Source organism: Megascapheus bottae, chromosome 7, assembly GCF_031878675.1.
Source record: "Megascapheus bottae isolate mThoBot1 chromosome 7, mThoBot2.hap1, whole genome shotgun sequence".
NCBI lineage: Eukaryota > Metazoa > Chordata > Mammalia > Rodentia > Geomyidae > Megascapheus > Megascapheus bottae.
Window position 1 is genome coordinate 26,138,458 of NC_143515.1, and position 72,089 is coordinate 26,210,546.

General features: G+C 35.8%; 1 pseudogene; it reads right to left on the reverse strand.

Annotated features, from left to right (window-relative positions):
- Window positions 1–18,630: 18,630 nt before the first annotated feature.
- On the reverse strand, window positions 18,631–18,714 carry LOC150060481 (U6 spliceosomal RNA; annotated as a pseudogene).
- Window positions 18,715–72,089: the final 53,375 nt, after the last annotated feature.

Genomic DNA, 72,089 nt, shown 5'->3' on the forward strand with positions numbered 1-72,089 from the left:
GGGGATAGGTAGGTTTGGAAGATACGGTGGAGAATGATGAAAGTGATGTGGAATAAGATCCATTCTACTCATTTACACACTGCCATGTTGCATTGGAACCCCTTTGAACAACTACTGAAAAATAATAAAGAATAAATGTGAAAAGAAAAAAATACAAAATGTGTAAAGGGTAGCTTTCTTAAATTATGAAATCAATCTTTTATTTTCATAGATGATGTGTAAGAAAATGTTATATTCCACTCTTCATGTATAATTATTATGGGATTATGCCAAGGTTTATTTAAAACACATATTTCTGTCTCTGTCTTTCAATTCATGCCTGCAAGCAATCTGACTACTATGTTGTAAGCATTCCTAACAGATGTCCAAATATAAATTAAGATACAAAAGGATAAATGTTCTATTGAAAAAATGAACTAGTAGAGAATATGCACTGTAATAATAAAATTAGAGGCTTCTATCTTAAATGTACTAGTCAATATAATCTATGCCTTCATCTTGCCTCAGCCAAGATCCAGGTCCCCTAAGGTGGAGCATTACAGTTGTAATATAAACAACTGAGTGTGTGTATGTGATCGCAGAGATGTGTGGAAGCTCAGCAGTGAGGTAAAAGTCAGGAGCTAAAGATAAAACTGAGGCTTAGGGGCAGGATATAGCTGCATACATAGCAGAACTAGCAGTGGGATCCACATCTTCTGGATTTCAGGTGAATGCTGAGAAGGAAAACAGGAATGAGGGTACTGTGGGACAACACAAATAAATTAAATTTGGAAGATAAGCTAAAATGCTGAGTTGGGCTCGAAGAGGAAGTGTGTGTCCAATGAATACAAGAAAGTGATAAAAATATAGTCTACTGAAAAAGTGAAAGTGAAAAGACCTGTTAAGCAGAGCATAGTAATGGAAGAAAAATCCATTGAACATAAGGAAAACAAACAAAAAACATTAAGGAAACTTAAGAAAATGTCACCTATTTTGAGTAAAATGGTTCTAAAGGAAGTAATTGATCAGGATTTATAGAATTTCATTCAGCTTTGTGAACTAATTCATATATTTCTGTTGTTTTTCAACCTATTTCTTGATTATTTTTGAATTAAAAGAAGTAGAATGCAAAAAAATTATCAAGGAGAGGTTAAAAAAGTATGTGTGTGTGTGTATGTGTGTGTGTGTGGCTGTGCCCTTCATTGAGCTCTGGGCCTCAGTCCTGTCCCTGAGCATTTTGTCCCAAGGCTATCACTTTACCATTTGAGCTACAGCTCTTTGGTGGTTAGTTTGATATAAGAGTTTCATAGCCTTTCCTTCCAAGCTGATTTGAACAACAGTCTTCAGATTATTAGCTTCCTTAGTAACTAGGATTATAGGTGTAAGCTACTAGCTCCCAGCCAAAAATGATTTTTAATGGGACCATTGATCCCATTTCTGGGATTAATTTAATTCTGCCTTCATCAATCTTCTCATAAGTAGGTCTTTTTTATTAGTCATTCCCATATTATCACTTACTTACTTTTTAACATTCAAAGGGAATTTCCCGACTCTTGCAGACAAGTTTAGAAAGGCTTAGAATAAATAATTCTCTATGGAAGTACTTCTTGGTATTATGAAATAGTTCCTTTGAATCACATACTGAGTATGTTTTTAATTTAAGTACATGGGAAAAAATATATATACATATATGTATGGATAACTTACACACATATATAAATACATATATATGCATACATGCATATACATATATATACTTGTGTATGCATGGTGTATATTTAAATGTTATTGCTGTATAGATTTAGATACAGAAGCTGTCTTATCCTTTACTCTTGATTTCCATCAAAAATGGATAGAGAAGGCAAAAACAGAAACTAATGCAAGGTAATTTGATTTCTGTTTCTTCACATTGAGTGTTTTCATCATTAATCTATTTATACAATTATGTCAAAAGAGCTTTGAAATCAAGTGGGAGATTTTTTTTGCCAGTCCTGGGGCTTAAATTCAGGGTCCAAGCACTGTTGGGCTTTATTAAGGATAGTATTCTACCACTTGAGCCACAGCACAACTTCTGGCTTTTTCTGAGTATGTGGTACCAAGAAATCAAATCCCCATCTTTGTGTACACTATGCAAGCACCCTACCACTAGGCCAAACTCCTAGCCCCAGAGATTTTTTTTTTTTAGATAAATCTGCACTGGATCAATTGAGCTCAATGGATCTGATGTGAATTCTGGGGGCCACACAAATAACCATGGATCAAACAGGACCAGAGCAGCCAGAAAAGGGAATATGATAGCTTTGGTATAGACAGCACACTGAATCACCTGGGAGCACAGGGCCTAGGTCATGGCCACACTAGTCACATCAGAACGTAGGGATAGCCATATAAAAGGAAAATCAGGAATCGTTGGTTTGATGTACAATATTGCCTTAAGAACATTGGCATTTTAGCTTGAAATATTTTAATTAAAATGTTATTGTTATTATAAAGGTGATATATAGAAAAGTTACCATTTCATGGGTCAGGTAATTAATATATTTCTTTTTCTATAATGTCAGCACTTATTTCTTTCTCTTCCAATTTTCCTTTCATGTTTATGTTATTTTCAACATCCTTTCTAATGGGTACCAATGTTGATTTTGTTCACCCTATTTCCTTCCATTTTTGTGCTCCTCCTTATCTACCTCTAAGACAGAAAAAGCAGACCAAAAAGAAAAGCACTGAAAAGAATATGTTGTTTCCATTTCCTGGAGTTTATTTCCAGAGATATTATTTTATATGACTAAAAGCACAGAGGCAATGCATCTCTGCATTTCTCCTGTAAGAGGTTCTCCTTTGCTCTCACTATGTGTAAGAGTCCTGTATAATTTAACATGTGTTTTAGATGTGGTTACTGCATATGACAGAAAACATGTCATTTTTCTCAGAGTTTAGCAATTGAAGGCTTTTAAAAACAAAAATTTTTATGTAATACAAAAATTATTTTGATTGAGAAATGTCAAGAAATAAAAGTAAAACTAATGAAAAATCCCAATGTAACTACTATCACATTTTATAGCTCATTAACCATGATCATAACAGAGACTTCTGATTGAATTGTCTTTGATTTAATTTTGCCACAAACTAGTGACAAGTGAGGTGTCATCAATATCTTTTAAATCTCTGATTTAAAACCCAGGGACATTTCTCTCAGAGTGGATTGTACTCTATTAAATATCCTGCTATTACTTCCACCAAAGAATATTCAGAATATGAGGAGGTGGCTGTTGATTTCTTTGTTGCTATTGATAGTTATAAGTCAAGGTCAGGGGTTCTACTAATCACTCTACAATATACACAACAGGTATCCTTTTTTTTTTGCCAGTCCTGGGCTTGAGCTCAGGGCCTGAGCACTGTCCTTGGACTTTCTCAAGGCTAGAGCTCTACCACTTGAGGCTCAGCACCATTTCTGGCTTTTTTCTACGTATGTGGTACCGAGGAATCGAACCAGGGTCTTCATGCATGCTAGGCAAGCACTTTAACCACTAGGCCAAACTCCCAGCCCCAGCAGCTATCCTTAAGAAAAAAAAATTCCTTAAGGAAAATATAGTGGCAGGGTACACTTTCTTTTCTGCCAAAAGCTATTTGTATACTTATACCATCATTCATAGGGCATACAATATTATCAATGTAGGAAAATGGGCCAAGGACAACCAATAAGAAGCCTGAATATGTGTTGTTTCATGCACCAAAATGATTTGGTGTGACTTATACAGTCCAACGGACATATGTTCCCCCACTCTTTTTTTTTTTTTTTTTGCCAGTCCTGGGCTTGAGCTCAGGGCCTGAGCACTGTCCTTGGATTTTCTCAAGGCTAGAGCTCTACCACTTGATCCTCAGCACCCCTTCTGGCTTTTTTCTATGTATGTGGTACCGAGGAATTGAACCCGGGTCTTCATGCATGCTAGGCAAGCACTTTAACCACTAGGCCACACTCCCGGCCTCCCCCACTCTTTCAAAGGGGGAAATTGAGAACATTTCCTTACTTAGGTTTGCTCCTCTTTTGACAAGAGATAAAACTCAACACAAAATGTTGGGCTAATCAGCTCTCTGCCCTTGCTCCTTTTCGTTAGTGTTTAAGTAATCAAATCATTGTATTTTAAGTAAGCTGTCTATATAATTATCTTGCAGTGACCTGCTTTTCCTGTCTCCCTCCTTCCCTCTTCTTCTCTCCCTTCCTTCTTTTCATACATGCTTCCTTTTTCTTTTCAAAATTCGTGTACTTTTTATACCTAAGCAATATTTCTTCCTCCAACCTTGATGTTTATACTTTCTAATATAGGTACAGTTAAAGAAAGTAATTCTAATCAAATGATTCTTTTTCTACTCTCTGTTCCTGTGAATGATTATGGTATGGTATCCATAACCAGTTAGTTTATGCTAAATTTGTGGAGACCAGTGGAATTCATTTTCAACTCTTCTTGATCAAGTATCTATCTTCTATCATAAAATAAGTTTCAGGGAGCCATTGGATTGTTTCTTAATGTTTTTCCTCCTGGGACTAAGGATATTTCTAATTGTCATTTAATGTCCTACAGTACTAAAAGAAAAGTTCAAATAGAAGAGAAATGTTCTCTTATATTAAAAAATAAATCAACTCCTCTGACATCACTCTTAAAATAAAATAAATAAAAAACAGACCAAATAAATTATTAATAGTGAAAGAGAGAGAGGAGGGAGAAAGAATAGAGAAAAAGGGAAAAGAAAGAAAGCAGGGAGGAAAGAAGAGAAGGGAGGGGAAAGAAAAGCTGAACTTAATTTACTTACTTTGTGTCTTCCTAGGGTAGCTTAGTTTCTAAAAATTGTGAATATTTTTCTATTGATGATCCACAAACATATTCTCTATCTTCAGGGAGAAATACATATGTATAAACATGTATTTATGTATATGTTATACTTACTAAATATGTCTGAAATGAATTCTTTGAAGGGAATCATTGAAACGTTAACAAAAATTTTGAATTCCAAGGAAATGGTTTCATGTAAAACAGAGATAATTGAAGAATATTCTTCACAGTGTATTTTATTTAAATCACCCTAGTATTTATTTGTTTCTATGATAATAATTAGCAAAAAGAATTTGTCTATCCTATTTTATGAATAGCCTTGTGGATATCTAAAGACAATCTCTTAACTATGAGCTGTGTAAAAGCTTGTACCTTTGAAATAGAATATTAACATCTTGGGCTGCATCCATCCATGGAAGTTGTGGAGAGCTGAAATGACAGAGGGGGAGACCTGATTTATTGAAATGCTAAGTAGTAAAGCAGGGATGTCTGTGATCCAAATCTGGATAAACAGAGTTAATCAAAGGCAGAAACAATGCCTGAGGGTGTTTTTTATAATAAAAGCATAAAAGAAGAGCTGGTGCTTCTTCCAGTCTTGTGCACAGTTGAGTATCACGCTGACAATGTGGAGACTCAATTTCTTAGTATGCACCAATGTACATACTCAGATATATACCTTGGCCTCATTGCTCTGTAAAACAATGGGTTAAGAAAAGAAAGAAAAAAATAGAAAGAAATGAAGAAGAAGAAAAAGAAAAAGAAAAAGGAGGAGGAGGAGGAGGAGGAAGCGGCAGCAGCAGCTATGGTTGGGAACCATACTGGATTAAACTACAGATCTGGAAAAGCAACTGAATTTCTATAAATCTTGGTTTGCTTAATTTCAATATAAAAATCTCTGATAAGATACTATTACAGACCTTAAATTTTACACCCAGAACAATCTGTGTAAGTATGTTTTATTTTTTTAATTGTTTTTCTTTTCAATCTGTTGATGGGCTTATCTCATTGAGTTCTTTATATCTGTATACTAATTATATCAAATAATGGTATTTGTGTTCTGTTATTTACAAACATGTACTTCAATAACATGGTTGCTACAACTAAATTATACTGATAATGGAGGCATTTGCTTTTTTGCTTTCTAGAAGTCTGAGATTTTAAATCAACCCTGGATTGTAGATAATGCCGAGAGTGTCACATGGTTTCTCTCACTTGTAGTAATCAGAATGTGTCTATAAATCTATAAGTAAATCCAACAGGTAGTAAAAGACAGTCCCATAATAAATTAAATAGCATCCTAAAGATGCACACAGTGAGGAAAAAAGGAGCATATTCTTAGAAAAGAATCACAAGGGCTCAATAGCTATTTGCCTATACTCATATAAAATGATGCATATTTAAATCAAGCCCAAGAAATGGAAAAGGAGGTTTCTTATTTTACTTTGTGCGGCGTTTTCTTCTGTGTTTTTTTTCCCCTTTGCCACTATTTTCTTATTTGTGTACCCATTGTCTTATGTGCAAGTTCATCTGATTTGGGGAGGGAAAGAAATTGTAGAAATGGTGGAACAAAGGATGAATTAATTCGGCAATAATATTCACTAGACACTATGTTGGAAATGAACAATTCAATTTTGGATTGAGGGGGGGTCAGGATGGCAAAAACAGGGAGAAAATGAGGGAGAGGTTGACACTGTTAAAAAAGAAATGCATTCCTTGCCTAACTTGTAACTGTAACCCATCTGTATATCACCTTTACACTAATTTTTTTAAAGGAGTAGCACCTTCTGAAGCCAGAATCCTAAAATATAGAATATATTCAGCTAGTCACCAGAAAAGTGTGAACCAAACAATATCTCCATCTGTGGTTCTTAAATGGGCTTGTGCATTAGAATCATCTGGAGACTAAAAATGCACAAAGATTATTTAAAATGAAGGTTGTTTATACCATTTCCAGTAATTACATCACAATCAGTGTAAAAATTGATTTAAAGCTCCACTTGCAATTCTGACTTACAACCAAATTTGTAAACTGCTCTACATGGTTTTCTTTTAAAATCTACAACACTATGTATTAAAAAAATGAGGGAACTAGATAAAATTTATCTTAGGCAGAAAACCACAAGCAGAAATATGGGGAGAAAGCAATTTCCCATGATATCCATACTCGGGGGATTCCCTGACAAAAGCTTTCTTGAGTGACATTATATACCTGGGCTGCAAGAAAATTCCCATTGATGAAAGGAGCTCTTCCAAATCTAAACTAAAACAAGACTAACAAAAAAATTAATCCTCCACAATTAATGGCCAGCAATAAAGGACATAGAAGGCCTAGATTTCAAGATAGCAGTCTTGACAGGGATGTATATTTACAATGATTCAAATCCTGAAAGAAATGCTGAAAGTGCAAGCCTGAATAGAGGCTTACATGAGTAACAGACTATGATCAGGGGCATTCAAGGAGTTGGTGTCACTGGAAAAAGTGAAAACAAAGTTTAAAAAGGACATGCACAGAAGGAAAACTATACTTAGGGACAGAATATGCCCTTTTTCAGAAAAAAAAATCAAAAAGACAGAATAAGCAGTGTGTGGTGGCTCAAGCCTGTAATCCTAGCTACTCAGGAGGCTGGAGGATCAAGGTTCAAAGCCAGCACAGGAAAAATGGACCTGAGACTTTTATCTCCAGTTAATCTCTAGAAAACGGGAAGTGGAGCTTGGCTCAAGGGTAGGGTGGTAGCCTTGAGCTGAAGAACTTAGGGACAGTGCCCAGGCCAAGTTCAAGCTCCATGACCCCCTCCTCCGCACCTGCCCCCCCCCAAAAATGCCAACAACAACAGAATAACTGACTGTTGAATGAATATGATGGCCAAAAGAAATAAAGTACTAAGTCTCATTCCTTTTTGTTTTACTAGTTCCCCCCCCCAAAGAGAAAACCTTTTGGCAACTAGAAGGTGATGTTTGTGTCAATTTGTCTAGATGGTGGTACCCAGATATGTTTTCAAACAGTACCCTAGGGGTCAGGAGCATGGCCTACTGGTAGAGTGCTTGCCTAGCATGCACGAAGCTCTAGGTTCGATTCCCTGATACAACATACACAGAAAAACCTGGAAGAAGGGCTGTGGCTCAAGTGGCAGAGCTCTAGCCTTGAGAAAGCCCAAGGACAGTGCTCAGACCCTGAGTTCAACCCCCAGGACTGGCAAAAAATAAATCAAAAACAATTCCCTAAATGTTGTTGAATAGACAGTGAATGCAGTCTCTCCTGACATTACCCCTGTATCATGAGTGGGATGAATCCATTCAATCAGTGGTGAATTGTCTTAGAAGAGAACATATGGTCTCCAAAGAAGGGGAAATTCTTTCTCCAGACCTGCAGAAACCTTGAGCACATTATCAATGTTTCCCTTAGCCTCTAACCTGGCAGACTGCCCAGCCTGGAGATTTTAGCTTGAGCAGGCTTTGCAACGCTGTAAGCCACTTACTTAAAGCCTTTTTCTTTCGGATAGATAGAGGTAGACATAGGTAATACAAAGCACATTCTATATTGACCTTGATTCTTTGTTACTCCCTATTCTTTTAGAAACTTATATTTGACTTTGCTGTCTTGTGTTTTTAAAGTGGAGTATATTCCTACCCCTTAAATCTGGGTTGGTCTTAAAGTATGCTTTCTAAAGGTCCCTTAGGAGACAAGCAGATGCCTAGAATGTGCTTTCCCATCAAGGCCTGGTTTGCATATCTACTATCTCTGGTTCTGTTGCAACTAGTACAGGAAGACATACAGGATAGGGTTGACCTAATTCACTTAGATTGCAGTGTAGGTGGATGAATGGAGCTAGAACCAAGAGAGAGGTGGGGGGGAGAGGGAGAAGGAGAGGGAGAGGAAGAGGGAGAGGGAAAGAGAAAGAGAGACAGAGACAGAGACAGAGAGACAGACAGAGAGAGAGACATAGAGAGACAGAGAGACAGAGAGAGACAGAGACGGAGAGGCAGAGACAGAGACACAGAGAGAGGACTAGGGTCTGCTTGCTACTTGTGAATTTTACTTCACTGGGATACTGAAACATGACTCAAATATTAGGCTGAGAGCCAAACTAGCAAGCCAAGCAAGCAATAAGTCACAAGTTTAAATCTCATATCAACAAAAGCACACATATGGTGATATAACAATTGTTTTCTATCACACAAGGCTGTAGTAAGGATTATCTGAGTATCTGTGTATCTCCCCTGATTTTCCCTATACTAAGAATTCTGTACAATTTCTTCAGTAAGGATAATCTCTTGAAATGTCATTTGCTTAGAACCACCTTCAAAGCACCCTGCATTGTTGATATCTTTCGTCCCCAGTTACAATTGATGGCTTTGAAATGATACCATATGAGTTCAGTTTTTGTCATAACTCTAGTGGAACCATATTTTTGCCAATCAAGATTCTCTAAGAGAGACAATCTGGAGAAACCAAGCTACAAGGAAGTTTCTGTAGAAAATTGGCCTTATGTCAGTGATGGTCTATGCTAGCAGGACAAATGAATGGTAACTGAGCCTGGTGATGACTTCTTGTTACCTCTGTTCTTAATGCTTCCTCCCACTCTGCTTATAGCAAAACCCTCTTTCCCTACAACTTATTCACTTTTGCATTATGCTGTCCTTTTCAACAACATGCTCTTTTTTTTCTTTCTTTCTTGCCCCTGGTACTTAACATTATGATAAATAAAAGAAAACTATTCAACTTTGAACAAGGGAGAGGAATCTTTTCCTGTAAGATAAATAGATTTTCCTCCACTTGTGCAAGCTTTGGGAGTAAATGTCAAATTTCTTGGTTTTGCCAACAGCATGAGAAGACAGTAAATTATATGCTTTTTTCTTTAAGTGTTATTAAATAAATCCTGAATCTGAGAAATGAATATAGAGACTTTTATTTAGCTATGTATTTAAGATAAAATATGAATTTAAAAATTATTCGTTAGCAAAATCCACTAAGGAAATTAAGGCAGGGAATACAGTGATTTGACTTTCACCAATCTAATTAAGTACTCTATTTCTCAGGACCAGAAACCCAGATCCTCAGGAAAGGGTAAGGACAAGCATTATCAGCATCCACTCATGGAACTTTATTCTTCTCTTTTATGTATTGTTTAATTTCTGTCCATTTATTTATTCATCAAAATGTCTGGAAAGTGAAATGACTATTGTAGTCTTTAAAAGTCCAGGGTCAAGATTTGTTTTCATTGTATTTTATTGTCAGGCTGATATATAGCGGGACTACAGTTACAGTAGTGGATATGTGACTTCCTGAACATTGATATCTCTTCCCATAAGATTTTTTAATATTTTAATTTTTCATGTTTGCTACTCCTGGGGCTTTAACTCAGGACCTGAATGGGTTTGCAATTCACAAGATTTCTAATAAAATGATGTTTTTACCAATATCATCATGATGTGGTTTGAGATTGAATATGAATACATTATTTGTTTTATACATACCATGTTTAGGTATCTAAAAATATGTATATAAATTCTAATTAATGAAATGTCCAAAGCTAACATAGCACCACTCCAAATGAACTATTTGTTGCTAAGTATACCAATATAAACTTAGCATTTAATGGCTATCTAGTGTTGAAAAAAACATAGATAATGAATAAACAGTGGGTAAGTATGACAAATACAACAAAGCTTCCATAAAAGAAGAAAGATGAAGGAATGAATTGTAGGGTACATTTTTCAGTCTCTCCTAATTACAATAGCAAACAACTTATTCCCTTCTTCCAAACCAGGTAGGTTACCATTGTCAAACTTTACGTGCTGTGATGGGCTGGAATTTCAATGGTTACTACACAAATCTTGTTGCTTAAGCAATTTAGCAGGGGAAAAAAGTATATTATGTGAACCCAAGGGGAACTTCTATTTAGAAAGAAAAATGAGCTAAAATTGCACTGTCTGGAGAGCTAATGAGCATTCACTCTTAGGAGTAGATTTCCACAGGGGAGTTGGCCAGATCAATTCACTAACTGTGTATCATTTTGAAAATCTGCACCAGAATGGGAGTAATTATATGTTTCTCACTTCTAAAACCTACCATTTGGGGATAACAATACACCTGAGAATTGCATAATGTTTCTTCTATTGCTGATGGAAAAGCACGATAATACTGAGCATGACAGGAAAAAAAAAACCTATATGTGTTCAGAGCAATGGAAAAAAAATAGAACACTAGACCCTACATTGATGAGAAGACCCACTTAGGGAATTTTATTGATTTAATTTCAAGAAAAGAAAACACATAAGACACTTCCAGCTTCCATTCCTGACCCTGAATGTGTCCTTTGGCCTCTGCATAACTGTGTTATTGGTACTAATAATAGGCTGATGTTCTAAAAGGCTGATAGCCCTGAGTGAGGTTTAAGTGATCTGATACCAAGCATCCATTGTTATGACTACAATAATTGCTTTAAAATAATGGGATGTAGATGTATATTGCTCCCATTCTCTAGAATAGCTTGAATACAAGGAGAACAGATGGACTTTCTGCTATTCAGAAATTGGGTCCACAAAGGAGCAGAGGTTCCATGGTTTCCCTCATTTGTAATAATTAGTACACATCTAGGACTCTCCTAGCAGAGATTGCAATAGCTCAAAAACAATGTACATGTGGTCATATAGGATGAGATTTACAATATGAACTATAGGATATGGATGCAAAAGATTTACCTTTGTGATTGTTGTTCTCAGTGTACTATGTGCAGTTTTTTTTTTCCTCTTTTTTCCCCTTACGGTTAATCTCAGTGGGTACTGTATGTGACTTTGTTACCTAGTATGTGTTATATACCTTTATTTGTTTCTTTGAAATAGGGAAGGGAAGGGGGAAAGCAAGATGATTGAGGGGGAGTGGGAGGAAGGAAAGGGGACCAAAACATGTGAAGGGGTATCAGTATTCCAGAAGTAACACACCCACTACCTAAGGAATGTAACTGTAACCCCTCTGTACACTATCTGGACAATAACAAAGAAAAAGATTGAAAAATACGAAATGTTTGGGCCTTGAATGAAAAATCGATGTCTAATATAAAGCTTCCTTATAAATTGACAAGAAAATTGTCAAAAAATAGGAAAATGAAACGCTGCAGCAGTATTGTAAAAATCACATTCAATTTTGGTATAGTTAAAATTTAAAAAACTATGCAAAATATGATCATGGATCCACTGTCACAAACTGTGACATCTATAATCTGAATGGCACAGGAAGGAGTGCTGGTGTAATCTTCGTACAGGATTGATACAATGATTCATACTTTTATGTATGATTCATGCAAGTCCTCTCCCTGTGTTAGCTTTTGGAATGTGATGCACACACACAATGAACTCAATTTGAGCTTTGAAGAAGAGAATCCCAAGTAAGGGACAACCTGAGGGAAAGGAGTCATTTACAGTACAAATTGGGCAAAATGTCACATATGTGAGACACAGTCAAATTCAACACACCTGAGAGAAAAGTGGTAGCTATTGGGAGCTGGAAGAAGTGGAAATGGGGTGTCAGTGCAGAACTAACAAAATGTCCCAGTTATATAAAAATTACGTTCCAGAGGTCTCTCAACAACCTTGACTCCATGTCAATGGATATCAGGCTTTAGACACATGTCTGGGCATGGAGCACATATCTGTACTCCCAGCTATTCAGGATGTATACTTTAAGAGTATTGTGTTTGAAGACTACCCTGGGCAAAAACTTAGTAAGAATATCATTTGACAAACAAGCTAGGTGTGGGCTCACATCTGTAATCCCCAGTATATAGGAGGGTAAGTAGGAGGGCGGTGGTCCCGTAAGAGACCACATTCAAAAAAATAACTGAAACCAAAAATGAACAGGAGGCATGGTTCAAGTGATAGAGTATCTGCCTAGCAAATGTGGGACTCTGAATTCAAGCCCAGTATTACATATACAAAAAAATATCATACTTTGACATTTTTGTAAAATGTTGCAACTTTTTTCCCATAGATATAAAAATAAAGCATAAAAGGAGACTATACATGATTTGTACCTTTAGGAAAAATATGTAAAAAACTGAATTAATGAACCCAATTACTGGTTTTCTATTAGTCTTATATATTTAGGCCTGCTTCCCATGAAGAGAATTTGTGAACTCTGTTTCTTGGACAGACAAGTGATATTTGCTCTGTTATAGAACAAAAATTTCAAAACACTCAAGAAAATTCTTGTGTGGGAATGTTGATTCCATGCAGAGGAATCCCTTCAAAGCTGATCTTAGAAAGGAAAACTATGGCATAAAATAATCATGTTTAATTATTTTCTGATTATCACGTTAGCATGTTTCTATTTACAGGTGTAGTGACAATTGGCCTCAATTATTTTTTGCATTGTTTTACGCTGCTATGTTCATTGGAAATCAAGTTTTAAGATGCAACTTGTTATTGTCTGCACCATATGTACAATAGACATACTTACTACAAAAAAAAAGAAAAGAAAAGAAATTGGGTCCAGTTGAAGATGCATTCATCCCAAACACAAAATGCATTAGGACAATTATGAAGCTGGAATGACATTGTCTTGCATTTGATCATTTTTCTCGTCCTCAAGAAGACAACATTTACTATTCCTTGACATGTTTTCACTTCTAAGACCTTGGTTTTGAACTGAATATACTTCTTTGAGTTGATACTTCTGTCATCATTTTAACATCAATCATGATCATTCACTACATGGGTATGACAACACTCTACTCTTTAGAAAGGATGGTGTCTTTCTCAGATAGGAGCAGGCTATCATGGAGCAGATTACCCTGATAATGTTGTTCCTAATTTCATTTACTACTTGGAAGACTACAAGTGCCAGGATCTTTTGAACATGCTTAATCTGACTCTCTATACCCAGAGCTTAAATATGGTCTTACCTCAGAAAGAAGCATAACTATTAAGTTAAAACACCATTTTCAATTTTATCTAATAGTACTTGAAATCCAGATTCAGCTAAATCAATTTATTAGAACTTTTTCATGAGTGGCATTGGTTGAGTAATTATCCATCACAATTATCCATTCAATTATTATTGAATCTTTTATTTGGATGAGAGATTTATTAAAACGACAATGTATTCAGAATGTGGTATTAAAATAAGAAAGAAATTTCTTCCTCTGGATGTTACAGTAGCAGGTTGTGCAGGTAATGGATAACACTTGCCTGGTTAGCTAGTCCTGAAAGCTTTCCTTGGTCATCAGTAGGCTGTTCCCCTCACTTCTGTGGTTCTTAATGTCAAAGCCAAGTCTCCACCTCTACTTTCAAGTTGATAATGTAGTTCTCTGATTTGGAAAATTAGGCAATCTTTCCAGCCTCACTCTATATTCCGATAGGCTTTCTTTAACTTCTGCTTGTATACCAAATGATTAGAAACTACCATCAAATATGTAATAAAATAAAAGCTGTTATCAAACTACTTGCCAACATTTAGCAGATAGATGCCATCTAACTTAGTGAGAAATGATCAGTAAGTCAAACTTTGTTATAGTAAATAGAAATGTATGTTCTCCAAATGGGCACTAATAAATGCTACAAGTTTATGCATTTGTTATTTTATGGGAGTGTGTTTGCAGAACAGAGTGACAGAGCAAAGGAGGTGAGAACATTCTCTGAAACATGAGCTCGGTAATGGCTGCATCTTTGAGGCCTTTAGTGGGTGACTGTGACTCCTGATAATAAATCTTTTATAAAATGAATATGGAGGATTAATAAAATAAGATATTTGAAGGACTTTTACAGTGTATATAATAACTATTACCCTTAAATATGATTTTGATCTTGTTTATAAATTAAAAATACTTCCATTTTATTAATTTTTATGATCCAGGTAGTAGAGTAAGCCCAAACACTTATTTCTTACAATAAATTATTATTACTTTTCTCTTTTAAATATGTCACTGCCAAGGATGTAACTAATATTCTAATCTTACTCTAGATTTTCTTACAACCCCAATACAAGCCCAATAAATACAAAGCTATCCACTAATTATGTGATATTATGAAATAGTTTACTTTTTAAAAATGATTAATTTCATCCTCCTTACCTTATGGAAAGATTTAAGCAGATTCCTTCATTTCTTAATTACACATAAATTAATCTTCAACCCATGCTTCATCTACACTACATTATTCTTTGTATTTCTCTAAGTCTTCTCAAACTGTTTTAAAACAAGAAACTAGTGGAAACTATCTGGAAACAGTGGTAAGGAGGGAGCACCAGGTCTCAGGCATGTTACAACCACTTTGACCAAATGAGAAATTCCAAGAACACAGTTCCCAGGAGGTGGCCAAAGGCAAACTCAGAAAATTGAGCTTTATTGGAAATATGTAGCTTAAGTATCACAACCTACAAAGTTCTTGTCTTCCTATATATTCACATTTTAAAATGTGCAAATTGCTATTGGACCCAACTGTATACACAAACCAAAGGGGGAAATAAAGTAAAGAAAATGGAAAATATCCAGTCTACCCTTAAGATCTATTTTAGTAACTCATATAAGCTACTAAATACAGTATAATATTCTCATTCTCAGGAAGGCAAATGTATGCACACAGAAACCCATGAAAGTAATTTAAAGACACTTTACCTAACATTTCAAATAATAGTCTTATCACTTAACCAAACTTGTTTGATATTTTAATAAAAAGAAAATGCAAGACCGTGATGTATACTTGATCCTTTATGTATCTAGCTTAGGCTGGATACATAAGGCTTACTCAGCTTCAATAAGTAGTATGACAGCTGAGGCCCAAGGTAGAAGATACCACTGAGAATAGAAGATAGAATTACACCATTACACTTTTTCCTGTCATATCCTCCACTAATGGCTCTCTATACTTTCCTGCTATCTCAGATATCCTTCTGCTACTTTAGTTAACAAAAAAGGCACAGTACAATATAAAATATCCATTTTCATTCAAAAACTAATCCTGGAAATACAGATGACTATAAAATTATGTTTCATTCATATGTGTAAAATAGATCCTTAAATCATGAATGTATAGGTAAGTAAACATGATTCACCATGAAACCTCCAAGAAAACTTGAAAGTTAGCAGGTCTTGGAGGATAAAATACAAATATAATTTTCACATGGGCATCTAAAGATACCAAGGCTAATAATATTATATTATCTAAAAATTAATTATCTCCAAAGTAGATACTCACATAAATCCACTTCTCTCATGAGTGCATATGTGTGCATATGGAATGATGATTTACTTGGAAATCAGTAGCACAATATACATGCCAGACTATTTTTATATTCAACCCACAGCTATTTACGTGCAAAAAAATTCAACTTGGTTTATTTGAAATTGGGAAGGGTAGGGAAAAACAAGATGATTGGGAGGGACTAAGGTAGGGAAATGGGGACAATAGATCTTTGGTTCATATTTACAAGGTGACCTGTTTTTTATGAAGACTTCTAGCTACCTGTGATTTCTCTGCATAGTCTTTTCATGTGTGTATATTTGGGCAATGAGAAAGATAGGGTGTATGACATTGAGACAAATGCAAATTCAAATACAAATGCACATCTTTCAGTTTCTGATGGAAGTTTAAAATAAAACACAATAGCAGCTATTATAGGCAACCCCATAAAACATAAAGCATTTTCTCCTCTTCTTTCTCTGATTTGAGCTTAATCTGTGGTAGTAGAAGGTCATCATTTGTGAAGAACAATTCAGAAACAAGACCTTAATATGCTTCCATAAAATGAGTGAAATGATTTAAAAAAACTGGAAGTCTCACACTTTGAATCCAAACAGATCACTTAATAAAGTTCAATAAACTTCCTAATAATTTTAACCATATATCAAACAATAAAACTAAATTGTTTATAAAAACCAAGGAAAAAGATACTTAATATTATAAATATAAATACAACTGAAATGCAGACACTTTGTACCTGAGACTGAATAACAACATGATGCCATCAGTAGCTGACCATGTGGATTGTATACTTGGGGCTAAATAGAATTGAAATGACAGCACTGTAGACCACCTGCTTCATCATTTATTGAGCACGTACTGTGTGGTAACATTTCATATGTTTTTCATTCATTGTCCTGTTCAATTTAGAGGGGATGTTTCCCCTACATAATCCCAATTCTGAGGACCCAAGAAGTATTTCAAGTTAAGAGAAGGGACCATATACATTGAAGGCGAGAATGAGATAGAATGGGACTTTCCAGAATTTACCCTTTGTAGAAAGATCTATTCAAACAACTACACATACACAAGAACACCTTCACAAAGTCATTGAGAAAAAAAATATATATATACTTTGCAGGAAAGTGAAGGAAGCTGGTAATCATCATGTTGAGCAAGATAAGCCAAACTCAGAAGTCCAATGACGGTAACATTAATGGAAATGGGACATGAATGTAAAAGAACTACCTAGATGGGGAAGGCCAAGAGGAGAAAGGAGGAGGAAAGTGATACTGAGGAGTGAAGAAGATCAAAGAATATTATATATATGTTATACATATATCTGTATATAGATATACACATGTATGCTGAATATGACTACATAATGAAATTAACCAAACATTGCTTGAAAAGGGGGCAGTAGTGAAGAGGGTTAATTTGTTCGAAGTACATGGTGTGTACATACAGAAATATCACAAGGTAAGGCACTCACATACACAAACACACACACACACACACAGAATCTAAGGAAATCATATGAGAGACTACAGTACCTGATGATAGTGCCACAGGAAAAAAAAATACATTGAGGGGAAGGGCTGACAGTTTCATCTTACCTACTCTGTTCCCTCAGCACCAGGAAGCACTGTGGAAAGTGGTACCCTCCAAATGTGTGGTGGAAATAGAAAACAAGTGATCTTGTCTCTGTAGTGGGACTATTTAAAACACAAGCATATACTAAGGCCTTAGGGTTCCAGACTCAACCCTGCTGTCTGGATTCTGGGCATCTGCTCTGGTGAATGGATGGATTCTTTTTGTTTTGTTTCATTTTTTCTTTTTCTAAATATATTTTTATAATTAATAGAAGGGTTACATTATATCTGCCAGATAGAAGGTGCATTACACAACAATCATTACTACCCCTTCTCATGTTTTTGTCCCCATTTCTCTCCCCCCGCCCCTCATCTTGTTTTTCCCCTTCCCTATGCTATTTTCCCATATATTTTTATTATAATTAATATAAGGATTACATTATATTTACCAGATAGAAGGTGCATTACTTCACAAACATTGATAACCTTTCTCATGTCTTGGTCCCCATCTCCCTACCCCCACCTCTGCCCCTCATCTTGATTTCCCCCCTTCTTTATCCTATTTCAAATAACCAAATACGCATATATACAATATATCAGTGAAATACTGTAACAATATGAGATAACCAAGGGACAGCAAAAGAGATGAGAATAATATAGTACATTAAGGAAAATAGTCACACATTATATGGCTCTTGTTTCTGTATCCTAGAGGTCCTTGCCTCATGCTATATGGCCTTTTGTATCTAGGTTTTGCCCTATTGTAAACCTCTTCTAGGAGAGTTCAAGATTTATACTAGTTATGACAAATGAGGGAAACCATTGAGCCTATGATCCTTTGAGTCTTGTTTACTTCACTTATTATAATTTTTTCTAAGTCTTTCCATTTCCTTACAAAAGGATAGATGGCATTCTTTCTGATGGCACCACAGAATTCCATTGTGTTAACTACCACATCTTGTTGATCCAATCATCAACTGAGGGGCATCTGAGTTGGTTCCATATCTTTGCGATGGTAGATAGTGAATATCATTGTGCTAGTGGATTTAGTATGTAAAAATATGGAACATTTCATGAATTTGCATGTCATCTTCTCTGTATTATTCCAATATTAGTATATGTGCTGCCGTATCGAGAACTGGATAGATTCTTGAAGCCCCAGGTGCCAGGCCCATTTCAGCAGCCTCAAGGAAACTTTTCAAGTATGAGATCTAGAACTCAAATACTGGTATCAGCCAAAGAAAAGTAAATTTCCAAGATTTTTTTACATAATAGATTCACCATGGTGTTATCATTATATTGTATTTCAAAAAAATTAAATTGTATCTCTTTACCTGTCAGTCCATTAAGGAAAATAAGTAATAGAAAGTGTGTAGAGGAAAAAAAAATGAAAGGACGAAAGTGGAAAAAATAGGGATTTAATGAGCGAGGGAAAAGTGGAAGTGGAAAAGAGTCAATAAAATCATCAAATAGACACAATCTAGTCCACTAATGTAGGACTGATGTAAAATATTGGCACATAATATCTTATAGTTTCCAGATCCAATTGAAAAAAATTGGTATTAAAAATGGCATTATTTTCTAATGTATAGCCAAGAAAATAAAATTATAGAGGATTACATATGCCATTTTTTAAATAAGGTTTTAGCTGGGTGCTCATGGCTCATGCAGATGATCCAAGCTACTCAGGCTGAGATCTGAGGACTGTAAGTGATTTGAGTCCACTCTGAGCGGGGGAGTCTGCAACATTCTTATCTCCAACTAACAACCAGAAAACTAGAAGTGGTACTATCGCTCTATGTGTTAGCCTTGACCAAAAGGGCTTTGGGACAATGTCTTAGACCTATGTTCTAGCTCCATGTCTGACAAAATAGATAAATAATAAATTAATTAATTTTTAAAAGTGATTTTTATGATGTAAATCTAAATTACTTAAAAATTTAATCCATGTAAAAGTATAATGTTGATATAGTTTCTACTTTTAGTATTTACTTGTGCTCAAGGAGGTATGAGTGTTCATGTACTTGTGCACAGTCTGTGTAACTAGTTAGCAGTGCCATGTAAATTCAGAAATATCACACATCACTTAATAATTTACACTCAAGTTGGAAAGCCGTATCATATATTATTCATGACAGCAAATGCTCAGGGATATTTCTCAGACTCCCTTCATTACCCTTCGGCTTACTTTACAGTAAAACATTTAGAACTTTTTACTTAGAGAAGTTCCTATTTATAGCAGTCACCAGAAGAAATACTGCTGACTAATTATAATTTCTGAAATGAGCTAAAGCATAATAAGGTAGGGAAACAAAAGAAAAGAGCCCATGATCTCTATCCCTGTGTTGTTCAGATATGGAGCTTGTGTTGAAGCACAGGTGAACTAAGCTATTAACACAGTAAGTATGTGTTTTAATACCACAATGAAGCCATCTTTTCTTCAACTAGAGAAAAAAAGAAAACAAACTACATGGAGTATGTATATGTGTATACACACACACATGCACACATTTCATTCATTTTATTGAAGTCTGTGAAGGTTAAATAACCACATGCATGTCTTCATTTGGAAACAATAAAAACATTCCAATCCAGAGAAAAGCTGCAACATTATGTAGTAACCAAACCAATATTATAGAAAATTCTCAAAAATGTTCTACTCACAAAACCAACACAAATGTAATATAGAGAAAGAAATGGCACCTAAAGTTCATACCACCTAAGTACCACAAGAACTGTCAAGACACAGGCCCTATTGAAAGCTTGTAAAAATGGCAGGAACTAATAAATATTTCTCAATCCTGACTCTCAATATCAATGGACTTAACTCTCCAATTAAATGACATAGACTATGTAGTTGGATCAAAAAGCAAGATCGCAAGATCCATCTTGGTTTTCCCCCCTTCCCTATCAACCAAGACGGGGGGGGGGGGGGGAGGCATGAGTGGTGGGTGTGGGGGAGGGTAATGGGTACCAAGGCATGTGAAAGGATATCAATGTATGTGAATTAATGCACCTTCTATCTGGCAAATATCATGTAACCCTTTTATTAATTACAATAAAAAATATTAAAAAAAAGCAAGATCCATTGTTCTGCTGTCTTCAAGAGACACACCTTACTCCCCAAAACAAACATTTTTTGAAAGTGAGAGGTTGGAAGAAACTTTACCAAGCTAACGCCCCCCATGAACAGGCTGGAGTTGCCAACCTCATATCAGATAAAATAGACTTCAAACAAAAATTAGTGAGAAAAGACAAAGCAGGTTACTACATACTACAAAGGGATCTTTCCTCCAGGAGGACATAACCATCCTAAATATCTACACACCTAATCCTGGAGCTCCGAACTTCATTAAGCAAATTTTACTTTCACTGAAACCATAAAGAGATCGAAACACAGTGATTGTTGGTGACTTTAACACACCACTCTCACCTATGGATAGATCAATAAGGCAAAAACTAAACAGAGAAACCTTAGATTTGAACAATTGCATAGACCAACTAGAGCTAACAGACATCTGCAGATTATTCCACCCAGAAACAACAAAATATATGTTTTTTTCAGCAGCACATGGAACATTTTCTAAAGTAGACCACATTTTAGGGCATAAAACAAACCTGTGCAGTTCAGAAACACTGAAATCATTTCCTGCACTCTCTCAGACCACAAGGGCATCAAATTGGAACTGAACACCCATCTCCACCAATGAAAACCCTGTAGCTCATGGAGATTGAACAACACATTATTGAATCACCAATGGGTCATCAAGGAGATCAGAACAGAAATCCAACAGTTTATGAAATTTAACAAAAAGTAGCACACAAAATACCAGCTCCTTTGGGACACGGCAAATGCAGTACTCAGAGGAAAATTTATAGCTCTGAGTGCCTACAATAACAAATTGGAAAAATCACAAACCCACAATTTAATTTCACCTTAAGCTCCTGGAAAAAGAGCAATGTGATAGATTCTTCAAATTTAAGTCATGCGACTGGAAATAAAGGAAGCCTAAGAAGACATTTCAGCAAGCACTAAAGAGAAGACAGAGCCCAACAGAAGGTATTCAGTAGCTCTTCAAAGAGATATATACTTGACCTGAAGAAAGTCCTCCTTGAATAGTCAACTGAGTAGAGGAAAACAAACAAACTTAGGAGAAAAAGTATTACTGTCCCTTGGGTAATAAAAATATCAAGAGAAAGCCCTTCAGTTTGATACAACATAGGGAAACTATCCCTATTCTTACTTCTAAGGATTACAATCCTTCAAGTCTTTCAGAAACTGAAGAGACAGAATGATCTGTGCCTCAGTGGTGACACCACCTACCAGAACTTAGCAGCTAGGTACAAAAAGGAATAAACATTTTCACATAATGATATTACGAACAGAATCCTCAGAAATGGTTTTAGGGGGATATCGAACAACTAGAAAAGTAAAACAGTCAATGTCTAACGACAAATAAAAATTGCCAGACATTTTAAAGTACCTAGGGAATTATTATATACAGCCAGATTGACACCGAACAAATGTTAATATTAAATTTTTCAGACACTTTCAAAGGTTTATTACACCATACAAGGCTGGAAGTGTACATCAGTGGCAGATCTTGTGCTTAGCATGTTCAAGGACTTGTTTTATTGACCTAGGAACAGCCTCCCAGGAAACAAAAATATACAACCAAAGGTAAGTAGAAAAGTATGACCAGGAATAGTTTTCTCTAGATACTAAGTCAGGTAGAGAAGACACTAGATATCAACCCTGGGTGTATCAATTGCCCTCTTACATGGCTATCCATATTCAAAGAAGTCAGATCCCAGATTTCAGTGGAGGATGAGTACATCAGAATGAATAAATCAGTGAATCTGAATATTCTTCTGAAGTAACTTACCTGTGGTTTTAGCCTGAGACATCACAAAGTCTTCAAGGTATTATCAAAGCCTTTGTGAAAATATCCACTTATTAATCCATATTTTAGTCAACCACATAAATATTATTTTTACTCTTAGAGCCTGCTTATTAAAACCTGGTATTTCTTGAAATAGGCTATTTTTTTCTGTTTTTACCTTAGAACTATCATGGTTTGAAGACCGTAATTGTTACCTGAATTTATCTCTAGTTATTTTCTTCTCAGTGTTTGGAAACATCGAGCTAACAAAATAGCAATTGTTTATAAAAAAAGAAAAACAACGATTATCTGTTGGAAATCTGCTACAGCACTTTCTTGAATTCCATTAGACTACATTCTAAACAAAATAATTAAGTTCTAAGAAAAATATAAGGTTCTGCAGATATAAAATACAGACAAATTGTGTTTTGTTAAAAAGAAAAGTCTAAATTTAATGATGTATTTTCAGAAGAAGAGATGAATTTAAATGACCAGTTGAAAGTATAATTCAGAGCTCCGAACTTCATCAAGCAAACTTTACTTACACTGAAACCATGCATAGACTGAAACACAGTGATTGTCAGTGACTTTAACACACCACTCTCACCTATGGACAGATCAACAAGGCAAAAACTCAACACAGAAATCTTAGAACTGAACAACTATATAGACCAACTAGATCTAACAGACATCTGCAGAATATTCCACCCAGCAACAACACAATATATGTTTTTCTCAGCAGCACATGGAACATTTTCCAAAATAGACCACATCTTAGGCCATAAAACAAACCTGGACAGATTCAGAAACACTAAATTATTCCCTGCATGCTCTCAGACAACAAAGGCATCAGATTGGCACTGAACACACAACTCCACCAACAAAAACCCTGTAACTCATGGAGACTGAACAACACATTGTTGAATCACCAATGGATCATCGAAGAGATCAGAACAGAAATCCAACAGTTTATGAAATTTAACAATAAGGAGCACACAAAATACCAACTCCTTTGGGACACAGCAAAGGCAGTACTCAGAGGAAAATTTATAGTGCTGAGGGCCTACAACAACAAGTTGGAAAAATCGCAAACAAACAAGTTAATGTCTCACCTTAAGCTCCTGGAAAAAGAGCAACAAACCAACCCTAATCCCAGTAGAAGAAAGCAAATTATTAAAATCAAAGCAGAATTAAATGATTAGGAATCCAAAAAAACTATAGAAAGAATCAACAAAACAGGGAGTTGGTTCTTAGAAAGAATGAACAAAATTGACAAACCCTTAGCAAATGTTACCAAAAAAAGAAGAAAGCATATCGAAATACACAAAATCACAGATGAAAATGGTAATATCACGACAGAAATTACCAAGATCCAGAATATCATGAGGGAATGCTTCTCAAACCTTTACACCAACAAATTTGAGAATCTAGAAGAAATGGATGAATTCCCAGCCAATATCAACATACCCACACTGTACCAAGAAGAACTAACCCAACTCAACAGGCCTATTTCAAGCTCTGAAATAGAAATGGCAATTAGAGAACTTCCGCCTAAGAAAAACCCAGGGCCAGATGGATTCGAGGCTAAATTCTATAAGGTCTTCAAAGCAGAGCTCACACCAATACTCCTCAAGCTCTTCAATGAAATTGAAAATAAAGGTTCTTTACCAAACTCATTCTATGAAGCCAATATAACCCTCCTCCCCAAACCAGACAGAGATTCATCAAAGAAAGAGAACTATAGACCTATTTCTTTGATGAACATCAATGCAAAACTTCTCAACAAAATACTGGCCAACCGTCTACAAAAACCAATCAAAAAAATTATGCACTATGATCAAACAGGATTCATCACAGGGAGGCAAAGCTGGTTCAACATACGCAAATCAATTAATATAATTCAACACATCAACAGAAGCAAGGACAAATATCATATGATTGTCTCAATAGATGTGGAAAAGGCATTTGACAAGATCCATCACCCCTTTATGTTAAAAGCTCTGGAGAAACTAGGAATCCATGGAATATTCCTCAATATGATAAAGGCTGTATATGAGAAACCCACTGCTAGTATTACACTTAATGGTGAAAATCTAAAGCCATTCCCTCTAAAATCAGGAATGACACAAGGATGCCCACACTTTCCACTCCTCTTAAACATATTATTAGAATTCCTAGCCAGTGCAATAAGGCAAGAAGCAAGCATAAAGGTGATCCAAGTAGGGAAAGAGGAAGTAAATCTATCCCTCTTTGCAGATGGCATGATTTTGTACTTAAAGAATCCTATAGACTCTACTCCCAAGCTCATGGAGCTTATTCAAAACTTTGGAAGGGAAGCAGGCTCTAAAATTAACCCTCAAAAATCAACTTCCTCCCTTTATGCCAACAGTGAGAGGAATAAGGCAATAATCAGGAAAGCAACTACTTTCACAATAGCCTCAAAGAAAATAAAGTACATAGGAATTACCTTAACTAAGAATGTACAGGACCTTTTTGATGAAAACTTTAAAACCCTAAAAAAGGAAATTAAAGCAGAACTAAGGAAATGGAAAAACCTCCCATGCTCCTGGATTGGAAGAATCAACATTGTGAAAATGACAATTTTGCCAAGGGTTATCTACAAGTTCAACGCAATACCAATCAATATCCCAATGGCATTCTTTAAAGAAATAGAAGAGGCAATTCAAAATTTCATATGGAATAATAAAAGACCCCATATAGCAAAAACACTTCTTAGCAGAAAGAACAGCGCTGGAGGAATTTCAATTCCAAACTTTAGACTCTAATACAGGGCTATAATTATCAAAACAGCTTGGTACTGGCACAAGAACAGACCTGAAGACCAATGGAATAGAACTGAGGACCCAGATATTAAACCACAGACCTATGGCCACCTAATCTTTGACAAGGGAGCCAAAAAAATAGAATGGAAGAAAGACAGCCTCTTCAACAGGTTGTGCTGGTTAAGCATCAGCAGAAAAATAAAGCTGGATCCTTCTTTGTCATCCTGCACTAGAATTAACTCCAAATGGATCAAAGACCTGGAGGTAAAAGCTGACACACTGAAAACTTTACAGGAAGGAATAGGAGATACACTAGGCCTCCTTGGCACAGGTTGAAACTTTCCTAATAAGTACCAAGTATCACAACAAATCAGAGAAATGCTGGATAAGTGGGACTGCATTAAACTGCAGAGCTTTTGTATGGCAAAGGACATAGCTAGTAAATTAATTAGGAAGCCTACAGAGTGGGAGAAGATCTTCACCAACTAAACGACAGACAAAGGACTCATATCTAAAATATATCAACAGCTCCAAAAATTGAATCACTCCAAAACTAATCTCCAAAGTAACAACCCTCCCATTAAAAAATGGGCCAAAGACTTAAAGAGAGTCTTCTCTGAAGAAGAAACAAAAATGGCCTATGGACACATGAAAAAATGCTCGATCTCTGGTCATAAAAGAAATGCAAATCAAAACAACTCTAAGATTCCACCTCACTCCAGTTAGAATGGCCAGGATCAGGAAAACAAATAACAACAGATGCTGGAGGGGATGTGGCCAGGAGGGATCCCTACTACACTGTTGGTGGGAGTGCAAACTCATTCAACCACTATGGAAAGCAGTGTGGCAGTTCCTCAAAAGACTAAACATAGAGCTCCCCTATGACCCAGCAATTTCTCTACTTGGCATTTACCCAACCATCCAGAAATAAGGGCATACTAAATCCACCAGCACAACAATGTTTATTGCAGCACTATCCACCATAGCAAAAATATGGAACCAACCTAGATGTCCCTCAGTTGATGAGTGGATCAACAAGTTGTGGTATTTGTTCACAATGAAATTCTATGCTGCTGTCAGAAAAAACGACATTGTTCCATTTGTTAGGAAATGGAAAGACTTAGAAAAAATCATATTAAGTGAAGTAAGCCAGACTCAAAGGAACTTTTGCTCAATAGCTTCCCTCATTTGTCATAATCAGTAGAAACCTTGGGCTCTACTAGCAGAGATCTGCAATAGAGCAAAACCATCGTACATAAGGCCATATAGCATGAAGCTAATTGAAAGGACCTCCAGGATATTGAAACAAAAGCCATATAACGAATGATTATTGTCCTTAATGTACTATGTTATCTCTCATCTCCTTTGCTGTCCCTTGGGTATCTCATATTGCTACATAACACACTTTGTTATCTTATACATTTAATTTATTTGTATTTGGTTATTTGAAATTTGATAGGGAGGGGGGGAAAACCAAGATGGGGGGGGGGGTGGGGGGGAGTGTAATGGGTACCAAGACATGTGAAAGGGTATCAATGTATGTGAATTAATGCACCTTCTATCTGGCAAATATCATGTAACCCTTTTATTAATTACAATAAAAAATATAAAATTGTTCTAGTCCAGTAAAAAAAAGAAAGTATAATTCAGAGCCAATAATGTTGGAATTCCACCATAATTTTCTCATTCTGGTTTATCTGTTGTTTTTGATTCACTCATTTTTATTTGTGTAGTTAATTTCATCATGGTTCTGATCCTTTATAAGTGCTTTTTAATGTCCTTTTTCTTTTTCAATTAATTATTTAAATATCTTACCTCATTTAAAGTGAATTTGAAATTTTGCCTCTTCAAGGAAATCACTATTTTTTACCTTATACTCATTGCTTATTGTCCTAGTGGAATTAGTAAACAATTGGTCTGTAATTATAACATCTGTATGTATCTCTCTGTCTCAGAGGATCTCTTTGAAGTGAGACATTGTTATCAGTCTGTAAGAGTAACCCTTCAAACTCTTCCTCTTCCTCCTCTTCCACCTCTTCCTCCTCTGCTTAGGACATACTGAACATAGTGAAGTAGAGCATATATATCATTGAGATGATAAATGAAGTGAACTAGTCAAGTTATAGTCCCACTCTTCATGACTATTTAACTCACCTGTGTCTTTTACTTTATTTTAGTTAGAACATTTCTTAAAGTGTATCTAGATATTTGACATTAAGTTGGGTTCTTCAATTTTAAAAATGTGGATAACCATCTAATCAGGTAAAATGTACAAAAATAAAGGATTTTTGTCATTTTTTTTCTAATATAAAACTCAATCTTAGCCTTGGCAAGCAATATCTGTGAAAATAATGCCTGCATTTTTATGTTAATGCACAGCTGGAAGAGAGTACATAACAATTATGTGATGACTAAAAGGCCCCAAAGCATAGTAGTGATGTTTTGAACAATTTAATCCATTAAAAGCTCAGTTAAGCAAATAAAGAAACTACTTTTAACATATGGTTGTAGTAAAGAGATGACTGGTAAACATTTTAGTATAATGGGATATTTATGAATAATTTTTACCTCCTAAACTGATGTTTGCAGAAAATGGAATGTGCACATTTTTAATCAGCAGAATTCTAATTTTAACAGCATTTCATCTAAGCTTTGTCTTTGAAAATTGTTTTTGCAGCCTTGCTACTTTTGACCTTTATAACTATATTATCTTCTTTCTTAAGAATTTGTAAAACTATGTCTGCTATTTTGTCAGAGTTAGCATTCTAATTTCTGCTTCCCCATTCTTTCTCTTAGAATATCCAACAATATCCTCTCTATATTTAAACCTAGCTTTGCTCTGATGCAAACTTTCACTCCCTGTTGCTAAAAGTGCACACTTATTAACCTCTATACTTCACATATTATCTTAACTATTGATTAATTCTAACCTATGATAACTAAAAATAAGATTTTTCTATTTTTTTTGCTGCTATGATGAGTTTTAAAATCCTGTCACATCCACACATTTCCCATCTGTGAGTTTTAAATATTCAATGTTTTATTATATAATGCTTTGTGTTCATGATTTTGCCCCAAACTATGGTTAAATGTTCTAAAGATGGCTAGTTAGGCTATGCAAAGTTATGTTTCATAATTTGGTTGCATTAAATGCCTTTTCATCTTTATATTTTCAGCTTGAATTAGTTTGTCAGGATGCAAGTCATGGAACATCTGTACTGAGAGTAAAAACAAATGTTTTATGAAGTTATAGATATTATTCTGTTCACAAATTATCAGGAGAACATATTTAAATGAATAATTGCAATAAGTTATGGAATTATGTACAAAGTCATCATACTTATGCAAAAGTAAGTGTGATTTTTAAATGAAGGTTAAAGTCTATTAAAATTATGGAAGTAAAACTTAGTTATGTGAGTGACTGACTTCATAAAGAGAAGCAAATCTCAATCATGGAGGATTGTCACAACTCAATATACATAAGAAGAAAGCAATGCCATAGGAAAAGTGGATAAAGCATTAAAAGTGACATACTATTTGGCCATAGAAATTGTTGAGAAAGGGAAACTAGAATACCTGTTTAGGTAGGTAAACTGGGAGCTATATTATGAAGGGTTATGACATCTACTGACCAAAGTGGAGTGTGCAGAATTTATCCTAACATCGGTTCAGTGCCAGTAATGAAAATAATGAACATGTTTTATGTAGTCCTTTGAAATTCTTTGAGAGGTGTGACATGATGTGGTGAATAGTCTGCTACCAAACGAGTGAAGTGACATATCTAGTGCTGCCGTATTATTTTATATTTTATATTCTAGCATATGTATATATAAACATATTTATTCTTATATACACATAGTTTAGTAACTCTATTGCTTTTTTTTTGCCAGTCCTGGGCTTGAGCTCAGGGCCTGAGCACTGTCCTTAGACTTTCTCAAGGCTAGAGCTCTACCACTTGAGCCTCAGCACCACTTCTGGCTTTTTTGTATGTATGTAGTACCAAGGAATCAAACCTGGGTCTTCATGCATGCTAGGCAAGCACTTTAACCACTAGGCCAGACTCCCGGCTCCTATCGCTTATTATTTTTGAGTATTTTAAGTACTTTATCAAAATAAATGAAATCAGCATACTGAAATAAAACAATAAAGGCAAATTTTAAGGCAGGTTACTATAGATATTCTAAAAATATGGATACTACTGTCCTCAGTTTTGCTCCCTTCCTTATATCATAGCCTTCTTCAGAACTTTTCTCATGCATAATTTTTCATTTCCTATGTCCAATACATATTTCCTATAACAATTCTATTCAGGTATATATCTAATCATTTCTAAATGAAAAATATAATTTTATTAAGCACTTTTTAAAAAATACTTATTATCAGCGTGATGTATAGAGGGGTCACAGTTACATCCATAAGGTAGTGAACATACATTATTTCTTGAGCATTGTTACCCCTTTCCATCTTGTTTTCTGACTTTTCTCCACTCACACTCACCCAAGGTGTAAAGTTCATTTCCAACATATTGTCGTGTGAATATCACTGTTACCCTAGTTCATCCTTTATCCATTGTCTCATCATCTTATTCCCACCTTCCCTTCCCTGACTCAAATAAACAAATGAATTTGTATATAATACACCAGCTACCAAAGTCAGATACTGCAGCAACAGAGGATAAATCATGAGGAAAAAAATAGAAAAAGAGAAAGAAAAAGAAGAGTAAGGAAAACATGTCACATAGTACATTAGAAACAACATCCACAAGGATAAACCCGTTGTTTCCCTGTTCTGGAGTTCATTTCACTAAGCCTCATCCTGTATGCCATATGCACATAACTTTTGAAATATTGTGCTCCTCTGCTAGGTAAATCCTATATGCATATTAATGTTACAAATGAGGGAAACTATGGATACTATGTTCCTTTGGGTCTGGTATACTTCATTTAATATGATTTTTTTCCAAGTCTTTCCATTGCCTTACAAATGTCTTTTCAATGACAGCATAGAATTCCATTGTGTGTGTGATACACACACACACACTCACACACACACACACACACACACACACACATATATATCACATCTTCTTGATCGAATCTTCTGCTGAGGGGCATCTAGTTGGTCCCTTAGCTTAGCTATGGCAAATAAAGGCATCTTTATATCTACTTTCTGTAAAAGTGTAAGCTCTTTGCTTATATTCATAGTTTTATATTCTCTCTAAGTATATATGCATTGAAGATATGTTAATAATTTTAATCTATAGTAGAATTCTCAGATTTATTTTCTAATTGAAAAGTATTCCTTGATAAAAAATAATCCTGGATCAAAGACATCGAGGTAAAAGCTGACACACTGAAAACTTTACAAGAAGGAATAGGAGATACACTAGGTCTCTTGGCAGAAGGTCGAAACTTTCTTAAAAAGGACCAAGAATCACAACAAATCAGAGAAATGCTGGATAAGTGGGACTGCATTAAACTGCAGAGCTTTTGTATGGCAAAGGACATAGCTAGTAAATTAAATAGGAAGCCTACAGAGTGGGAGAAGATCTTCACCAACCAAACAACGGACAAAGTCCACATATCTAAAATATATCAACAGCTCAAAAAATTGAATCACTCCAAAACTAATCTCCAAAGTAACAAACATCCCATTAAAAAATGGGCCAAAGACTTAAAGAGAGTCTTCTCTGAAGAAGAAACAAAAATGGCCTATAGACACATGAAGAAATGCTCTACATCTCTGGTCATAAAAGAAATGCAAATCAAAACAACTCTAAGATTCCACCTCACTCCAGTTAGAATGGCCAGGATCAGGAAAACTAATAACAAAAGATGTTGGAGGGGATGTGGCCAGGAGGAATCACTACTACACTGTTGGTGGGAGTGCAAACATGATATCTGCCAGATAGATGGTGCATTAATTCCCATACATTGATACCCTTTCACATGTCTTGGTACCTTCCCTCCCTCCTCCCCCTACCCCTCATCTTGTTTTCCCCCTTCCCTATCCAATTTCAAATAACCGAATACAAATATATCCTATATATCAGGTAACAAAGTGAGATACTGTGACAATATGAGATAACCAAGAGACAGCAAAAGAGATGAGAGATAACATAGTACCTTAAGAACAACAATCATTCATTATATGGCTTTTGTTTCTATATCCTAGAAGTCCTTTCATTTAGTGTCATACTGTATGACCTTATGTATCTAGGTTTTGCTCTATTGCAAATCTCTGTTAGGACAGCCCATGGTTTCTACTGATTATAACAAATGAGGGAAACCATGGAGCCTATGTCCCTTTGAGTCTAGCTAACTTCACTTAATATGATTTTTTCTAAGTCTTTCCAGAACAGATGCTGGAGGGGATGTGGCCAGGAGGGATCACTACTACACTGTTGGTGGGAGTGCAAACTCATTTAATCACCATGGAAAGCAGTATGGCAGTTCCTCAAAAGACTAAACATAGAGCTCCCCTATGACCCAGCAATTCCACTACTTGGCATTTACCCAATCTTCCAGAAACAACGACATACTAAATCCACCAACATAGCAAAGATATGGAACCAACTTAGATGTCCCTTAGTTGATGAGTGGATCAACAAGATGTGGTATTTGTACACCATGGAATTCTATGCTGCTGTCAGAAAGAATGACATTGCCCCATTCGTTAGGAAATGGAAAGACTTAGAAAAGATCATATTAAGTGAAGTAAGCCAGACTCAAAGGAACTTAGGCTCAATGGTTTCCCTCATTTGTCATAATCAGTAGAAAGATTAATAAATTCTTTAATAAAAAATAATAATCTTATGAAGCAGGTTGTATTGTGATCCTCATTACAGAGTGAAGAACTGAATCAGCCTATGAGTAGTAAACTGCTACAGGCGGGGTAGCCATTAAGTTTAAACTAATCCTTTCTCATCACTGATACTCTTAAAATTGCATGACATTGTCTGTAGCTTTTTTGTCTTTTGTTACCATTATTGTTATTACTGTTTTATTTTTGGTGGTTGGTTTTCTTTGTTTTCATCTTAAACTCTACTACCATGTAAAAGATGACAAATATTTTAGAGAAAACTAATCATTGGATCAAAATATTATACATAAACTAATCAATTGATTAGTCTATAGTATCCTATGCATACAAACAGTGTGACAAATTAAAAATTGGACCTACACTTATCAAGCGATACATTTAACAATGAAAGTAATTCAACAGATTCTTTGTTTCCTGACTTTTGTTGGTGAGGTAATTTCCACTCTTCTCGACTATATATAGAATTGTACTAACGGCTGGTGACTTGTAAAAACTAGTATGAAAGGGAAACCAAGATAACTTCACAGAGAATGTGCCTGCCAACACTAACCCAAACAATGTTGAAGCTGAAGGTCAGCAACTGTGGGGTTTATTAGTATCATGTGTGTCCAGATGAAAGCAAAGGAGAGGGATCTGCACCTAGAATTCATACACTTTTTAATCATGGCAAAATATGTTTTATTTTTTTTTTGGAAAAGGCAATGTGGCTCAAAGGGTAGGGCAGTAGCCTTCAGCTGAAAAGCTCAGGTACAAACACCCAGTCCCAGAATTTAAGTCTCCCAACTGACCAAAGACAATATATATATATATATATATATATATATAATTTTTCAAAAAGGAGGTAGAATATAAATTGATAGTCCTAATGTTGGCCCAGATTCTGAAATCTGTTAAGGTTATAGAAAACAAAAACAGTTGGAAAAGACTGTAAACTCATAAGCACCTGTTCCTTCTGCAAACATTTCTGCCACCACCCAAAATGATCCTGCAGATCAAAACCTTTCTCTCTCATCCAAAGACAGCAATTATCCCAAAAGGCTGACCTCAAAATGAGGAGATAGCACAGTGTGAACTCAAGTAAGTAGATGATTCCTAAGTACACCATTGTTGAAAAACCTTTCTGGTGACAAGAAATATGCAAAGACTATGCTTGGTGGCATTGCCTCTAGGCTCACACTCTGAAACACTGGTATTCAGCATCACCAATGGGAGGAGACATTTCCTGGAAGTATGTAGTATATTGACTTGTCTTAAAATACACAATAATGGCTTTTTCCTAAAGCATCTAATCCATGACATTTTGTCCTATATTTTGGATAGCCCTTCAACTTCAGTTCCAAACCACTGTGCAAAATTTATTGGAAAACAAGTGGAGCTGCCAGTTTGGCTCAGTCTCACACTGAAAAAAAATGGTATTTTATTATTTTTAGTGAAATATAAACCCCCTACACACACCCAAATTAGGATTATGCTCTTCAAGTATAAAATGAAAGCAGAACAAAGAAAAAATATATTTGAGAAAAACATAAGAAACTTGGAAAAATGTAGTTGAATAAGTCTTTTTAAAAATACATTAACAGGGGCTGGGAGTTTGGCCTAGTGGTTAAAGTGCTTGCCTAGCATGCATGAGACCCGGGTTCGATTCCTCGGTACCACATACATAGAAAAAAGCCGGAAGTGGTGCTGAGGCTCAAGTGGTAGAGCTCTAGCCTTGAGAAAGTCCAAGGACAGTGCTCAGGCCCTGAGCTCAAGCCCAGGACTGGCAAAAAAAAATACATTAACATGGCTATAATCCTAGCTACTCAGGAGGCTGAGATCTGAGGATCTGAGGATCAAGGTTCAAAGTCAGCCCGGTCACAAAAGGACCTGAGACGGTTATTTCCAATTAACCTCTAGAAAAAATGGGAAGTGGGGCTGTGGGTCAGGGGTAGGGTGGTAGCTTTGAGTTGTACAGCACAGGGATGGTACCCAGACTGAGTTCAAGCCCCATGACCCACAAAAAAATTAAAAAATTAAGTAGTTGTACAAACAAATTTCACTTCCAGGAGTCAAGGTTTAAGTACAAAGTATCTTTATCAATGTTACTCCTTCCATCCGTTTACTCCATTTTAAAGCAACCTTGACAAAAGTGTTCCATTAGTGACCCAAAGCTATTCAACTTTGATTTAAAAAAAAATAGTACGAAATGATTTGTAAGGAGTATTCAGAAATGTTTCTTCACATAAGCGTATTCAGTCCTTCCAAATAAATCAGAATATTCCTGAAATTATTTAACTATTCTTTGGAGTATCCTGCCTAAACCATTGAGGGAAAAGCATGATTTATTTAACACAGCTAATCAATTGTGAAAAACCTCTCTCCTCGGCATTAAAATTAGTAAGTTGCTATCGCTGACATAGTGACTTTTATTTTGAGCATCAGACTAATATAAAAACTCAAGAGGGAAAAAAAATCTAAGACATAATAGCTAGCCTTTCAACAACAAGTTTACAAAGAAAATTCAACACTTTTTTAACATATGAAAGATCTGCATATGAAGTGGCTTTTTAAAACATGCTTTTTACTAAGGGGTAAGTAGAAAATATGAATTGTTAAAGAGTCTTCTTAGGTAATTTAGTTTATAAAGGCAACTCTATAGAGCTAAAGTAACAGATTAAATGGAGTAGTCTAAAACTGTATATAACAAAGAAGTCCAAAGACCATTTTCAAAATCTAATATTTCCCTTCTCTCTAATCTCTTTTTCTTTCTCTCTTCATCCTTTCCTTGGTCCCGCCCTCCTGACCTCCCTTCTTTCCTTTTGATCTTCTTTTTATTTTGAATGATTAAAAAAGGGAAGAGGCAAATGGTGTAATTTAGAGCTAGAAGCTTGAGTGACATGTGCAAAGGCATGGTTTGATTTCCATCACTGGAGGAAAAGAGATTAGAAGAGGTAACTATAACAAATAAATCTCCATTTATTTTTACAAAGAACATATTGCTAGATCTGCTGTGAATACCAAACCCTATATAAATATCTTTCTTTTTGCATGCATCACTATGATCACGTTAAATTTATGAACTAAGCAAATAAGAACCAGCATCATTATAACAACATACTACAATAAAAGTTATATAAATTTAATCTGACTCTAAAATTATGCTCTTGTATTTTATTTTCCAAGAAGATGAAAAGATACAAAGCCTACAGGAAGCAAGTGAAAAGACTGGCATTGTTATTCTAACCCCAGCATAAAGTTTTCTTTTTATTTACTTATTAAATTGACACATATTACCTTTCTATGCAAACAAAATTGTCTCATGACTTCTCTTTGTCACATGTGAATCAATGCTCAAATGCTTTAGGGTCATTATTAAGAACTGAAGAGTTGTTAGGGCCAGAGCAATAAGGAAAGAAAAGGACATCAAAGGAATCCACATAAGGAAAGAAGAAATTAAAATATCCCTATTTGCAGATGACATGATCCTCTACCTGAGTGACCCAATAAGCTCCACTCCCAAGCTCCTAGAATTAATAAATCACTTTAGCAAAGTGGCAGGTTACAAAATTAATCTGCAAAAGTCAGTAGCCTTCATGTATGCCAACAATACTCAAACAGAAGGCGAAATCAAGAAAATGATCCCATTCACAATAGCCTCCAAAAGAATAAAATACTTAAGAATTAACGTAACCAAATATGTAAAGGATTTATTTAATGAAAACTATAAAAGCTAAATGAAAGAAATTAAAGAGGACAGCAGGAAATGGAAAGACATCCCATGCTCATGGGTAGGGAAAACCTATATAGTGAAAGTGGCCATACTGCCAAAATTGATATATAATTTCAGTAAAATCCCCATAAAAATCCAAACACATTCTTTACTGAAATAGAAGATATAATCCAAAGGTTCATATGTAACAAGCAAAGACCTAGAATAGCCAAAACAGTTCTAGGCAAAAAGAGCAATGCAGGTGGTATTACAATTCCAGACTTCAAACTCTACTATAGAGCCATAATAACAAAGTATTGGCACAAAAATAGACCAGAAGATCAATGGAACAGAATAGAAGATCCAGAAATAGAACCACATACCTATAATCAACTTGTATTTGACAAAGAAGCCAAAGATATACAGTGGAACAAACACAGCCTATATTCAATTATTGGTGCTGGCAAAACTGGGCAGCCATATGCAGAAAACTAAAAATTGACCCTAGCCTTTCACCATGTACAAGCATTAACTCAAAATGTATCAAAAACCTCAATGTCAGATGGTAAACCTTGAAACTGCTACACGATAAATTTGGAGAGAGACACTGGAACTTATAAGCACAGGCAAAGATTCCTGAACAGAATCCCAGAGTCACAACAGATTGGAGAGAGACTTGATAAATGGGACTACCACAAAAGTAGAGAGACAGCCAAGCAAATGGGAAAAGATATTTATCAATAATACATCAGACAATTGCTTAATATGCAGTATCCATGGGGAACTCCAGAAACTATTCCCCCCTCAAGCCAAACAAACCTATCACTAAATGGGCATGGGAATTAAGAGAGATTTATCAAAAGAAGAGATTAAAATTATAGAGAAGCATATGAGAAAATGTTCATCCTCCATGGTCATAAATGAAATGCAAATAAAAACAACCCTGAGATACCACCTTACCTCAACAAGAATGGCCAAGATTTTGAACTCAGACAATGACAGATGCTGGTGGTGATGTGGAGAAAAAAGGAACCCTACTGTACTGCTGGTGGGATTGTACACTAGTTCAGCCACTCTGGAAAGCAGTGTGGAGGTTTCTTAAAGAACTGTAAATTTACTTCCCCTACGATCCTGCCATATCACTTCTGGGCATCTACCCTGAACATCATAACCCAAGATATGATAAGACACCTGCTCAGCTTTGTTTATTTCTGTACTATTCACAATATCAAGGCGATGGAAATAATCCAGATGCCCTACAACCATTGAATGGATACAGAAAATGTGGTGTATACAATGGAATTCTGCATAGCCAACAGACAAGATAAAATAATGGCATTCACAGGGAAATGGATGAATCTAGAGAGAATCATGTTGGGTGAGACAAGTCAAGACCAAAGGAACAAAAGGCGCATGGTATCCTTAATATGTGGCTCTTAGATCCAAACAGTACAAGAGCGAGGCCTCAATATTTGCATACCCAATGCTATGGGCATGGTATTGGAAATATAAACACAACTACATAGACATAAAAATCTATGACTCTATAGACATAATGTTTTATTACATAGATTAATATGTATCTATGACATACAAACCCTCAGCCTAATTTTAATTATGTTCTAAATTATAAGTGCCAGTGATTGTATATAGAGATTCCCTTCTTGAATACTTGTGTGTTAAACACATCACTTGAAATATGATGTAAAAAATCAATGTTAATAAATTCTATAATTAAAAAAAGAATTTAAGAGTTGTTTAGACATACCCCTAAGACACTGGCACTTAAACCCAATGAATACTGTCTGCAGTCTGTTAAAATCATGGATACTCTGGGAAAAGACCTGACCAGCATCTGGACAGAAAGAAATGAGATGGTGTAAAATTGCATAATGTCAATCCAAGTAAGGGGCAATTTAAAATGTATACATTGCTAATTCCAAAAATTTTCATTTCCTATGTTTGAAGCATGGTGTGCAAGTGAAATCACAAATTGTGAAACTAGGAGTAATGGTAGAAGAATAAATAACCAAGAAAAATTAAGAGAATCAGCAATCTGATATGATGAGCACATGAGATGTACCTTATGAGGTGAATAAACATCATGCACAAAAAAGCATTCCTTAGTTAAGATTTTTACAGTAAAAAAAAAAAATTTCCAGGAAGAAAGGTCAATCAGGCAGGCACCATACCTTTACGAAGGCAGTGTTACTTTAACAGAGGTAAAGAGAAAAGAGGCTACTCTGTTCTAATTTTTCTTCCACTACTGCTGGCAAGTATAGGGTCTTTCAAGTTCAAGAGTGGGATCAATGATAAATATTTCCTAATATTACATGAAGTAATGATGTTTAATCAAGTTTCATAACATAATTTTGATGTCCATTTTATTTCATAAGATTGTCCATTTTGTCAATGCTTATATTACTGATATTTGAATGTCATCACAGTAATAATTCATTTGACGGTTCCATACTGTGATTTTCAATACTTTCATCAGAAGAAACATATCTTAGATAAGAATATTTCAGTTGTGGGCTGGGAGTTTGGCCTAGTGGTTAAAGTGCTTGCCTAGCATGCACGAAGACCCGGGTTCGATTCCTTGGTACCACATACATACAAAAAAAAAAGCCGGAAGTGGTGCTGAGGCTCAAGTGGTAGAGCTCTAGCCTTGAGAAAGTCCAAGGACAGCGCTCAGGCCTTGAGCTCAAGCCCAGGACTGGCAAAAAAAAAAAAGAATATTTCAGTTGTATAAGTCATAACAGTTATATCCAAATTTATTATTCCTTGAAGAAGATTAGTTTACTTAAAATTTAACTAATATCTAGACTTACATTAATAGAACCAATACCTAAGCCAGTATTTTTTTTAATTCACATCCTTTATAATACTTTCTGGTCTCAGTAGACCCTTCTTCGAAGTTTCCCAGATATAGATCTCACTGTCATTTTCTATGCAGCATGGAATTTTCCTTTTATGAATGAATCATCGTTGTGTTTTCCTTGAATTTTTGTTGTAATAGAAGCTACAAGATGACAAAATCTTGTTTAATTTAAAACATAAAATAGACATAGACAGTACATTTAATTTTGAATGTTCACAACTGTCAATCTTATGAAAATTAATTTACATCTGAGTCCATGTGTCACATGCTAATAGTTGTGATATTGTTTTTAAGATTTCTTAGTCTCCTAATGAATTAAATGTATACTATCTGTACATTCTATATTCACATTAAAGAACAATAAACACTCAAAAAATATAGAGGAGATAATTAAATGCTTAAATCAGATGTTACAGATTTTAGTATTTTCAATCATGAAACAGATAACACAGAGAGGCATATATGGTATTAAAAATGTGGGAAAACTGTAGATGACTAGCTGGGCACCTGTAAGACTAGCTCACATCTGTAATCCTAACTACTCAGGAGGGTGAGATCTGAGGATTTCGATTCAAAGCCAGCTCAAGAACTAAAGTTCATGAGACTGTTATCTCCATTTAACCACCAGAAAACTGGCAGTAGCACCTTGGCTCAAGGGGAGGGTGGTAGCCTTGCATTGAAGAGCTCAAGGACAGTGCCCAGGCCAAGAGTTCAAGCCTCCCAACCAGCAAAAACAAAATGAAACAAATAAAAAAAAAACCAATGTTGAAAATTACAAAATGAGAAAAATGAATCGAAGAGTACCTTTTCATCTGAAGGGACTTATATTTCATTAAAATAATAATAGATCATGGTGGAAAAGACATTCAATCGCTGCTTCCTTTTCTGCTATCCATTCTCTCAAACATGCTAGACATAGTTTTCTTTCAGTATATAACATGTAAATCAATGAATGTTTAATGGCTTATAGCAAATAGTTGGAGTCGTTGTTGACTTGGCTATGGTTTATTAATTTCTTTTGGCTTGATTTTTAAACCAAACCTTACTGATGAACAAATGCTAGAAACCCCTGTGGTCACAGATGGAAAAGTAAGTTAGAAAAATAAGCACAAAAATAATGAAGAATTGAAGCTTCTGGAAAGTCTACATGGATGCTATCCTTGGGCGTTCTCAAGGTGAGAGTTCTACCACTTGAGCCACAGCACCACTTGTGGGTTTTCTATTTCTATGGTACCAAGGAAATAAATATAGGCCTTTGTGCATGCTAGGCAAACACTCATATCACTAGGCCAAATTCCTGGCCAAGTTTATTTATTTATTTTATTTTTATTTTCAATTACTTTGTACTTTGACACATTTTGTTATTCATGCAGCATTTATATATTCATATTGAGAATATTTTCTTTTTTCACATATTTTTATTGTACTTAATAGAAGGGTTACATTATATTCACCAGATAGAAGGTGCATCATTTCACAAACATTGATACCCTTTCTCAAGTCTTGGTCCTCATTTCCCTCCCCCACCCCTGCCCATCTTGTTTTCCTCCCTTCCCTATCCTATTTCAAATAACCAAATCAGCATATATAGAATATATCAGATAACAAGGTGAAATACTGTAACAATATGAGATAAGGGACAGCAAAAGAGAGATACATGACAACAATCACTCATTATATGGCTTTTGTTTCTATGTCTTGGAAGTCCTTTCATTTAGCATCATACTATATAGCCTTATGTATCTAGGTTTTGCTTTATTGTAAATCTCTGCTAGAAGAGCCCAAGGTTTCTACTGAATATGACAAATGAGGGAGACCATTGAGCCTTTGTTCTATTGTGTCTGGCTTACTTCACTTAAGATTTTTTCTAAGTCTTTCCATTTCCTTACAAATGGGGCGATGTTGTTCTTTCTGACAGCAGGAAAGAATTCCATTGTGTATAAATATCACATCTTGTTGATCCACTCATCAACTGAGGGGCATCTGGGTTGGTTCCATATCTTTGCTACAGTAAATAGTGCTGCAATGAACATCATTATGCTAGTGGATTTAGTATGTCGTTGTTTCTGGAAGATTGTAAATGCCAAGGAGTGGAATTGCTGGGTCATAGGGGAGCTCTATGTTTAGTGTTTTGAGGAACTGCCATACTACTTTTCATGGTGATTAAATGAGTTTGCATTCCCACCAACAGTGTAGTAGTGATTCCTCCTGGCTACATCCCCACCAGAATCTGTTGTTATTAGATTTCTTGATTATGGACATTCTAACTGGAGTGAGGTGGAATCTTAGAGTTGTTTTGACTTGCATTTCTTTTATGGCCAGAGATGTCGAGCATTTCTTCATGTGTTTATAGGTCATTCTTATTACTTTCTGAAAACACTTCCTGAACACTTTCTTGAACTTTAGGAAACATGAAGTATATATGAAAATTTACTATTAAGAAATTGGTCAAAATGCCTTCATTTTTTCCCTATACTGATAAAAAGTATATATATATATATATATATATATATATATAAATCATCAAGTTATTTCAGAAAGTTAAGTTTGGTAATGAGTTGTATTAAAGAACATGAATTAGAGAAGAAAAATTTGAGAATGTTCTAACCACAATAAACACAACCATAAAAGAGATGGAAACAAGAAGAGACATACAAGTGTGACAATAGTATAACAATATCCATATTACACAAAGGCAGCAGAGGAAATTTCACAGGATCAGAAGTGGGCTAGTAAGCAGAAAACCAAGGATTGTATAATCAGATTGTTCAGAATCAAACTCTTTAGGCACCAGAAACCATCTTAATTAGTTAATCTTAAAGTAATAATAATGCTTTTATCCAAATGGGAAACAAAGCTTAATGATTCATTATCTGTCTCTCTCATCGGCAAATTGGGTTTCATATATTTAAAAATATCAACAAATCTAACATGTTTTCCTTTAAAAATGTAAGTAATTATTAAATAATGTGGCAAAAATGTCTAATAAAATGAGTAATCAGATGAAACAACTTGCTCAAAGACAGAAAAATAAAGAAATAAAAATGATTGAATGTAGTCAGGTGCCAGGAGCTCAATCTTGGAATCCTAGTCACTCAGGAGGATGAGAAAATCTGAAGATCCATGTTTGAAGCTAGCACAGGCAAGTAAGTCCATGAGAGTCTGTATCTTCAAATTAACCAAGAAAAATCTGAAAGTAGAGCTATGTCTCACATCTCAATGTGTTGGCCTTGAGCACAAAAACTCAGGAACAAAACCCAGACTCTGAGTTCAAATCTCAGGACTGGTATCCATGCACACAGACACACAATTAATTTAACTTTAAAAATGAACAAAACCTATCACTGTGACCATTTTTTCTCTAGGAAATAATAGGCTTTGTTGATTCAATAACTTTGAAGATACTAATTTGCACTTTTATAAATATACTGGAAATTTAATACAGTTAATGTTTTTGGTATATAAATACATATATATTCAAATATAAGTATGGATCACATAAAAAAACACTTGTGTTTTTCATATATTCTTATCGATCTAGTAATGCAAGTGTTTGTTCATGCCATATGGTACCTTAAAAAAAGATAGACTTTCTTAAACAACATTAAACATCGACATGTCTGCTTCACGCTTACAGTAAATTTAAATTTTTCAATCATAACCTATTGTTCCTCACGTCAGGGAAGATGAATGGCAGGGTCCTTGGTCTTGCTGAAAAATGGATTCAGAGGTAGACGCACAGAGAAGTTCCTAATGGGGAAAACATATTTAAGCAAGAATTAGATTTTACTGAGACAAACATATGAAGTGGTGCAAAGCAAAGGACATCTTCACAAGCTTGAATTTAAAGACAGCTTGCAGACCAGCTGTGGCACAGGTAAACTGGAATAATTATTCTGCATCTTGTGATCTTCCTACGTGTCACTTTTGGTGACAGACATGGCCACTTTTCCCAGACAAGATACTTCCCCAGTAGCTAAAATAAGACATGCATGATATCACACCTGGTAGTGGATTACAATGTTGTCTCTTGACCTATTTATGCCTAGACTGACTTTGAACTGCAAGCTCTTGACCCATGCCTCTGAAATAACTAAGCATTTCTGGTTTGAGCCTCTGAACCTACTGAATACTCTATTTTTGACACTTAATTATTTGGAATGAATCCAAAATGCATGTAATAAGATTTGCAATGATCACTGAAATGAAATCACTCACTGTTATTTTTCTACATTTCTGGATTCAGGCTTAGCATACACAGACAGGAAGGGTACATTCTTAGTGAATCCACTGGCCAGATATGACAGTGAATGTAAAAATGTGATAAAAATCTAGGTTTTTAAATGTATTAATGCTTTATGATAGAAATAAAGACCTATCCATGTTCTACAGTTTCTACTTTGACTCTTCCCATATACACCGCATCATGACTGCCCAAATGGGTGAGGTTGGGAAGGATGAGGGAGGATGACAAATGGCCGACATTCATCGAATGAATTGTATTAATTAATTACTTGGTTGAATTGGGGCAATTCCTTTGTAGAACTACTTAAAGATAATAAAGGTATATTAGAGCTGTTATTTTCCATTAGATTTCTCTTAAATGTAGTGGGTTCAAGGGTGATGTCAAATCTTTCCTTTAGTTATTGACAATAACTTGGTAATGGTTTACGTCCTCATCATGAGTTGCTTCACTGTTGGTTCATCTGCAAATGTGGTTTATTTTGTTCGAGAATATTTCAAATTTAAAGGGCACTAAAAAATAAGTCAAAGCCCTGAAGACAACTGTGGTTTTATGTTGAAAACATTTCTCTGAACACCTGTGAATTGTTGAGTTTAATTGGGCTGCATCTGTAGCAGGCTGTGGACAGGAGGGAGCAAGCTGACATTTCCCAACTAGCATACATTAAAACCACCTTGACTTTCCTATGGCAGGTCTGGTGACCGAATGATCATGAATGAATCCGGTTACATGAGGGCATTCACTCTCTTCTCTCTCCTTTCATCTGCATGTATTGTTAAAGAAGGGCCAGGCAAATGTTTAAATGATTTGTAATGTTTAGGATGTTAACTCTCTCCATTTTACTATGGGTTTTAGTCCAAATCAAAAGAATGAGAAGGAAATGTGTACAATTCCAATAGGTAATGCAGAATGGTCAGGAAGGCCATATAGGTAGTTATAAAACTCACTCTGTACAGATACCGGGCACAGTAATTATGAACTAATATTCTGCTTCAGGACTTTTTTTCCATAAGAGTGAAATTTCTCCAGAATTATTGAAAATGGTTTCCATGGAGATTTTGTGTCAGAATTGGCAGAGGAAGACAAATGAGCACAAATATGCAGAGCAATAGATGTAAACACTAATTTTCTTGACAAAAAGTCCCAGATTTTGCCATATGACCATGACACTATACTTTAGGAAGATGATGGAAGAAAAGTTAAAGCATCAGTTCTTCAGGATTTCAGATATTAAATCACAAGTTGAGGCTACCATCCTTTTTATAAAAGAATACCTATAATGTTGAAAGACTTGCTGAAGAAAGGTGTTAAATTCAAGCAAAGGAATTACAGCAGTCAAAGAATTTAATGCAAGTCATACAGAGATTGAAATACCACCAATAAAATAGCCCATAGAAAGATTTTCTAACTTCATAGAAAAGAAATTTAAAAAATTATCATATCATCATTTAGGGTACCACAGCCAACTCCTTCTGCAGTCTTGGAGCTTGAACTCAGGGCCAGGGTGTTGTCCCTGAGCTTTTTTGCTTAAGGTTAGTGCCATAACCATGTGAGTGATAGCTTCACTTCTGGCCTTTTGGCGGCTAATTGGCAGTAAGAATCTCATGGACTTTTCTGCCACAGTTGGCTTTGAACTGTGATCTTAAGATCTCTTCCTCATGTGTTGCAAGGATTACAGATGTGAGCCGCTGGCACCTGGCACACCATTTAGGTTTATATGAGAACTTTGCTCAGATTGAACTGGTCTTTGTTCTGAAAAATGTTTACCTCTTCTCTCATTTTTATTCCATTTGCCTGGTTTATCTTTCCTGTATATATTCTGTACATCATTCCTCTGTTTATCTTTCCTATATATATGTCATATGTTCAGCATAGGGCTTAAAGGAGAATTTCTGCTGAATGTTTTGAAATACAGGATAATGTCTAATTATTTAAAGTACATATGCAGACTTATGCTTTCTTTATAGGTTTACACGTGTGTGTGTGTGTGTGTGTGTGTGTGTGTGTGTGTGTGTACGACTGAGTTTGGGAGTAATTCCAGGTGTGTGTACTTTGGTAACTTGTCAAAAAATTATCTTTAGCTTAAGTGAACAGAGCATGTCAGTACATCATATGTTATGCAGACAGGAAAGTCTCCCTTCTGAACATTAGGATAAATGATAGTCACTTGATTGTTGATACTTACAATCCCCATACACATTGTGCTGAGTGAAGACAGCCATATTAATAAACTACTTAAAATATCACTCCCTGCAATCCATTTAATAACAAGGAAATGGTTTTACTTGTGCCATAAATTACATCTTGTAAACGTAAAGGTCAGCATTCCTGTGAAGAAGTCATGACAGATGGCTTAGTTTGTGTTTGAAGATCCTCGGCATGTAAGAAAGAGAAGCTCCTTGACTTCATCCCCAGGGCTTGTATGATTTTCCTTCTACCTGGCAGACGTAGGAAACTGAGCCTCCTAACGTCAAAGTCACTTTATTGAGAGCAGGCATAGGACTCAGAAACTAATACTGCTCAAATCCGTACTCAGTCATTGCTTAATGAAAATCACAGACATTTCCTCTAAGTAGGAAAGGTTAATTCCAGGATTTTGAGAACATCTGTCTCAGTCCATTTTGTGCTGTTTAACAGAATACCTGAGATAGAATAATTTATAAAGAAGAGAAACTCCCCACCATTTTGGAAGCTGTGAAAGCTAATCTGTATACAGGAAAGGGCCAAGCCTCTAAGCTTCCAAATTCAGGCCTTTAAACTTGGCCCTGAGAGAAGAATGCTTTGTCCTTATAGTGCAGTTGACCTCACCTCCACTAATGATTTATTGTCAATATTGTAGCTTAAACTCAGCAACTTGTACGTATTTACACACAAGCACTTAACCACTTGAGCCAGACTTCCAGTTCTTTTGCTCTGGTTATTTTTTTAATAATTTTTTATTGTGATTAATAGAAGGGTTACATTATATTCACCAGATAGAAGGTGCATAACTTCACAAACATTGATAGCCTTTCTCATGACATGGTCCCCATTTCCCTCCCACCCTCTCCACGCTTGCTCTGGTTATTTTTAAAGTATAGTCTCATGTTTTTGCTGTGTGCCTCCATCAGATTGTGATTTTTTACATATGTCTGTGTGCCCCCTGTATTACCGATATTGCCACTCTACCAAATTGATGTGTTATGATGGTGTCTCATTTCTCCTGGGGCTGGTCTTGAAACAAAATCCTTCTAATTTTGTTCCCCTGAAGAGCTGGAGATACAGTCATGTGTCACTGAGCTGAGCTTCTACCTGTTCTTTCTCATGCATGTTTTCTTTTTGTGATAGTACCCAGTTTTGAACTGAGTATCCCACACACGCTTGCTCAGCTTTTTCTCTCACAGCAGGCATTCTACCACTTTAGCCATGCCTCCCATTCTGGTTGTTTGCTGTTTAATTGGAGATAAGAGTCTTGTGAACTTATCTAGAGAGCTCACTCTGAACTGTCATCTACAGATAGCAAAATCCTCCATAGCTAGGATTATATGTATGAACCATCAGTGAACTTTTAAAATCAAGGCTAGTGCTGTACTACTTGAGCTACAGTTCTACTTCTAGCTTTTTTACTTTTAGAAGTTTAAAAGTTTAATGTGTGTGTGTGTGTGTGTGTGTGTGTGTGTGTGTGTCACAGCTCTCCTGCCCAGGCTGGCTTCAAATTGTGATCCTCAGCTCTCAGCCTCCTGAGAAGCTAGGATTACAGGTGTAAACACCAGTATCCATGATGCCAACCATTTTAATGACATCATTTATTCATTCATAAAGGCAGATCTCCCAGGAGCTAAGGCTGGTTATTTAACTCCATTACCTGATACTGTTGTATTGGTGATTAAACTTCCAATGTAATTTTAGAGCCCAAATTAAAGCACAACTACTTCTCACAACTTCAGTATGAGCAACTAAAAAAAAATGATAATCAGTCAACTATTTAGAATTACATTGAAACAATAGTCACAAATAATACCCATAAAGTATGATTAGACAATTATAACAATAATACAATAATGAGAAAAAGGAAAATTTAGTCACATACTAATTTTAAAAATCAATATACAATGAATAGTCCTTAAATACTCTGCTAAATATTTTATATCTATCTGTTAATACATGAAGTTTAATGGAGTCTCTCAGGTAAATGAGATATGAGACAATTTTTACACAGTAATCATCTAATTAAAGTTTTCTGAAATGCCAAAAAAAGAGAAAAGAAACCAGTACTAGTTGGATATTGTATAAAATAACAGAAGAAATATACATTGAAGCATCTGGTGATAAGGTACCAGTGAGACATATGGTGGTAACAAACTGATGTGAAATGTTATTAGCTGGTAAGCATTAGACAGTCAGTGCAGGAGCAGAGAAGACATGAATGTTATGGTCCAAGTGTTCTGGTCACAGACAGTTTGTGAGACACAGAGATGAAATAAATTTCCTGAGGCAGACTGGAACAAAGTCACTCACCTATATAATTTTAGAAAATAAAATTTGAGTCAAAAGGTACTGAATACAACACTGTGTCATAGATGAAAAAGCTGTTTTCTTGTTGGTCAAGGGTAATAGAAAACTATTAAGCAATTAACTGGAATTTGGACTGACTAGATGGTTTTGATGGAATCCTAGTTTTTGAATATTAGCATGAGAGATATAAATAAGCAAGGGAATATAGCCAGGGGATTTGTGGAACTATATTTAAGTTGTGGGCATAGAGTTGAATATAATATGCATATACATACATATATATATAATATATATCACATAAATATATCATTTTGGTCAGTTGAATGGGGTGAAAATCAATGTCATTCCATTAGCAATAGGCACCTATAGTGTTCAAGTCTTGTTTGTTTTGAAAATAACAGAAATGTAACTACTTGGAGAATGGTTGCTTGTATCAAGGTGACAGGCAATATACAAGTGAGGTTGCAGCATCTTCTAGTTCTAGGAAGTAATTCTTTTCTAAAACACACACACACACACACACACACACACACACACACACACACACACACGCATTATTGTGGTATTTCAAATGAACAAAGCCAACTTAATAAACTTCTAAGTGGCAAAAATAAAGTTACTTGAACAATGAAAGTGATAATGATTAAATAGTTATAATAAATGAGTCTATACTTAAAAAGAAATGTCTAAATAGATCATAGCAAAGATAATAGTATTGTATAAGAGAAAGAAAGAAGATCTTTACATTAGAAATACCAAAGAAATCCTATCTAAGCCAGGCTAGTTTGAAGTGATCAAAATTAATACCAATATAAAGACATCCTTGTAGACTCAACCCTGATGGAATATAAGGAAAAGGAAACTAAACTCTGTTGTCTTCTGTCCTCAAATATATTAACCTCAGGAAAATATCAGATAAATATGATTTTTTACAAAAGATGACAAAATTCTTTTCATGCTGCTACCTGACTTTCCTGTTTATTTATTTCTATAGTTTTTATTTACTTGTTTTTGCCAGTCCTGGGGCTTTAACAAGGTCTATGCTTCATCCCTGAGCTTCTTTTTGCTCATGGCTACTGGTCAATTACTTTAGTCACTTTGACCTTTTTCTGAGTGTTTGTTTTTTGTTTGTTTGTTTGTTTGTTTTTGAGACAAGAATCCCAGGAACAGTTTTGCTCTGGCTTATAATTCTCAGATCTTAGCATCCTGAGTAAATGGGATTACAAGCATGAGCCACAAGTGTTTGGCTTTATTCATGCATTTTACTGCTTGAATCCATCCTGTTATTATATTAGATTCATATGAATATTTTTTTATCATTTTCTTATTTTAAAGTCAGCTGGTTAGTAATTTCACAATTACTAACTGGTTCACAATTTTATCTATAATTACTCAACTTCACTGATTCAAGAAGGAGGACCTACATTTTGTTGAAGGAAGAGTTTACCTAAAATAGGGGAAACAAATTAATTGTGCTGAAAAGTAAAACACATTTTGTTACATTTTTGTAATATTTCTATTAAATTTTGTGTGATTCATTTTTATTGTATTTTATTGTCAGGGTAGTATATAGAGGGGTTACATTTGAATTGAATTTGTCAGGGAGTGGGTACATTACTTCTTGAACATTGATACCCCTTCCCATGTTTTTCTCCCACTTCCCCTCCCCCACTCATTTCAAACAGCTGGATTTTCCCTTCTCTTCCCTATTTAAAATAAAAAAATTAACACACACATATGTATATATATATATATATATACATATACAATATACCAGGTACCAAAGTCAGATACAGATAAACTATAAGTAGAATAAAGGGAGAGAGAGAGAGAGAAAGAGAGAGGGGGGGAGAAATAATTTCACATACTAGGCTGAGAATAACAAACACAAAAATAAAACAATTGTGTCCATATCCTGGTATTCATTTTGCTTACCCAAATCCTACATGGCCATATGTACATAGCTTAGAAGTGGCACTGTGGCTCAAGTGGTAGAGTGCTAGCCTTGAGCCAAAAAGCTCAGGCATAGCTCCTAGACCCAGAGTGTAAGCCCCATGACCACCACCACCACCAACAAATAACCTTATTTTTTCTAATATTGAGAATTTATTTAAAAATATAATATATTTTTGGGGAAAAAGTCATCTACTGTTCAGCAATGTACATAGGCTTATATTTTACTTTCTTCACTAAAACTAAATTATCATTAATTTAGCATATTTGCACATTCAATGTTAAGTATTTTTTCAATTGTTCTATTGGTTGTTATATCTAATGCACATTGTAAATAGACATACATTATATCTGCATTCATGTCTGATAGAGCCGTATGCAAAGTGAATATTACATATGCTATGTTTGATAAGAAAAATCATTCATTAGCACATGTGGTGCTAAAATATTTAATTTTTATTGCCTTTCTGCAGCTCTTTTAAAATAATAAGCATGAATAACATTTATTATTTAGTTATAAAATCAAAACCAAATCATTTTCTTAGAAGACTGGAATCGTACTTATTTTCTTTCTTAGAGGCACAGAACAAGGCCATACTAAGCCTACCAGCACAACTCTGTGAACTGCAGCATTATTTACCATATCTAAGATTTGGAACCAACCTAGATGTCCCTCAGAAGATGAATGTGTCAAGAAAATCTGGTATTTATACGCAATGGAATTCTTTGTTTCCATCAGAAAGAATGACATTGCCCCATTGGTAAGGAAATGGAAAAACTTAGGAAAAAAATCATACTAAGTGAAGTAAGCCAGACCCAAAGAAACATAGGTTCCACAGTCTCTCATAGTTGTAATAATTTGTACACTTCTAGGATTCTCCTAGCACAGGATCACAATAGCTCAAAAGCTATGTTCATATGACCATATACGATGAGGCTAAGTGAAATGAACTCTAGGATATGGAAACAAGAGTTTTACCTTTGTAATTGTTGTTCCTATGTGAAGTTATTTCTTTTCTCTTTATTATCCCCCTCATGGTTTATCTCATGATGTTACAGTACCTGACTTTAGTACTAGGTATATTGCATATACTTTTTTGTTTATTTGAAAAATGGAAGGGAAGGAGAAAAATATGATGATTAGGAGGAAATGAGGGGAAGGAAAGTGGGAGAAAAACATGGGAAGAGTATCAATGTTCAAGAAGTAATGCACCCATGATCTGTTGAATGTAGCTGTAACCCCTTCATAATCACCCCAACAACAATTTTTTTCTTTAGTCATCCACTGAGAGAGAAGGACAAGACTTGAAAAATTCAAATGATGAATAAATGGAATTGCACCATTTAACAATAAGGAAAATGAATGCAAAAATCGGAGCTAATTGGTTGTATAAACTGTATGAAACTATAGGCTGCTAGAGTATCAGTTTTAAATATAGTTTCCCACATATATTCACTAGAAATTCAGTCTTGTATTTTGGGTTACTGCAGCAGACATGGTTTACAAAATAAAATAAAATAAAAATATAAATCTTGTATTGTGACAAATAGGTAGGTATTTTTTATGTTCCATGACTTCAGAACATAATTTAACATGAACTTTCCTGACTCCAACCCCACTTAAAAATAATTTAGAAGCTGAAAAATAAAATTAGGTCAATAGTAACATATACATAACAAAGGAAGTTAAACCTTGTTAACGTTTCCTGTTTTACACAGTTGGGCATGTTTAATTTAGAATCTGTTATGCTCTTCAGAGATAGGCTAAGCCAAAGACAACTGCAATATTAAAGAATGTCTATTCTCTTACAATAGCACAAAATCTAGATCCACAAGGTCATATATACTGAGACTAAAGGAAAAGTTCCCCAGGATATGGAAAGCTTTATATCGTCTTATTGTTGTCCTTAATGTACTCTGTTATTTCCCGTCTCTATTGTTGCCCTTTGGTTAATCTCAAATTGTTACAGTATCTGACTTTGTTACCTGGCATATTGCATATACATTTATTTGTTTATTTGAAATAGGAAAGGGAAGGGGGAAAACAAGATGATTGGGAAAGGGTGGGGGGAGGTAAATAGGGACAAAAAACGTGAGAAGGGGTACCAATGTGTGAGACGTAATGCGCCTTCTATCTGGCAAATATAACTGTAACCCCTCTATTAATTACAATTTTAAAAAGAAAGCCTATTCTCAAGACTTGCTAATATGCTGTGGATATATGGCACATAAATAAGAAACACGAGTTAATTGTTTACTATATGAGTGAGGATCAGTATCAATCAGAAATCAAGTAAACATAGTCTTTAAATTCTCTTTTATCTAAAATTCTCTAAAAATGCAATTTTGACTAGAGTAACTCTAACGCTATTCAAAGACTGACATTATATGGTGTACCAACTATAGTAAGATCTGGGGCAAGGAATCATAAGATGTGAAACAAAGATTAGCTTTTGTCCAAATTTGGAGTTGACACACCAATTCCCTATTTCTTTCTTCTAGTTTTGATTTTGGGACTGTCAACATAGAGCCCAGAGATTATTCTTGCATTCTTCTACATCTATAGCAACTTATAAAGTTCTTCATTCTTGGTACTTAATTTTTCACAACATGAAGAAGATGATAAATTATCTAGATAGCAACAAAGAGAGAGACAAAGACAGAGACAGAGAGACAGAGAGAGACACACATAGGTCAAGTTACACAGAGATAAAAAGGTCACCTACATTGATTCATTGCCCATAAAAAGATATTCTCATCTCTTCTGCTATTTTGGAGGGGATGCTGTCACTTGTGGGGCTTAGACTCCTGTCCTAGGCATTGCCACTGAGCTTTTGTGCATAGGCTAATATTCACTTACCACAGCTCTGCTTCTCTTTCTTTCTTATTCTTTTTTTTTCCTTGTGCCACCCTAAGGCTTGAACTAAGGGCCTTCCTTTTCTGGAGTTTCTATTTTGCTCAAGGCTACTGCTCCAATACTTAAACTCCTCCTCCCCCTTTTTAGTTATTAATTGGAGATAAGAATCTCACAAACTTTGCTGCCATGGCCAGCTTTGAACCATGATCCTTAGAAATAATTTAAGAAAGCTTTTAATATATCACAATTTGGAGCATACCTTGTAGCTTCACTCAGGACTCCTGTATCCTTGAATTTTTGTGCTCAAGCCTGAAGTTCCACCACTTGAGTAAAAGGTCCATTTTTGCCTTTTGGGTGGTTAACTGGAGATAAGAGTCTCATGGACTTTCTTGATGAGGCTGGCTTTGAACTGAGATCATCAGCTCTCAGCTTCATGAGTAGCTCCAATTACAGGTGTAAGCCACCTGGGCCTGGTTATTTCCCATATTTTGACCATAGAGATTCACTTAAAAATGGGTATGTAGAAGGTAGGCAAAAAAGGGCAGCAGTTCAGTGTGAGTCTTTCTGAGATCTCACCAAGATACCAATTCTGGAATCGTAGGGGAATGTTCATACCCAAAGATTGGTCCTAACTAAGGTTTAGCACCACAGAGATCTCAGTCAGACAGGAAAAAGGCAGAAAACTGGCACAAGAAGACAGTGAGGAGCAGCACCAACTGCTCTGAGTGGCCACAGAGACAAAGCCTCTATTCCAAACCTGAGCAGACAGTGCTTCTCAGCAGCACAGACCCATGGGCTCCAGACAGAGCCAGACAGAGCCTGTGAGAGACCACAGCCATCACCTGGCCATGGCGCGGACCTGCCAGCTTCATGGAACCAGAGAACCCAGCGATTTGTGAGTACCTCTGAGGGGAAGTTTCCACTTCTGCTCATGGAATGGCATTGGGAGGGAATCCCCTCCCCCACCAGCTGAGAGCAGCACCATCTTGACTGCTGGCAAAGATCCAGGTAAACCAACTGGAGCCTGAGAAGTGGTGCTGGCAGCACCATCATTCAAAAAGTCAAAGGATTTCCCAGTGCCAGCAAAAACTCAACAGAGAAACCTCAGAATTGAACAGCTATACAGACCAACTAAATCTAACAGACATCTGCAGATTACTTCACACAACAACAACACAATATACATATTTTTCAGCAGTGCATGGAACATTTTCCAAAATAGATCACATTTTAGGACATAGAACAAACCTGTGCAGATTCAGAAACACTGAAATTATTCCCGCCATTCTCTCAGAACACGAGGGCATCATATTGGAAGTGAACACCGATCTCTACCAAAGAAAACCCTATAACTCATGGAGATTGAACAACACATTGTTGAATCATCAATCGGTCATCAAGGAGATCAGAAAAGAAATTCCACAGTTTATGAAATTTGACAAAAATGAGCACATAAAATACCAGCTCCTTTGGGACACAGCAAAGGCAGTACTTAGAGGAAAATTTATAGCTCTGAGTGCCTACAACAACAAATTGGAAAAATCACAAACCAATAATTTAATGTGTCACCTTAAGGTCATGGAAAAAGACCAACAAACCAGCCCTAATCTCAGTAGAAGAAAGCAAATTATTAAAATTAAAGCAGAATTAAATGAATTGGAGTCCAAAAACACTATAGAAAGAATTTAAAAAAGGAGTTGGTTCTTCGAAAGAATTAACAAAATTGACAGACCCTTAGCAAATCTTACCAAAAAAAGAAGGGAACATACCCAAATAAACAAAATCACAGATGAGAATGGTAATATCAGAAATTACCAAAATCCAGAGCATCATGAGGGAATACTTCTCAAACCTTTACGCCAACAAATTTGAGAATGTAGAAGAAATGGATGAATTTCTAGCCAATATTAACATACCCACACTGAGCCAAGAAGAACTAACCCAACTAAACAGGCCTATTTCAAGCACTGAAATAGAAATGGCAATAAGAGACCTTCCACCTAAGAAAAGCCCAGGGTCAGATGGATTCACAGCTGAATTCTCTAAGGTCTTCAAAGCAGAGCTCACACCAGTATTCCTAAAGCTCTTCAGTGAAACTGAAAATGAAGGCTTTTTGCCAAACTCATTCTATGAAGCCACTGTAACACTCATCCCCTAACTAGACAGAGATTCATCCAAGAAAGAGAACTATAGACCCATTTCTTTGATGAATATTGATGCAAAACCTCAACAAAATACTGGCATACCATGTTCAACAACTCATCAAAAAAATACACTATGATCTAACAGGATGCATCATAGGGATGCAAAACTGGTTCAACATACACAAATCAGTTAATATAATTGAACACATCAATAGGAGAAGGAAAATATCACTTGATTGCCTCAAGAGGGGCAAGAAAGGCATTTGACAAGATCCAACACCAATTTATGCTAAAAGATCTGGAGAAACTAGGAATCCATGGAACATTCCTCAGTATAATAAAGGCTGTGTATGACAAACCACACCTAGCATTGTAATGAATGGCAAAAAGCTAAAGACAACCCTCTGAAATCTGGAACGAGGCAAGGATGCCCATTCTCTACATTCCTCTTTAATATAGTATTAGAATTCCTAGCCAGAGCAATAAGGCAAGAAGCAAGCATAAAGGGGATCCAAATAGGGAAAGAGAAATGAAACTTTCCCTCTTGGCAGAGGACATGATTCTCTATTTAAAGAACGCTATAGACCCCAACCCAAGCTCCTTGACCTGATTCAAAACTTTGGCAAAGTAGCAGTGTATAAAATTAGCCCTCAAAAATCAATATCCTTCTTATATGCCAACAGTGACAACAATGCAACAATCAGGAAAGCAACCCTTTTGCAATAGCCTGAAAGAGAATAAAGTACCTAGGAATTAACTTAACTAAGAATGTAAAGGATCTTTTTGATGAAAACTTTAGAACCATGAAAAAGGAAATTAAAGCAGAACTAAGGAAATGGAAAAACCTCCCATGCTCCTTGATTGGAAGAATCAACATCATGAAAATGACAATCTTGCCTAAGGCTATCTTCAAATTCAACTCAATACCCATCAACATTCCAATGTTATGCTTTAAAGAAATAGAAGAGGCAATCCAAAATTTCATATGGAATAATAAAAGACCCCATATAGCAAAAACACTCCTTAGCAGAAAGAACAGCGCAGAAGGAATTTCAATACCAAACTTTAGACTCTATTACATAGCTATAGTGACCAAAACAGCTTGGTACTGGCACAAGAACAGGCCTGAAGACCAATGGAATAGAACTGAGGACCCAGATATTAAACCACAAACCTATGGCCACCTAATCTTTGACAAGGGAACCAAAAAAATAGAATGGAAGAAAGATAGCCTCTTCAACAAGTGGTGCTGGCAAATCTAGATAAGCACTTGCAGAAAACTAAAGTTGGATCCTTCTTTGTCACCCTGCACTAGAATTAACTCCAAATGGATCAAAGATCTCGAGGTAAAAGCCGACAAACTGAAAACTTTACAAGAAGGAATAGGAGATACACGAATCCTCCTTGGCACACGTCGAAACTTTGTTAATGAGGACCAAAAATCACAACAAATGAGAGAAAGGCTGGATAAGTGGGACTGCATTAAACTGCAGAACTTTTGTATGGCAAAGGACATAGCTAGTAAATTAATTAGGAAGCCTACAGAATGGGAGAAGATCTTCACTAACCATACAACAGACAAAGGCCTCATAGCTAAAATATATCAGCAGCTGAAAAAATTGAATCGCTCCAAAACGAATCTCCAAAGAAACGACCATCCCATTAAAAGATGGGCCAAAGACTTAAAGAAAGTCTTCTCTGAAGAAAAAATAAAAATGGCCTGTAGACACATGAAGAAATGCTCGACATCTCTTGTCATAAAAGAAATGAAAATCGGGGCTGGGAGTTTGGCCTAATGGTAGAGTGCTTGCCTAGCAGGTATGAAGACCCGGGTTTGATTCCTTGGTACCACATACATAGCAAAAAGCCAGAAGTGGTGCTGTGGCTCAAGTGGTAGAGCTGTAGCCTTGAGAAAATCCAGGGACAGTGCTCAGGCCCTGAGCCCAAACCCAGGACTGGCAAAAAAAAATTAAAAAAAGAAGTGAAAATCAAAACAACTCTAAGATTCCACCTCACTCCGGTTAGTATAGCCAGGATCAAGAAATCTAATAACAACAGATACTGGATGGGATGTGGCCAGGAGGGATCACTACTACACTGTTGGTGGAAGTGTAAACTCATTCAACCACTATGGAAAGCAGTATGGCAGTTCCTCAAAAGACTCAACATACAGCTCCCCTATGACCCAGCAATTCTACTACTTGGCATTTACCCAAACGTCCAGAAATAAACACATACTCAATCCACTAGCACAATGATGTTCATTGCAGCACTATTTACCATAGCAATTATATGAAACCAACCCAGATGTCCCTCAGTTGATGAGTGGATCAACAAGATGTGTTATTTACACAGAATGGAATTCTATGCTGCTGTCAGAAAGAATGATGTCACCCCACTTGTAAGGAAATGGAAAGACTTAGAAAAAGTCATATGAAGTGAAGTAAGCTAGACTCAAAGGAACATAGGCTCAACCGTTTCCCTCATTTGACATAATCAGTAGAAAAGTTGGGCTCTCCTAGCAGAGATTTACAATAGAACAAAATCTAGAGACATAAGGCCATATAGTATGTCGCTAAATGTAAGGACCTCCAGGATATAGAAACAAAAGCCATACAATGAGTGCTTGTTGTGCTTAATGCACTAACTTATCCCCCATCTCTTTTGCTATGCCTTGGTTATCACATATTGTTACAATATTTCACCTTGTTATCTGATATATTTTATATATGCTTAATTGGTTATTTGAAATTGGATAGGGAAGGGTGGAAAACAAGATGAGTGGGGGGAGGGGGAGATGGAATTGGGGACCATGTCATGAGAAAGGGTATCAATGTTTGTGAAGTAATGCACCTTTTATCTGGTGAATATAATGTAACCCTTCTATTAATTACAATAAAATATATGGAAAATGGTATGTAATCACTAATCTCAGTTTAGAGAATTATGTCTTACTGTTTCTGTCTCTTACCCTTCGGTTCAAACAAAGTCAGCAATGATAAAGAGGGCAAATGTGTGTGTGTGTGTGTGTGTGTGTGTGTGTGTGTGTGTGTGTGTGTGTGTGTTTGTATGTGAGTGCATGCTTGTGTGCATATATGCTTGCACATCTGAACACACTGTGCACATGTGGACACCTGATCATGGGTCTTTGTGCCTATGCACATGCTTTTGTGTAGTCTAGGTGTACACTTGGGAGGCCATTCTTCCTCCCATGCCCTATTTTGGATAAAAAATGGCAGTGACAGGCTCACCATTAATTGATGGACTTTGGAATGTCCTGTCATCTTTTACCAGTATTCTTGTCTGTTTTAAGTTTTTATTGACATACAACTTACACATGTACAATATAAAATACTTTACTTTTATTTAAATTATTAAAATGGTCAAATCAGAGTCATTAACATATTTATCACTTTAAACATTTAGTTATCTTTTGTTTCTGCTGAAAGCATTCAAATTCTACCCTTCAGGCAGAAGCCAGAATACACAATGTGTTGTAGTTAACTACAGCTACCTACTGTGCCATAGAATACCAGAACTTTTCCTCCTATCTAACAGTGTTAATTGTACCTCTATGGGGATCCAAGAAATTACTGGGAAACTGTGTACACTCCCTTCTGTGATATTTTTCTCACATGCCTTTTGTACTGTTTTGTTTGCAGAGTTTCAAGCCCTGGAAATGTGCACAGGTTTGCAGATTAGCCTTATACTGTTACCCAGCACACTAAAAAAAAATCTTTCACATTTTGTTTCCATATTAATCTAGGGGAATGTATGCCCAGTATAGTAAGCATGTCTGGTTGTCACACATTTTTCTGTAGCAAGAACTGGTGACTTTCTGAACCCTATGAGCTACAGAGTTCTGGCAGGAAAAGTTGACCTCCTTTATGTAATGAATTGTGTGATATCTCATTTCTAATAAAAAATGACCTCTGAGTGGATTTTTAAAAAATTGGTCCACCAATCTGGCTAGTGAACCCATGGTAGAAAGGCCTATTTGGTTGCATCTAAAAGTGAAGATGAATAGCTAGTAGTGTTGCCTAGTGGTAGAATGCTCACCTAGCAAGCATGAAGTCCTGGGTTCGATTCTTCAGTACCACATGCATAGAAAAAACCAGAATTGCTACTGTGGCTCAAGTGGCAGAATGGTAGCCTTGAGCAAAAAGTGCCCAAGGACAGTGCTCCTGAGGTTAAGTCCCAGGATGGAATAAAGAACAAAAAAGAGTGAAGATGAAGTGTGTTAGTGTTTTTGTGTTGAGAGGAAGAAAGGCAAGTAGTGTCCAAGTCAGAGACAGAAATAAATTAAATTGGAAAGGCTGTTTAACTTTTGGGGGGTTTTTGTTTACTTTTTTACATTTTATTCTTACCTCTCAATACTTATCTCGATATGCATTAGTCATAAAATAAAAAAGTATTGTTCCTTTTCCAATGTGTTATAAAGTATAGTAAGTATTTTTGTACATGTGAAATTCAGGGTAGTTTAGGAAGTGTATCAGAGAAGGTACTGGAGTTTTGTTTCATTTTTGTAACCATAACTTCTCTCATTTTAACCATCCTTGGTATGAGATCAATACAGATTTTTAACTTGTACAAAGTGGTATTGAATCCATAAAAAGTAGATAATCCCTTAAAACTGGCCTAGTTTGGAAGTCATTAGATATCATAAGAATTACAAAGTAAATTACTTAACGGTAATTGTATGCAAGAAGAGGAAGTCAGCTCTCACCTCCTATTCTGATCATGGCTGTTTTGAAGTGGAGCCTAGTCTCCTATTTGGGTCCTCTTCCTTTTCTTTGTTTCCACAAAAATGAAAGGTAAGAGGAGCCTATCAAGAAGTTATGTAAGTGTTAGGGAATGAGTTGGCAGGGCCACAGTCATCAGGGAAGTATCTCTTTTATATTTAACAAGGAGTTGAATATAAGATAAGAATGCTTTGAAGATTAAAAAATAGATTTGCAATAAAGAAAAAAATAGCTATGGCAGTGTTTAGCAATAAATCTGTTTGTTCAAAGTGCAGTGGAAAGAGTTGATCAATAGAAATTACAGAAAAACTTTACATTACAATGTTGGGCTCAGATTTCCCGGTCCTCAAAGACCACCAAGGAGCTGAATCCTATGGTAGAGCATGAGAGCCTTTATTGCAAGCTGGAGCCTGGACTCACAACCAACACTGACACAGCAGGTCTGAGGAGAGAGACAGAGAGAGAGAGACAGAGAGAGAGAGAGAGACAGAGAGAGAGAGACAGAGAGAGAGAGAGAGAGAGACAGAGAGAGAGAGAGAGAGAGAGAGAGAGAGAGAGAGAGAGAGAGAGAGAGAGAGAGAGAGAGAGAGAGAGAGAGAGAGAGAGAAAATGTCCCGATTTATGTACCAGTGAGAGGGAGAAATGTGAAGCCTAAATTAATTTTGAAGTTCGATGAACTTCAGTAAAAAGTTATTTTGAAGCAGGCCCCGCCAGAAGGTCACTCTGAACTAACTCTAAACCGGCAGAGATAGCAGTTTCAAAGAAAGTAATAAATGACAGACTACTCCCAGTGATTTGAGGCCCCAGGATAAAATACCCATTGAGATATCCTGACCAGCTGCCCTTCAGCTGCCCTGCTGCTCGGCATGTATCCCCAAAGCACGAACTGCACATGTCACCTAGCACTAGCCAATCAGTTAATAATACATCAACCCTTTCAGCTAACCCTATAAAAACCTTGTACAACAGGAAGTCGGAACTCTCTCCCTCCCTCACTCTCTCCCTCACTCTCTCCCTCCCTCTCTCTCTGTCTCTCTCTGTCTCTCTCCCTCTGTCTCTCTCTCTCCCCCTCTCTCCTTCTCTCCCTCTCTCCCTCTCTCCCTCTCTCTCTCCCTCCCCCCCCCCTCTCTCTCTCTCTCTCTCTCTCTCTCTCTCTCTCTCTCTCTCTCTCTCTCTCTCTCTCTCTCTCTCTCTCTCTCTCTCTCTCTCTCTCTCTCTCTCTCTCTCTCTCCTGAGACCTGCTGTGTCGGTGTTGGTGTGAGTCCAGGCTAGAGCTTGCAGTAGACTCTCATGCTCTTACATTGGATTCGGCTCCTTGGTGGTCTTTGGGGACCCTGAAATCTGTGCACACCACTGACAATAAATTATAATAAAAATATTGCTAGCAATGAGGATAGAGGTAAAGTTTACAACTTGTCCTTAAACTGAAAGTCTCACTTCAGATATTCCATTTATGACCTGTGATGATAAAGAGGCAGAGACATTCTCTAGAAAGCAACATATGCTTAGCCATAGGCAGGATAGACATACAGACTAGAGAACAAGTGCTTCTATTCTCAATATTTGGTTTGCCTATAGAAATGAGAGTATTGTGTCCACTGATGTGAAACTCCCTTTTGATCCTGCAATTGTATTCTGTATCTTCTCTCTCCTGGGATAACCCAGTGCTGCTTTCATCCAGTTTCCAATCTTCAATTTTGCTGTGAAGTAGAGTGAACTCATAAAAGTTGAAAATTTTTTTCCTCCTTTTAGTTATAAGTAGGATTCATGAGCCTAATACTTAATACAATGTATATCATATATGAATCACTGATAGTATATTTTCTCAGATTATCACAGAGAAGCAATATTTAGTTTTGGGAAGAGGGACTCTGTCTTAACTCCCTCAATCTATGTAATATAGAACTGCAGCTAGGTAAAGTCCCTTTGAAATTCTAAGAGTCAAACAGGTTTCAACTGTACTTGATCTCTACAAAGAATAAGATCAGCTTTCCTGTAGTGGAATTTTTATGACATTTAATCCCTGATGACACTAAGTTTGAAGAAGTTATATATGAGATCCCATAGTATCAGAAATCAGTCAGAAGTCACAGAAACATTTGTGGAAAACAGATACCATTCATGTTCCATATTTCTCTTGCCATACCCACAGTTTCTAACTAAGTAGGTTTTGTTTTTGTTGTTGTTGTTCCATTCACTCTAAATAGACACTTAGTTTGATTTATTATTTGCTTTTATTCTCATTCAATTTATAGTGTTTCAGGAAGAGCCTAAATGAAAATTCTTTGAAGCTATCCAAAAGAAAATAGGATTTCTAAGAACAGTAAAGGGACAACACTATGGAAAGATTTATGGAAAATAGTAAGGAAAGAAAGTAAACATAGTAAAAGGATAAAAATAGCCTATAGTCAGCTAGGAAAAAATTTTTAAAGAAGTAGGATAATTTAATATCCTCTAAGCATGTTTGTAAGAATTATTACTCTAAGTGTCTGCTCCAGGCAGAGAATCTTGTCAGTACCACTACATAACAAACACTTATATCCTATTAGCCAGCTTAACAGGTTAGAAGAGCTGTATGATTTGTATTTTTTGGTAGAATTTATAACCAAGTGTATATGACAGAGTCCATATGTGTTTTAATCTTACAGCAACAGACTTGAGTGTACTAAGCTTAACATCTTGGAAATTTCACAAATTTGTGGTTTTACTTCTACTGCAGGGACATCTATCAACTCTTTCCTCTGCTCTAAGCAGCTCTGTGGTTGTACATATTCTACAATCATGGCCTTGGCTGTCTCCTAAGATGCAGAGACCTACCATGTCTGTTGAATTACCACACATACCCATGTACAAGTTTAGATAGTATGTCTTTCTTCTCTCACCTCAAATTAAAATGTGAGATAGAAGGATGTATATGTGAGTGAAGTGGGTAATTCTATACTGGATTATGTCATGTACTAGTGAATAGTTGAACTGTAATTTGAAAAAAGATTGTCACATAGTGGCATCAAAGGGAACAGAGCAAATTCAGTACAATGTATTATATGCTTTAAATCACTACCCTTTCTCATTCACATACCATTACTCAAAGGGGATTGAAAAAATGTGAGTTTAGTTACAATTTTATGGTAAGTTTAAGGCAAGGGAAGGGAGAATCATTCAGAAACAAAACCTCTGAGAGAGAGCGATAAAGAGAAAGACAGACAGAAAGAGAGAGAGAGAGAGAGAGAGAGAGAGACAGAGACAGAGACAGAGACAGAGAGGGAGAGAGAGAGACAGAGAAAGATAGAGACAAGGAGAGAGACAGAGAGAGAGAGACAGAGAGAGAAAAAGAGAGAGACACAGAGAGAGAGAGAGGCAGAGACAAATAGTGATCCAGAAGTTCATAGAGAAAGAGAGAGGAGAAAGAGGAAGAAAGCGAAAGGAAGAGAAAAATCTTATATTAAAAGTAATGGTCATTTACATGATAACCTAAAGTCCTTTACAAATCAGACACACCAACTTATCATAATGATGTCAAATTTGAAGTGTTTAGTAATCATTGCTTAGAATTTGTTTTATAGTTCTGATATGCTGCATGTTTAATGAGCTATGAGACAATATATACCTGTAATTAAATCAGACTGCCAGAACTTGTACTACATTTCAGCTTCTTCCCTGTCACTATATGAAAAGTATAGGTTCTTGTGCTTCTTTCAGCTGTAGAAATCCTTACTGTTCCTTTCTTTTAACTGGATAAGGTATTTTCCTTATGGAAGATTTTTTTCTGTGAAACCATGGGTTAACTTATTAGTTGAGGAATTTGTAGATGTGTGCGCTTCAGGGCATAAACAGATGATTTAATTGGGTTCAAAATTCCACAAGGCAGTGTACAGATTGACAGCAATTTGTGCAAAAACCAAGGTGATGCTGACATATTTTGTAGGGAATAAAAATACTACTTGTACAAAAAGTGTTATTCCAGGGGAAGTAGCCTGACCGGCTATAATCTAGACACTTCCTTTTCTTTTTTTTTTAAATTTTTTATTGTAATTAATAAAAGGGTTACATGATATTTGCCAGATAGAAGGTGCATTAATTCACATAGATTGACACCCTTTTAGACACTTCCTTTTCTGTCTTACTGAGGTCTTAGTTTACTATAGATTAAATATTATGCATTATTTCCTATGATTTAAGGCTCCATCTTGCTCAAATGCAACATTATTTAGAAAAGTTGTGGCTACAAGTAATGTTTTAATATATTAAATGTGGATATTTAGGCCCTTTGCAATTATGTGAGGTTCTTCATTCATAACCTAGACTGGGCTAATAAAGAATATAGGGAAATAACTTGGGGAAATACATTCTAAAGGAAAATACTAGCCATAAATACAAGAATATTACTGAGTAATACTTTAAGTACTACAAATACAATCATTAATTCAGGATAATTTTCTATTCTGCTCATGTAACTGTGATAATAATGATACAGGTCTCTTCCCTAATGTTTTTCTCATTTATGAATATAAATGGGAAATGGGAGAAAGGTGACCCAATGCACAGAAAAAAATGATGCTCTGAAAGTATGCTAAGGTCAACTATGAGAGAAAAACATCAAGGTAAATTGATCAGTACACTTCTTCACACAAAGATGTTTTGAACTTTCAAAAGTGACTTATCAGATTTACTTTGGCTCACATTTTATAGGAAGTATTCATTTGGTTCCCACTTCTGGTTGCTTCAGGTCAAGATCTCAGAGCCAAACAGAAGCTGTACTCTTTATCATTCTTAAGCATCTTCTAATGGGTTCCATTGATTTACCCATTTTGCTTTATACAGGGCTAGTGGGACATCTGTCAAAATTTGTTGACATACACATTGATTTTTAGTAGCCTTAAGTGTTTGTTTTCATTGGTCAAGGTGATTAGTCTGGTCTCAAGTAAATATGAGATAAAAGAGAATCCTTTATATTTTCAGCTTCAACTTTTGCACATATACAATGGACAGAGACTAGGAATGGTAGGTGGGATGAAATAATATTGGGAAGTATATTTGTGAGTCATAATAGCAAGTATGATGCTCAAACAGTGCTAATGTTTAGGCATTGTTCAGATTTTTCCACTTCTTGGGCTTCTATAGTACTGGTGTGTGTTAGTTTTGTAGTTAACATTAATGAAATAATATACAAGACTAATGTACTAATAAGAAATATGATTATAAGAGTATTATCATGAAAATCAGTTAACTCTTCTGTAATAGGTGAAGTAGCATCTTGAAGTCCTAGTTGTATTGGGTACGCCATAAAGATACACAGGGAATTGACCTGTAATTTAACTTTGACAAAGTTATAATTTTACTAGTACCTAATAGAGAAAGACATGTAGGTTATATGGAACTGGCTTGAAACTAGTTTTAGGGGGTTCAATTCCTTCCTTTCTTACTTATGATAATTTAATAAATACAGGCTCTTCAAATGTGTGGAAAGGTGGAGGACACCCATGGATTCACTCTAGATTGGTAGCTGTGAACTTCTTAAAGTAACCCTAAGATGCTAATTCTATTATTCCCTTTTCAAGTATGAGGAAGCTGAATTAAACTGTTTATACTTATTTCGTCAGTTATAAATTGAAAGACAAGAAATATAATATTTGCAGGCATTTGAGATATTTTTATATCCTGACAGTATTAAATAAAACAACAACAACAACCATGAGGGAAACTTAACACAATTGGTCAGATGTTATCATTTTCTTCAGGTGAATGTAAGTGAGGTGAGGTAAGACAGCAAGGAAAGTGATACAGGTGTAAGGAGGGGATGCTGGAGCTGAGAGGGAGCTTCAGTGACTGAGCTGTCACTTACAGCTCTTAGGCTTTGACTCCTGAAAATGGAGCCAGAGGAGTATTGAGTGAAGAAAACTCTATAAGCAGAGGGCACTGAAGACAGGCATGTAAGAGGGAATCCTTTGAGAATAAACTCTGCATAAACAATCATGAGACACTTCTTGCTCTAGTGGTCCCTGAAAAACAATTCAGTATCATCAATTCTGAAAATCAACTATGTGTATGCAGAATAAATATAGTAAAACATGGCCTCAAATTACTTTAAATCAGTATATGTGCGCCAGCTTTGTCAATGTATTATTAAATTCTTCCCAGTCATTAAAATCCAGTAATAATATTTACCATCTCAGATTTCCATGCCCAAATCAAACTATTATTGATTCACTCATAATAACTATATGATTATGGTGTATACTGGAAAGAGTCATCATTGTTAAAATTCTTTTGCAGCCTTGTAAAGTGCTTTCAGGGGAATTACCTCAAGATTGCTTTAACTCAGTGAGTTAAGGCTGCTCTTATTTCCTGATTTTGTGAATAAAGAGATGGATACTTGGAAGGAAACAGAATCTCAGTCTCACTTCGCATCACGAATAAGCAGGCACTTCACAGGCTCCTATTCTGCACAGTAAATAGTTAAAGGTGACTCGCTACTTCTGATTCACTGAGGCCCAGGATTACCAGAATTGCTTCCATGTAAAACACCATTCTCCTACATCCTTGTGACATTAGAAAGTTCACCAAAGGTTTGATCCAGCTTACACTCTTCATTTCCTCCTAAGGATATCCCTGAAAGGGTATTCCTCATAAATCACTCAGCTTTAAGTAAGACACCTACCATGTTTTCTTTCTTTATGTAGTTAGTTATCCCACTCAAATCTGACCTCAAGCCCAAAGAGGCAGCCCTGAAAGAATTGTCTGAAACAGGATCAAACCCCAGACTATAGTTATAGTTGGTTTAGCAATATTCTCCTACAATGCTACCAGCAACATTGTATACCTCAGGTTCAATATATTAATTGTTTCTTATTATGCTATATAACTAGATTTATCCCTTCGTGACTGCTGTCCATGTTTTCACATTGTGTCTGCACAACTCAAAGATTACTTGCTTTTTATTTTTATTTGTTTGTGGGTCATGGGGCTTGAAATCAGCTTGGGTGCTGTCCCTGAGCTCTTCAGCTCAAGGCTACCACCCTACCCTTGAGCCAAGCCCTATTTCCTATTTTCTAGAGGTTAATTGGAGATAAGAGTCTCAGGTCATTCTGTGGCCAGGCTGGCTTTGAACCTTGATCCTCAGATGTCAGCCTGCTGAGTAGCTAGCACCCAGCAGAAACCAGTTGTTTCTGAGAGTATTTAAAGATTTGTGAAAAAAATAAAACTTTACATTCTTTCTATATTTTTTTCTAGAAATCTGTGTAACCTGTTGATGATTAAAAACCCAGAAGAATCCATAATAAGGACAAATTCTTCACTGGATAAGGAATAAAACATAATCTAATAAGAAAGGCCCAACATGGTACTGAGATTTGATACTGAAATATTCATTTGAGGTGACAGTGATTTCTCTTTTTTTCATATATTTTTATTGCAATTAATAGAAGGGTTACATTATATTCACCAGATAGGAGTTGCATTACTTCACAAACATTGATACCTTTTCTCATGTCTTGGTCCCTATTTCCACACTCCTCATCTTGTTTTCCCCACTTCCTTATCCAATTTCAAATAGCCAAATAAACATATATACAATATATCAGATAACAAGGTAAAATACTGTAACAATATGAGATAACCAAGGGACAGCAAAAGAGAAATAGATAACATAGTACATTAAGGACAACAATCACATATTATATGGCTTTTGTTTCAATTTCCTACAGGTCCTTTCATTTAGCCTCATCCTGTATGGCCTTATGTATCTAGGTTTTGCTCTATTGTAAACCTCTGCTAGGGGGCCGGGAGTTTGGCCTAGTGGTTAAAGTGCTTGCCTAGCATGCACGAAGACCCGAGTTCGATTCCTTGGTACCACATACATACAAAAAAAAAAGCCAGAAGTGGTGCTGAGGCTCAAGTGGTAGAGCTCTAGCCTTGAGAAAGTCCAAGAACAGTGCTCAGGCCTGAGCTCAAGCCCAGGACTGGCAAAAAAAAAAAAAAAAACCTCTGCTAGGAGAGCCCAAGGTTTCTACTGATTATGACAAATGAGGGAAACCATTGAGCCTATGTTCCTTTGAGTCTGGCTTACATCACTTAATACAATTTCTTCTAAGTCTTTCCATTTCCTTACAAATGGGGCAATGATATTCTTTATGACAGCAGCATAGAATTCCATTGTACATACATACCACATGTTGTTGATCCACTCATCAACTGAAGGGCATCTGGGTTGGTTCCATATCTTTGCTATGGTAAATAGTGCTGCAATAAACATCGTTGTGCTAGTGAATTTAGTATGTCCTTGTTTCTGGAAGATTGGGTAAATGCCAAGTAGTAGAATTGCTGGGTCATAGGGGAGCTGTATATTGAGTCTTTTGAGGAACTGATTGAATGAGTTTACACTTCCACCAACAGTGTAGTAGTGATCCCTCCTGGCCACTTCCCTCCAGCAGCTGTTATTAGATTTCTTGCTCATGGCCATTTTAACTGGAGTGAGGTGGAATCTTAGAGTTGTTTTGATTTGCATTTCTTTTGTGGCCAGAGAGTGACAGAGATTTCTGAAGCTCGTCTGAGTCCCGGCTTCCTTCTCTGTCTAGTGTAGGATATGTGCTCTGTGCCAGGCAATGACAGAACAACAACAAAAGTCCAATGGTCCGTTTTATTGTTTTGCTATTCATACTTTTGGAGTTGCGTTTAGAATGTACTATAAACAGACAATATATTGATCAGTCATAGGAAAATGTTGTTGTTTTCCCAGTCCTAGGGCTTGAGCTCAGGGTCTGGGTACTGTCCCTGAGCTTCTTTTGCTCAAGGCTACAGCTTTACCACTTGAGTCATGGCACCACTTCCAGATTTTCTGTGTATGTGGTACTGTGGAATCAAAATCAGGTCTTTGTGCATACTAAGCAAGCACTCTACCACTGGGCCAAAATCCTAGCCCATCCTCCTGGTCATACTCACCAGCCAGAATTCACAAGCATCAGCCAGTGATGAATATGTTGTATCTGTTTTTACCTCCAAACATGTTTTCTTTGTTATACTAGGGAATATTCCTTCTATTCTTAGTTTTCTAGGTTTTGTAATAAAAGAATGTCTGAGTTTGCCAAATAGGTTTAAAAAAGTAAATTTAAACCATAACTTATTTTTGTTCTCTCTCTCTCTCCTCTCTCTGTCTCTGTCTCTGTCTCTGTCTCTCTGTCTCTGTCTCTGTCTCATCCTTTGATTTAATCTCAGTGTCTGGGCACAGTACTTAAACTTCTTTTGCTCAAGGATATTTGCTCTACCACTTGAGCCACAGCTCCACCTCTGGCCTTTTTGGTAGTTTTACTGTAGATGAGCATCACAGACTCCTAAAAAGAATATTAATAGCTCAAAAGTTATGTACATATGACATTGTGGGATGATGCTAAACAAAATGAACTCCAGGATAGGGAAACATGAGGTTTATCTTTGTGACTGTTGTTCTTTAGTACTAAGTGAATCTATGTCCTTTCTCTTCTATTCTCCTTATGGTTTAATCTCATGTTGTTGTTACTGTATCTAAATTTGGTAGCTGGTATGTTGTATATACATTTATTTTTTAATTGGAAAAAAGGTAACATAAGGAAAAAAACAAGATGAGTGGGAGGGAGTGGACAGCGAGAAAGTGGAAGAAAAACATGGCACAGGGCAACAATGTTCTAGGCATAATGTACCCTCTACCTGATGAATGTAACTGTGACCCCTTTGTACACTACCCCAACAATAAAATAAAATAAATACTTCTTTTTCTAGGAAATTTCCCATTTTGTTTCATAGGAGTATTCTTTCAAATTGTTTTTGTCTTTCTCTCTCATTTGAGAAACTACCACAACAGATACATTAGTGTATGTGATGATCTCCTATATGTACCTGATTCTTTCTCCCTTGTGCTTTCCTTTTTTCTATTTTGTGTCTTTTCTCAGGCATAAAGATTATATTCTCCGTTATTAGATTTATAATTCCCTTGCTGCTCAAAGCTGCTGCTGATTTCCCCTACTGAATATGTCTTGAACTTTTCAGCTCTACATATACAATATCTATACTTTTATTGATATTCCTTCTTTATTCATACTGATTTCACTTTCTTCAGTTATTTGTTTAGCTCTTTATCTACACATGTTCTTTTTGGCTTTTATTTTTAACTCTTTAAGCCAGTTCAGGAGAGTTTCTTTGAAGTTATTGAGTTGTAAACACGATGCTCTAGATAGTTCTGAGATAACTCAAATTCATTTGTATTTTTTGCTTTGAATGATCACAATTAGAAAAGGATTGTTACACCTTGCAAATTTTTTTGAAAACTTGATATTTGTGTGTTATAATCTGGTAATTCTGTTTATTCTGTTTCACCAGAGCTTGCTGTTTACTCATATATATTACTCATATACATTATATAATATGTATATATTACACACATATATTATATTATATAGTATATATACTATTATATATATATATATATATATATATATATATTGGCTGTGGTGCTTTAACTCTGGATGTGGGCACTGTCCTTGAACTCAAAGCTAGTGTTCTACCACTTGAGCCACAGTGCCACTTCTGGTTTTCTGATGGTTAGTTGAAGATCTGAGTATCACAGACTTTGGCTCCCAGACTGATTTTGAATCATGAACCTTAGATCTTAGCCTCCTGAGTAGCCAGGATTGCATGTGTGAGCCACCAGTACCCTGCTATTCATATTTTTAGGATGAAATTTGTATTCCTATAATATATGTTTTGGTCATTTTTGAATATGGTATTTATGAACATAGTATTTGTGTGTGTGTGTGTGTGTGTGTGTGTGTGTGTGCGTGTGTCTGTGTGTGTGTATATAAGCAAGTGTGCCAATAACTAGGGCTTGAACTCATGGATTCATGCTTTCTTTTGGCTTTTCCACTTATGGCTGATAGTACATCGCTTGAGCCATGCCTCATGTGATATTTAATTTGTGTTAAGAATGGAAGATTTGCCGGGTGTGGTGGCTCATGCCTGTAATCCCAGCTACTCAGGAGGCTGAGATCTGAAGATCAAGGTACAAAGCCAGCCTGTGCACAAAAAGACCTGAGACTCTTATCTCCAATTAACCTCTAGAAAATGGAAGGGAGAAAACAAGATAAGGGGAGGGGTGGAGGGAGGGATATGGGGACAAAATCATGAGAAGGGGTATCAGTGTTTGTGAAGTAATGCACCTTCTATCTGGTGAATATAATGTAACCCTTCATTAGTTACAATTTAAAAAATATAAAAAAACAAAAAAATATTTTTTAAAAAGAATTTCAAATAAAAAAAAAAGAAAATGGAAAGTGGGGCTTGGTTCAAGGTTATGGTTGTAACCTTGAGCTGAAGAACTCAGGGACAGGGCCCAGGCCCAGGGTTAGGGTAGTAGCCTTCAGCTGAAGAACTCTGGGACTGAGCGGAAGCCGAGTTCAAGCTTCATCACACACACACACACACACACACACACACACACACACACACACACACGTCGAAGATTTTTCTGCCTGGGCTATCTTTAAACCTGAATCCTCAGATCTCAATCTCCTAAATAGCAAGGATTACAAGCATGAAATCAATCTAAGGTCTTCGTGGTATTTGGGCATTTGTATATCTTTTTAGGAACTTTCCGAAGTATTTTTGGAGGAGACAATGGAATCTTTGTTTTAAAAGATATGTATTTAGTACATTAAAGATAACAAGGGGGGAAACAAGATGAGGGGTGGGGGTATGGGGAGGGAAATGGGGACCAAGACATGAGAAAAGGTGTCAATGTATGTGAATTTATGCACCTTCTCTCTGGCAAATATAATGTAACCCTTTTATTAATTACAATAAAAATATATGGAAAAAAGATATGTATTTAAAATCAAAACGTATATGCAACAGGTAATTCTAAAGGTATTAAATTCTAAAGGAAAAAAATGATGTTTATATTTAGGAATAAGTCTATTAAACACTTTATTGGACTTTCTGTATTCTGCTTGCTTTTGTGGCCTTCAAATGTGCATGAAATTTGAGCTACAATCTCTCATATGCTCCCATGTAAACACATATGCATGATTAGAAAGATCTGCAGAGTTTCCATTTCTAAAGATATGCAAGGATTATTATGTGGTTGTTTTTTATGTCATGAACATTTTTTTTCAGAAATATTTAAATGTACTCATGTTAATTGTATAAAATTATTACTATAATAATTATATGGTTAAAGATGAGAACATAAAATGTTCCTTCAGAAAGTGTTAAATCAATATGCATGTTTACTCAACAGTATAAGAATGCTAAAATGCTCATTTTTATATCAGTAATAATTTGCATTGGAGAGCCCTTGTTAATTTGTGAATTATAATCATGTATTGATCATTCTAATGCATATTTATCATTACCCCAATTTTACATCAAGAAGCTAGACATCAGATATTATATTATTTGCACAAATAAAGACTATAAATTCATAACTTTAGTAGTCAAATTAAAAGTTTCCTAAAGTTTACTTTAAATATTTTGTGACATATTTTTGTATCATATGGATAGACCTTTTTAGATTATTCAAAAATATAAATGGGGCATAAGAATAGCTGGATAATTATGAATGAGATAGAATATTTAGCAATTCAAATGTCATGATGCTAAACTATCTGAAAAATGATTTGCAATTTTTGAGATCAGTTAGTTGTTAATTATAAAGTAATCTGGCCATAAAAGAAATGCAAATTAAAACTAAATTGAGATTCTACCTCATCCATATTAGAGTGGCCATTATTAAGAAAATTGATAATAACATATGCTGGCAGGGATGTGGCCAAAAGTTAACTCTACTACAGTGTTGGTGAGAATGTAAACTTGTTCATTCACTATGGAATGCAGGTTCCTCAAAAGACTAAACATAGGACTCTGCTCTCATGTAGCAATTCCACTCCTGAGCATTCACTCAAATGATCAAAACAATGCCAGACTAAAGGTACCTGCACAACTATGTGCAGCATATTCATCTCAGCATTATTCAACATAGCTATGATATGGAACCAACTCA